The following is a 71,192-nucleotide window of genomic DNA, read 5'->3' on the forward strand; positions in this document are numbered from 1 at the left end:
CTGCAAAGAAAAACAAGGCCTATGGCTAGGCGAAGCCGCAGCAGGGGGGAAGCATTCGCCAAGCCACCCCTCCGGGATCCAATGCAGCAACCTACTCAGCGCTCATGGGCTGCTGTTGCTAGATCCGCCGAGAAGGGGTATACTCTATCCTACCTATATCCCACCCTCTATGATTGATGGTAAACCGATTGTTAGAATTTCTGAGGAGATTCTAGAGGATACCAATCCGAAGTGGATGGAGTGCTTAGTCGGCTATTATGTTGGCAAGATTACCTTTTAACATTACTAAGAATTCGGTAAAAAATGTGTGGGGGACACATGTGGTTGATGTCTTGGCAAAAGTTGATGATTTTTTCTGCTTTTATATTTCTGATGAAGCTTTTCGTCAGAAAATTTTGGATGGTGGTCCGATTACTATTCTTAGGGTGCCAATGATACTCCAACAATGGCACCTGGCGTTGAAACTTAAAGAAAAACCAACGTGAGGCTTTACCCATCTAGGTTAAACTGAAAAATATTCCTTATGCTTTGTGGTTTGCATCGGGAATTAGTGCGGTGGCTAATGCAATTGAGAAACCTTTGCATGTGGATATGCAAACGGAAAATATGATAATGATTTCATATGCTAGAATGTGCATTAAGATCAAGGCGACTCAGACTTTGCTTGACTCTGTTGATGTCATCTTAAATGATGATATTTGGTCGATCAAGGTGGAGTATGAGTGGCGACCTGTGTCGTGTATGGCTTGCGGTACAATCGGCCATAGATGTGCTCCAACCAGTGAAGTGCCCACTGTTATTCTTAACGCCTCAATATTAGCAGTTACTACTGAGGATGTTCCTCCTTCGGTAGATGGTACGTGAGAGACAGTTAGGAAGAGGCATGGTGCGGTGCACTCGAGAATCTCTGCCTTGGCGACCTCTCCTGTTCTAGGTTCGGATACTTTTGACCCTATACACAGTTATGCTGTTGCGTGTGTACAGACCCTCCCGGATCTTGATATGAATTCTCGGGCCACTTCTGTGGCATCGTTTGACTCGGAAGACATCGAAGGGGATATGGCCAGCAATGTTGGCAGTGACTTAGAGGAGGATTCTCCTTCCCCTGCCCCGCCGAATACTAGATCGAGATCCTTGTTGCATCAAGGAGGTGATCCCAATCCCGGCAGCCAAGACCCTATTCCTCCTTATCCCGCGATGGTTATCTCTAATCCTGAGAGTAGCCCTTTGACTGCCAAGGTGGCCAACCGGTCTCTGACCAAAAAAAAAATGCTAGCCGATCAAATGTTCGTCGGCCAGCAAGCATAAGTGCAAAACTTAGTCGCATCATAACTCTTTCCACTGAACCCCGTTTCAAACCAATTTATAGTCAAAAGAAAGCCTATTCAGAATATTATAAAACCCTTAACTTGGTCACCTCAAAATCTAGTTAGAAACCGAAGCAATTTGGCCCATAAAGTTGCTGGACGTGCACTGTTCATCACACGTGGAAAACTTCGAAAATTTATTTCGGGCAAATCGTAAGCTCAAATCAAGATCTGTAAAATGCTACAACTTCACAACACCATAAACTATCATTTCTATATATATACACAGTTTGACAATTTAGAAATAGGACTTCACAACTTGAATTTCACAAAACTTCAAAATTGTGCCATAATTCCGAACACTACTCCGATTGGACGAACAAGGAGCACGAGCACTTACCCGATGTTATGATACATAGTAAGTATGGCTTGACGAAGCTTTTGTGGTGTATACGCACTCTCTCTTTTCCCTATCTCTTCTTCCTCTTTCTTTTCCCTTTTCTTCTTTCCCTTTCTCGTGCGAGCTTTTTATTTTCCTCCGAGCCAAACGTCCTTTCTCCTTTTAAACTATAAATTTAGCATAGCTTTTTTTTAGAGAACCTCATGCTTTTTTGCAATTAGCAAGCTTAAAATGTGATATCCTGACTTTTCTCCAACGCTTGGTACTGTTCATATCAGGTCTCCCTCGTTTCTCTCTCGATTTGCTAGTGCTCGCGATACTGTTCACCCGCTTACCTTACTGCGTTCCTGGTCGATCCGCCTGTCGTTTTCTTCTGAGCTTCGGGGTTTGGATTCGCCAGTTGGTATCCTCGCTCTTAACCGTTGGGATCCTCGCTCGGTGTTTTTTGGCTAGCTGGTGGGTAGATATGGTGAACTTCCTGGGTCTTACTCTGCATTTCGGTGTAGGTGCTATTCCTGGAGCTCGGCCCGCTGGTTTTGGCTGTGATTCAGTGACAATAGTCGCTTCCACCTTGTCTTTGATTCATACAATAGAATTCTTGCTTGTTGCTCCCCTGCGTGGTCCATGGCACATCTGGAGTAATGGAATCCATGGCAGAAAAACTCGCTTCTCGTGAGGCGCTTCCTCTGCTGAAGCCTTCTATGGTTAAGGCGAAAACCAAGCAAGTTAAGGTGCCTTCTAAGCATCCCTCTGTTGTTAATTTTGGCTCGACTGAAGCTATCTCGCGGTCTGCCCCTGTGGAACCCGCGAAGGTGAAATTCCCTGCTGGTTCAGAAGGAGCGAATGCTTCCACTACTATAATTCAAGCTCAGCAGAGACAACGTCCTAATAGTCGCGGTCGTAGCCGTGGACGGAATTCGTCCAACCCGCATCGAAGTGTTTCTGTTGATGTTGGGACGAACAAAGACCCGCAAGGAAAAATAGGGCCTATGGCTAGGCAAAGCCGCAGCAGGGGAGAAGCATTCGCCAAGCCACCCCTTCGGGACCCAATGCAGCAACCTACTCAGCGCTCATGGGCTGCTGTTGCTAGGTCCCCCGAGAAGGGGTATACTCTATCCTATATCCCACGCTCTATAATTGATGGTAAACCGGTTGTTAGAATTTATGAGAAGATTCTAGAGGATACCAACCCAAAGTGGATAGAGTGCTTAGTCGGTTACTATGTTGGCAAGAAATTACCTTTTAAGATTACTAAGAATGCGATAAAAAATGTGTGGGGGACACATGTGGTTGATGTCTTGGCAAATGTTGATGGTTTTTTTTGCTTTCATATTCCTGATGAAGCTTTTCGTCTGAAAATTTTGGATGGTGGTCCGATTACTATCCTCAGGGTGCCAATGATACTCCAACAATGGCACCCGGCGTTGAAGCTTAAAGAAAAACCAACATGAGGCTTTACCCGTCTGGATTAAACTGAAAAATATTCCTTATGCTTTGTGGTCTGCATCGGGAATTAGTGCGATGGCTAGTGCAATTAGGAAACCTTTGCATGTGGATATGCAAACGGAAAAGATGAGAATGATTTCATATGCTAGAGTGTGCATTGAGATCAAGGCGACTCAGACTTTGCTTGACTCTGTTGATGTCATCTTGAATGATGATATTTGGTCGATCAAGGTGGAGTATGAGTGGTGACCTGTGTCGTGTATGGCTTGCGATACAATCGGCCATAGATGTGCTCCAACCAGTGAAGTGCCCACTGTTATTCTTAAGACCCCAACATTAGCTGTTGCTGCTGAGGATGTTCCTCCTTCGGTGGATGGTACGTGGGAGACAATTAGGAAGAGGCATGGTGTAGTGCACTCGAGAATCCCTGCCTTGGCGACCTCTCCTGTTCTAGGTTCGGATACTCTTGACTCCATACACAGTTCTGCTATTGCGGGTGTAGAGACCCTCCCGGACCCTGATATGAATTATTGGGCCACTTCTGTGGTATCGTCTAACTCGGAAGACATCGAAGGGGATGTGGCCACCAATGTTGGCAGTGACTTAGAGGAGGATTCCCCTTCGCCTGTCCTGCCGAATACTAGATCGAGATCCTTGTTGCATCAAGGAGGTGATCCCAACCGTGGCAGCCAAGACCATATTCCTCCTTATCCTGCGATGGTTATCCCTAATTCTGATAGCAGCCCTTTGACTGCTAAGGTGGCCAACCCAAAGTCTAAGAAACGGGGTGGCGTGAAAAGGCGGTAGTCTCTTTCCTTCCTTGTATATATATTTTTTGGAGTTTGGAATATTAGGGATCTTATGGACCCCCTGAAACAAGCTGAGATTAGATCCCTTGTTAGATCTAATAATCTTTCTTGTGTTGGTATCCTTAAGACAAAGGTCAATCCGTCTCTTTTTTATAAGATTTCTGCTGGGTTGTTGCCGGGTTGGATGTGGACCTCTAATTATAATTTCTCTCCTCGTTGAAGAATTTGGATTGGATGAAAATCTCAAGCGATGGAGTTAGTAGTTCTTTCTATGTCCTCTTAGGTTATTCACGAGCACTTGCGTCTATTGGCTATGAATAAGAATTGCTATATTTCGGTGGTGTATGGGGAACACACCTTTGTTGCTCGGCGGGCTCTTTGGTCTGATCTTGTCCAATCGAGCCTTCTGTTTACTACTGATACCTGGTTGGTTGCTGGCGATTTTAATGCCATCCGACACCATTCTAATAGATTAGGCAGCTCCAATGTCTGGATCCCTGCATTTGATGAACTCAACACTTGCTTAGACCAAGCAGGCCTTGATGATTTAACATTTGTTGGCCACAGATTTACTTGGTCGACCTTCTCTGGCGCTCTTCGTAAGCAAAGGAAGATTGATAGAGTCCTCATTAACGAGCAATGGTGCAGAGTATTTTCCTTCTCGGAGGCTACGTTCTTGGCTCCGGGAGTCTCTGATCACACTCCTATGATTTTCAGAATTGTGCCTTCCCTATCAATCAGGAAGCCATTCAAATTTTTCAACTACTGGATGTTTCACCCATCTTTCTCGACTATCGTCACTCAAGTGTGGGAATCCCAAGTTGCTGGAACTCCCATGTTCATATTATGCTAGAAGCTTAAGATATTCAAAGGGCGCCTTAAACAACTTAACAGGGAATCTTGCTCTGATATCTCGACCCGCATCGTCCAGGCTAGGTCAGTTCTAATTTATACTCAAGATGCTCTTGCCATCGACCGCCTTAACCGGGTGTTGGCAAATCTTGAAAAGGAACAGCTCTAGGTTTTCTCGGAACTTAGACTCCAAAAGGAATCTTTCTTCGAACAGAAGTCGAGGATTAAATGGTTGATTGAAGGGGACCGAAACACGAAGTACTTTCACCATTTTGTCAACAAGAGGCACCTTCATAATCGTGTTCTATTGGTATCCGACAATGATGGTGCTGTCCTCACTGACCCGAGCTTAGTCCAGCATCATTTTGTTTCACATTTTGAGAAATTACTTGCTGCTAACTCTTCAACCGTTCGGCCATCTATTGAGGATATTCGGGCTATAGTTGAGCGCATTCTTGATGATAATCAAACCCAAGTTCTCTCCCGGGAGGTGACTAATATCGAGATCCGTAACACTATATTCTCTCTTGCTAAAGGTAAGGCCCCAGGCCCTGATGGCTTCAATGTCGATTTCTTTAAATCATCTTGGGATATTGTGGGTCCTTCTGTCACATTGGCTATCAAGGATTTCTTTCAATCTGGTTCCTTGCTTAAGGAGACCAATACTACTATACTCGCGCTTGTGCCAAAGGTGCCCAATGCTTCCGCTGTGAATGACTTTCGGCCCATTGCATGCTGCAACACGGTTTATAAGTGCATAACCAAGATTTTGGCGAATAGAATTGCTTCTGTGCTGCCTTCTATTATTAGCCCTCCCCAGAACGCCTTTGTTAAGAGGCAGAGGATTGGTGACAATATCCTACTTGCCCAGGAACTTGTCGCTGGTTTTCATCATGAGCCTTATTTGCCGAAATACGCTATCAAGGTTGACTTTCAGAAGGCTTATGATACTGTTGACTGGGGTTTTCTGGAGATAGTCTTGCAAACTTTTGGCTTCTCTCGGTTGTTCATCAAGCTTATCATGGACTGTGTAACCTCCCCGAAATTTTTGATTACCATTAACGGTGATCTCCATGGTTTCTTTGCTAGTGGTAGAGGTATTCGACAAGGGGACCCTATGTCTCCCTACCTCTTCACCCTAGCTATGGAAGTGTTCACTGGCATCCTCAATGCTCAGACATGGCTACCGGGATTCAAGTTCTTTTGGTGGTGTAAGGCCACTAGCCTAACTCACTTGTTCTTTGCCGACGATGTCCTCCTCTTCACTGAGGCAAATATGGCTTCCACCACTCTTTTGAAGGATGGCCTGGACTTATTCTTTAGGTGGTTTGGTCTAAAGCCGAACGTTAACAAAAGTGAGATCTTCTTCGCTGGTGGGTCAGCGAATGTACAGGATCAGATCTTGCAATCCTTCGGCTTTCATGAAGGTATGATCCCTTTTCGGTATCTTGGGGTACCTGTTACTGCTTCTAGGCTGAGCAAATATGACTGTAGCTCTCTTGTGAACTCCATTACCGCTAGAGCACACTCTTCGTGTTTATCTTTTGCTGGCCGTCTACAACTTATTAAGTCGGTCCTCCATGCCATACATGTGTTCTGGGCTAGTGTCTTCACTCTCCCTCTGTTTGTATTATCGAGGATTGAGTTGATTCTCAGACAATTTCTCTAGAAAGGACTGGTTTTGGGTGTTGGAGGTGCCAAAGTCTCTTGGAGTGTTGTTTACCTCCCGAAAGAAGAAGGTGGCTTGGGTATTCGTAGACTCATTGATTGTAATCGTGCAGCAATGCTCAAGCATATATGGGTGCTCTTCATGGATAAGGAGTCTTTATGGTGCAAGTGGATACACTCCACCTTTCTGAAAATTAAAATTTTTTGGGTTGCTTCCAAGCCAACTTTCTGCTCTTGGGCATGGAAAAAAATTCTTGACATCCGCCAGGAATTTTAGTTGTAATTTAAATGGCGGATTGGTAATGGAGTTTGCACTTCATTCTAGTTTGATTTTTGGCACCACAAAGGCCCCCTTTATAAGCTATTCACCGATAGGGACATCTACCGTTCTGGTATCCCGAGAAGGGCTTCAGTACGGGACTTCTATTCCTCGGACTGGCAACTGTCAAATGTACTTGAAACTATCAACTCCTGGACGGAAGTTATCCTTGCTCTTGACAGGGAGAGGTGTGACCGGGTAGTTTGGCAAGGACATTCTTCGGGCATTTTTTCCACTGCCTCGGCTTGGGAACTAATCAGAAATAGGGACAGATCGTGACCTGGAACTCGTTCATTTGGGACTGCAGCATTGCACCGAGACATGGTTTCTTGATGTGGCTTATCTCTCTCAATAGGCTCCCAACGCAGGTTTTATTGTTGAGTTACCACAGAATCTCGGAAGGTGCATGTTCTTATTGTCAACGTAGGCCAGACTCTATTGACCATTTGTTCTTGGGGTGCGCTATCACGGGTACCCTTGCGCGTTTCTGGGCAGCTAAGTGTAACCTTTCTTGGCAAAATGATACGTGGCAAGAAAATCTCCGTTGGGCCATCCGCTTCATTGGTGGTCACAACTTTCCCCAGCGCATTGCTCATTTTTCTCTTGATGCGCTGTGCCATATCATCTAGACGGAACAGAATCATATCCTATTCAGGAATCAAACCCTTTTTCTGCCGGCTCTTCGCAACCACCTTGCTAAGGTTGTAAGGGATAAAGGTCTCTCCTTCAAGCCTGTTGAAGACATTCCCCGTAATAGAAGGATCCAAGTTAATTGCGGCATCTTGCCCTTTATCTTTGAGTGATCTCCTAATGATGCCTTGTATTTAGCTTTCGTTTTTCTGCTGGCCGGTGTTTTGGCCTTTGTTTTTGTTGCGCACTTGTTGCTATCCTGCTTTGTTTAGTCGCAACACCTTTGCACCCGTCGGGACACCCCTATGTGTCACCTCAGGTACGAGGTTTTTGTGTTCGGCTACACTCTCTGTATGTTGCGCATTGAAAAGTTAATATACTTCTTACCTTACCAAAAAAAAAATGTGACATCTAGAGTTTTGCTTATCTGATAATAATAATTAGGCTTATAGCTCAATATTGTTGAGTACAAAGTTTGAATGGAATCGTTTATGCTCGGGGTATGAGTAACATGAAATGAGCTTGTGAATTACTATTGGAACAAACACGGTTGGAGGGTAGGTGACACTAGTTACTAAATGGTAATACTAGGTCACATATTGAGATCGGACAATCTTTCAATCTTTCGTCTAGTGATCATAAGAATTAAACTTGTCATTCGGTATTGTCGCCAATGATTTCATGACTTTAGTAAATCGAGATACATTGTACATGTTAATTCTAGCTATGCGACATTAATAAAATGTTCACTTATGTGATTTGTGGAACTACACACCTGGTCCTCACCATGACCAAATATCTTAGAGCCATGTTTGGTATTTCAATTTTTCTAATTTCGAAAATTTGAATGCAATTTTGCATGAAAATAGACATATGTCCACTAAACTTGACGCCTCAACTCTCACATGCAAGAAGCAATTGTCTGGATAGGTAAGATAAGTGTTCAAGGCTTTGACACCAAATGACAAGTGTCATTGAGGTTATCACAATTGGCAATTAACATGCAATATTAAGCCCAAAAGCTTTTAAGAAGATTTGAGCGCCAATTTTCTCTCCCTCTCCCTCTGGCCGAACCCCATATCTCACCTTGCAATCCATTTTTCTCTCAATCCTCTTCACCCAAAAGCTCTCAAGAATCGAGCACTCAAGTAGATTGAGGTTCAGTTATTCCAATCAAGCCAACAAGTAAATGAAATTGCTAAGTTCAATGCTATAGTGATCTTCTTGCTTCTCGGTGATTGAGTGTAGTCTAGGCATGGTAGCCTTCTAATTTCTCAGTTAGTTGAATTTATGTTAAAATTTGTACTTGCATGTGTAATTAAGTCAATTTTGTTGAAACTAATGCTGCTCTTAAGGAAGATAGTTATAAGGGTGGTATGCACCTTACAGTTTTAAGAATAAACGTATGATTTAGGTCATGAGATGAGAACTCGGGTATATCTTTTTATATTTCCTTGTTTTCTACATTCCCGTCAAAATTCTAAAATATTAATCAAATCCTAATACACTATGAAATATTGTATCCAAATCAACGCCTTAATATCTGAATTTACTCATCAACATTTAAACATAATGAAATTTTCAGGTACTTTAGGTAAAAATAAATTAAAAATAGGTCCATTGCAAGATTTTTAAAATAAAGGTCAAAGTAAAAGCCATCATGAATGAATTCTTATTTTTCAAGGCTTTGTTTGAGAAATGGGGGAAATGAGAAAAGGCAGGGTGGTCATAAAATGCACGGATAAAAAAAAGTGGGAATAATTACCAATTAAGTCCTCAACTTATTGTACGGTTATCAATTTAGTCTTAAGCTTTCTGATTTTGCCAATATAATCATAAAATTTTGCGCGAAATGCCAATGTTAGTCGTACCAGTCAATTTCCACCAGAAAATTGCTTACAAAAATAAATAAACGAAATTTTTTTTTTCATTTTTCACGAAAATGTTTAAACCTAATTTGTTGTCGACAATGAGTACCTTTTCCGTCGACAAATTATTTCAAGCGGTACAAGCAATCATTTTTAAGAAAATATTTTCCAAATCATTTATCTTCCGGAAAACAAACGGAGCCTAATTGGAGAAGAATTTAAAGGTTTTTTGAGAAGAAAAGAGAGCAAAAATCCACTCTAATCCGCCCAATTGGGGCCACCGTGGCCCGCTCTACACCCCGTGCGGGGCGAGGCAGTTTGCATTCTTTCAATGCTACCAAGTCATTTTTGTATTTTCCTACATTAATATCTGGACATTCTATATAAGTTTACTTCTATTAGTATTTACTTATTTATAATACATAAAAATGAAAATATCCGAGATTATCCTAATGCTATTGTTTAAAACGTGAGAACGCGGAGACAATACTGAATGACTTTTCTTTTTTTTAACATTTTTGAAGAAATATTTTTACGAAAGACAATCTCTCTAAATTCAAATTATGCAAATCACAACCTTTTTTGACACTCTTGATTTTATCCAACACGTCATCCAGTAACTAGATATACCTAAATATCTTCCCGATCAACAGGGGGGGCTTGATCGAACGAGGCCCAAAAAAAAATACTGAATTTGAAATTGTTTATTACTTATTTTTCATTTTGTGAATTTTAAAGAGCACATTTTTTTACTCTTATTTAATATGAAACACGCGAAATCTTTTGAAAGCTACATCTATGAATATGTAGAATTAAAAGTAACTTTTTCATAATTAAAATTGTATATTTGACAGAACTTAAAAAATCACTTTTGGATTTTCCAGTCAAATTGAGTCTGAACAAGTCTAGCCATGAAAATTATGTTTTGAGCTTGTTGGCCTGGGCGAGCTTAATGGTCCCGCCGAGCTCCCATTCTTATTCTATTTATTTATGATTTGTCTGGATTGAATTTTGCTTTTATATTTTATTTAATTAAAATCTTGTGATTTATGCATTTTTAAAAACACTTAAAGTTTTTGCAAAAAAAAAATGTATATATTGACACGTAAATTATCATATAATTTTAAATAATTATGAGAAAAATACGAGAAAGGAAATAAAGGAATTGAGTTATAGCATTGTTTGGATGTTGGCAGGTTAAAAAAAAAAAGAAAAGGAATGGATTATGACATAAATATCTAATTTATATACTAAAAGTGACTTATTCATGTTAAAGGCATCATTTTTTAATGAAGGGAGTCTTTTCTTTTCCAAACAAAAACTCGATAGTTTTTCCAAGAAAAAATGAAAGTTTAGAGGAAAATCTTTTGGCAATAAACTGTAAAATTAACCTATATAAACGAGAATTTTTTTTTAAAGAAAATTATGAAGAATTTTTTTTAAATTGGTTAACATAGTTATAGATATTACATTTCTTTACTGATATCTAAAATAACAAGTAATAAAATTAACTCTAAGAGAATGAGAAAGTCATTATTTTAGTATTACATGAAAAATTAATTCTATTATGCACAAGATGTGATGTAATATAATTTTAGAAAAAATTAATTCTATTGTCGCTTGCAATATAATACACCAAAGAGAGTAAATTATTTCAATTATATCGAATAAAATATGTAGAAAATATAATATTAGAGCTAATATTAGTGAAAGGATAACAATTACTCAAAACACAATGACCAAAGTGATAGAGTCAAATTGAATATAAATATTTGTGAGAAAATCATCTTTCGTAAAAGACGGGCAAATATGCTAGTCCTTTTATATATATTAAAAATATAGATATAAAACAAAGACATAAGCAAAAAAATAAAAAAAAGAATAAATTTTCCCTTCGGTCATTCATATGTGATCAAAATTGTCATTTGCTCCATGCGTAGAACTGCGTTTCTGGGTGCTACTGCTATAGCTCGAAACTGTCCGCGCGACAGCCGAGAATTCTGGGTAATCCTGTTTTTAGGCTTCATTACACTGTGCTCTGATGTGTTGATTTCATGATAGTGAAAATGGTAGATTGGTTCGCTGACTTTCCCATCTTCTTCGGGTCGTTTTTGTTGTGTCCTTTAGTTTCCCTTTCCTCTCCTTTTCGATCTGTATTATACTGATTGCTTTTGGCGCTGGATTGCTTCGTTGCCTTTCTCCCTGTGTTGTGCGTTCTGGGCATTGGGGAGATTTCCATGTTTTTCTTCTTTCAGACTATCCCAGATATGATACTGTGAAAAGATGCGTCTGCTTTAGAATGTGCCCTTTAGCCTAAGCCGTCGAGGGTTTTTAAGTTTCAGTGATGGAAGGACTTTTGAGCACAGACAGAGCAAAATGTATTTCATCATAGGACCTACTGCGTTTTGGTCAATTGCTGTCCTCTTTTCTGCATAGCCTGCAGAAAGTATCTGCTTATTTTCCCAATTCTAATTTGCACTGGGCATGGCGCGCTTGGGCTTTGGAAAGGGCCTTCCTAGCATATTGTAATGATCCCAGATGGATGTCAAAATGGGAAAAAATCACAAACTTTGCAGTAATAACTTCTGTTTTGAAACATGTTGCAGCTTGTGGAGAAGGCTAACGACGCCTTCAAGGGCTGATAGGGAGGTAAAGAATCAAAATGCAGCAGAGGAGGTCTTTGACGGGCCGGCCAAGTGGAACGGATGGTTCGGATTTCTCCTACCGCATGACTGTTGACTCCCGTGAGCTCCCGTCCATCCATATTTGCTGTCTGCTTTTCATTTGGTTATTCTCGTGCCTATCAATTAGTAATTTTTTGTTTTTCTGAATGCTTGTTCCTTTGTTTTTGCGTTCCTGCCATTTGGATGTTCGGTTTACTGTTTGCACATTCGTAACTTTTGATCAGGATATCAAAAAGTAGCCCAAGGGAGGTCTCAGTTACAAACATCAATCTCAATTCAGGTAAATTGCTATTGTCTATTGGCTTTGCGATTGCCCCTCTCTTGTGCCTTGGTTGCCTATCTTGTAGACATGTTTTCCTTATCTGCATACTAATTACTAGTTATCCCCTGCATTGCACGGGGCTTATCGACATGGTTTGTACTACTTAAAGATGATTATTCTAAACAACAGAAGATTTCTAAACTTATAGAACTGATCTATATAATGGAAATGGGTTGTGTACCATTAAATATAAGTTTCATAAAGAGCTAAAAACAGAATCTCCTACCACAGACTCAACTTGTTGTGCAATATGTTTAAGTTCAATCATAAATAGAATGCAATTTGTTTTAGTGCACACTTTCAGATGCTTCTTGCCTCTTCAAGTGCTCTCGTGACCTCTCGTTCCTTTTATATTAACTTCTGCAAATTATATTAATCTAATTCGGCAAAACAATTATACGTACGAAATTGATGACAGCCACATACTATCACGAAAATAAGAAATCATTTTCATAGTGTTAATACAGTAGTAAAGTATTTACAGCAAATTAGATACAAATTCTCTATTTCGGCATCAAATATGAATCTAGTTTATATTTATTGGACTCATTTACCGACCACCTAGAAATATGAAAAGGAGTTCAATCATTCCTAATTTCATCTATGCCACAAACGTCAAAATCAACAAAAACCCATATTTATATACTGAAAATAGATAATAGCTATATATTAGATTTATAAACAAAATATTAATTCACTAGTTGTACCTCATTTTACCCATGATTTTAATCGATAGACAAGTTCAGATCTTACTGGGTTAGAATTTACTTCCTTAGTTCCTTTCTGACAACAGTTAAAGTAAAAGCATGACTGCAAGTATAGTAGAAAGATGTTATGTTTTAAGCTTTTTATCTTTAATTTTGTGGTATTTTTGCTCATGATGGATTGAATGTTGTTTTCATTAGATCATTGTGGTAGCTCCTGCTTACATATCTGTCTTTTCTCCAATTTTCATTCATGAAGATTTTTTTGGATATTTACTTTGCCATCAGAAATTAGAATGCGGCTAGAAAACTTCGTCTCTTTGTGTGCAGGCTGTTGTCCAATTAATTAGGGCAGTGTGTCTAGCTCTATCAATTTCAAAGGGGAATGTCCCTAGTCCACTCGCTATGTCATCTCTCGCCACAGCCTTTCTATCAATAATTGTTGGAGAATTAGGTAGTTCTCCTCTCTACTTCTTTTGAAGATGCAACATACCTTAGCTTTTTTTTTTTTTTTTGGGTTGAAACATACCTTAGCTTCAAATGCTGACAAATAATCCTTTTGTGTTTGAAAAGGTAGAAGACGAAGTCGGGTAAATTTCTTAAGATTTTACATAGTTGCAGCAGCTGCAGTGATACTTTTATCTATTGCCTGTCTTGTCAAGGGTGATTTGAAATTGGAGGTAAGGCATTTTCTCCTTTCATAGCTCCAATAAATTATCAACAAATTCTTCCTGTTGCTTTTCTCCCTGCCTCACTTCTTTTAAACCTTCCGGTTGCTTTCCATGGAGAAGGGAAAAAAGCCAGTTGTAAGCTCTTAACGTCAAATTATAAGAGAGAAACGGTCCTAGAAAGAAAAATAGAACAGCAAAAGAGTAGACAGGGGAAACCAATGAAATTAAGAACAGAAAATTAGAAAAGCTGGGTTAAGAACTCATGAGGGACAAAGAAAAGTACCTTCTGGATGCTCTGTTGTTTCTGTTAGATGGTGCATATATTTGGGAGATGCACAGAGACGGACCAAAGTGGTGGCTGGCGGTGGTGGTCGTCCCCCCACCCCCCAAAACTTTGGATATGCTTTAAAGTTTAGCTTGTGGAAATGATAATCTTCTATCTGTGCGCACGAGAAAAGCTGTTAGATCTAGGTGTTCTTTGATACTACCAGAAAAACTCTCGTATTTGTGCTAGATGTATTGTGTGAATTGTATACATTGCTTTTTTCTTTGCATTATCTCGGTTTCCATCCATAGGAATCTTGCAATTGGTTAAGCCAAAAAATGGAAGTTGAATGGTGCATTTGTTCAATTTATGTCTATACTCATGATGCTGTCCTGTAGATACAATTAATGGATGCCTGTAATATTCGTTCTCATGGCTCCATTCCCATGTAGGACATCCTTAATGTCCATGTCAAAGTCAGGAAGTTTGAATTTCTTGAAGCTACAAGTGTTCTTCTTGGTGAGCTGCGTTTTCCTTTGCCTCTTCATCTGATCCAAGTTGGCGAATATATGGCATTGTACTCACTAAATGTTTGTCTCAAATTTCGCAGGCCTGCTGGTCCAGGTGTTTACTGTCAAAACGACGGTATCACTCATTAGCAACATGTCTCCACCCAAGAGAACTTCATAAGGGTGTGATGCCAATTTGCTAATGATTTGGGTTAAACAAGCAAGTTCGGCTTTCCTTGTGTGTGCCAAGTAGCATGTCGTCGTCTGAGTATGGCTTAACAGGCATTACAAACAGCAAGAAGCCAGCACTTTGCTTTGCGAGTAAGCTGTACAATAGACTTGTTGATGATCTTCACTTGAAGATTCTTGGTTTACAGTGCTCGACTCTCTGTATCAATTTGGTGATCCTCGACTGTCAATCAGAGAAATTAGTTTTCTTTGAAGCAATTTTGGCAAACATAGGACATAAATTCATATGGAGGAAACAGATTTCAATACTACTTGACATTTGTGAAGAGGGGATTGTAGAAAAACAACCGAAACTGACTCTTAACTACATGATGTTGAAGTACAAGGCGCCCTAGTTACAGAAGGGATTGTGAAATTGGGTAATTGCTGAATTCATACGCATGTTAAAATGTCGAGTGTTCCCGCCATTTATTTTGCCTAGTCTATCTATGCAGGTATTCTTTCTGTTGAGTAATGGAAATTTGGGTCTGGAGCTTAGCTATATTCCATCTATGTTTGCTTACATTTCTCCCCTGTAGTCTCCGTGAATGGGATAGATTGTTTGAAAGACGTTGTGCCTCTTGTGGAATTCTACTGGCAGCAGAGAGAGCAGGAATATAGTAGAAGTTACTGGGGGTTCAAAAACAAACGTTCTAAGTTTGCTCTGAAGAGCTGGCCCAAAAACAGAAAAGAGTTTTGATCCGGCATCCGACCTATTTAGACGCACGCGCCCTATAATCAGTACCCATTTCCAACCGTTGATATATCTTTACTTGTTTCGAGAAGGAAATGTAGCGTGGTTTTGTTCGTTACTCGGAAAATAAATGACTTGGAAAATATCTTCTGAAAAATGATTGTTTGTATCGCGTAAAATAATTAGTTAATAAGAAAAGTCTTTATCGTCGAGAGCTATTTATGTCTAAACATTGTCGTTGACGGCGAAAATATCTTTCTTTTATTCATTTTTGTAAACGATACAAGCGTTTTTTTAGGAAAATATTTTTTAAATTATTTATTTCCGCGAAACAAACGGAGCCTAACTATAGAGTTCTACTCCCACAATATGGTGCAAGTCCATCGAAGAACTTAGATAGAGATCAATTGCAACATACCAGGTTTTGTATGTTCATCATTATAAAACCAAAATCAAAGAAAATGGTGACGAATGACGATGTTGCAAGCACCTGAATTTTTACGCAATGTTCAACAGAGTACCGAAATTTTTATTTCATTCAATCAAGTACCTCGACTTTTAAGATATAGCTAGATTTGGCCCAATATAGTGTCCCTGTTGAAATATCGGATATCATTAGTCGACATGGAACCCGCCAACACCGCGCCCCCCCCCCCCCCCGTCCTTTCCTTTACATCATTAGTCCACATCCCGCGCAACCACCATCTCCTTGCGGTGTCTGCAGCTCAAATCGGAGGTCGCACCTCATCTGAGGTTCTAGGACCTCTTTTGAAGGCCATAGAGAGAGAAAGTAAGTCATCAACAGCGGTGACGGCACTAGGCACGAGGTCGTGGAGGCGCTACCAGGCATGAAGGCGACAATGGCGGCATCAGGCGGACAGCGGCTGTGGTGTTGTCATGCCCGGAACAAGCACGAAGAAGATGAAACAAGAAAAAAAGGAAAGAGAGAAAAAAGGGAAAAATAGAAAATATATTGGATGAGCAACATATTACAGGCCTTTGTTGGCGAAAAAAAAGGTTTTATATAGTGAAACTTAAGAGGTTATGCTCTGACGAAACGAAATATATTTCCTGACATTTTATCACATTCCAGGAATTGTAGTTGTTTATATTGTGACTGTGAAGTCTTTGCTTTCTATATGTCAAAATCTAATCCTGATCCTTCTCCGATTCTTAGTAATTTTTTCTCCTTAAATTGTTCAATCTGAAGAATGCGCAACTCCGTGGGTGAGTCACAAGAACACTTGCGTGGACAAGTTAGGGGGCTAGGTTATGGATGGGGGTAGTGAGGCGAAGGATGGTGAATCTTGTCAGGGTTACGAGCAATGCTCTCGCTCTTGTGAAGTGATTCGCTTCCGAGCATCGCCAGCTACGATGGCCAGAGTACAACTGTTAGCTTTCTATTTGATAGATACTAGATAACATATTACCTCCTTAATTTTGTATTTAGTTACATTTTGTCCCTCAGAAATTGTGATTTGCATCAACTTGCCCGACACTTTTTTTCTCATTCTAGTTTCAATTAGCATGAAGCTATGGGGTGATTGAGACAAATTATGCCAGAAATCAAACGAGAGGAGCATAATGGAACCAGGTGACAAGTTGAAGAGACAAAATGTGTCTTAGGACTTCACCAACAAGTGAGACCCAGATCGCAGACCACGGCAAAGTTTAGTGCTTGAGCAAGGATGAGAGCGTTGTGCTCAGATTTTCTGCTCATTGGTCTCAAGACCTCATGGAACTTGGCTAAACCAGATCCCCACCTCCACCCTCACATACCTCAGGGGCTCGAGTTTGATCTCTGTGGTCTCTTTGTCGTTCCGTCGAATGGGTCGTGGGCGTAGAGGGATCGCATCGTCCAAATCACAGGCCCCGTTAGTTCGGTCCCCGGAATCCAGCAACCATCGGACTGGCTGTTCGGAGGAAATTGGTCGGCGTCAAATCCATCGTCGAGTGCGGCTACAACATCGCGGTCAGTGGTGGACTTGGAGCTGGAGATTTTGGGCCCGTTTGGTTCAGCATTTAAATGCTGCTTTGAGAGTCTAAAGTCCCTTGAGCAAATACAAAGTTGTTTGGCAAATTTTTTGGCAAGCTTTGAGGAGATGCAATTGCATCTCCAAAGCTTTCCAAGGGCCTTTGGCTAAATGGAGTCCATGAGGAGTCTTGGGAAGTTGCATTTTTGGAATGCAACTCGGGTATTGTTCATTGTCACTGTTCATCCTCTTCTCAAGTAGCTGGTTCGGCGGCCGGCGACCGCTGCTTGAGGGCTAGTGCCCTGGCGACCGCTGCCTAGGGGTCGCGTGACCCCGGCGACCGTTGCCGGACCTCAGGCGTCGCCTGGGTCGTGCAACCCAGAAAAACGTTGCCTAGGTCACGCGACCCAAGCAACGTCTAAGGTCCGGCTACCCCAGGCGGCGGTCGCCGGGGACGCGCGACCCCCAGGCGACCACCGCCTGAGGTCGCGCCACCCCAGGCGGTGGCCGCCAAAGTCGCGCAACCCCAGCGAAACCGCCTGGGGTCGCCGGACCTCAGGCGTCGCCTGGGTCGCACGACCCCAGGAGGTGGTCGTCGAGGTCGCGCGACCCCGGTGAGGTGGCTTGAGGTCGCGAGACCTCAGGTCGCCTCACCTGAGGTCAAGCGAGGCTGGGCGGCAACTAGATCTGGCCGTCGGCGGTTGGCCGGCAACCAGATCTGGCTGACGGTGGTGGCCGGTTGGCCAGCCTTTTTATTTTTTTTCATATCAACAAAAGTCTTTTACAAATAATTTTTACCAAACAGTATTTAGGCCAAAGTTGCTTTCAAATGTGAATTTAAAATACACATTATCAAATACTACTTGCATTTTGAAAAACCCTTTTAGCTTAAAGGCATTTGCATTTTGCCAAATGCATTCCCCAAAAAGCCGAACCAAATAGACCCTTCATTTTTTTTAGTGCCTTCGAGGATGAGGAGATCGGGGCGTCGATAGAGGCCGTGATGGATTTGGGTAGGAAGCCGCTCACCAGGTTCCATCGGGTGATTGGATCATAGCAAAGAACGTTTTCTTTACCTTAACTAGGTTAAAAGTGAATTTATAATAGATCCACTAAAACCCATCTTTTCTTGGCCTTTATCTAAGAACCCATTTATGACCCACATTTCAAATTTTCAGTAACACGCATAACTGAACTACGTAAATTTGAAAATAAATATGAATTTGTAACCATTGCCCTATTCGTGACACGCCGAATTTATGTGACTGAATTAAGCCCATCATTTTCTTTCCTACTTCGGCCGAAGGAAATTTTTCTTTGTATCATTACTAATCTCGATAGTGTATATCAAAATATTAGTCCTTCTATGTATTTTATTAAATTGAACAGTTTCTATAACATTAGAAAACGCAATGCAATTCGCAAATCTTTTGTATATAACCTAATCTGAAACATAGACTACATTGAAACATGCTTTTTACATCTTCAATGGTCACGACGTATTTAAATGCAAGACGAATTTGGCTGCACGTATATCACAGCTGGAACTTTTATATAATGAGCAGCTCTTCCTTCCAATTCAATCTCGACTCAAAATGATACCTTTCTACTCTTCCACGGATACAAATCTACAAAAAAAACAAAAAAAAGGACAAGAACAAGCACAAAATGATACCCATTTACCAGGCAAACGAGAAAAGAGAGGAAGAAGAAGAAGAATAAAAAACCGAGGATTATCACAAGATGAAACGAGGGGCAGTTCAAAGCTGAGATGCCTATCGACCTCCTTTGCACGCTGCAACTCATTGTCCGTGAAGCAGTGCTCCATTCTATGTATATACAACCTCCCCTCTTTCAGTGTCGAAAGCCCTGGGCAAAAGCCCGGTGGAATTTTTCATACATACTATTCCTTGAAGTTGATGCAGTCAATATTGCTGTTAAAGCATGGTTTACACTGAAAGAATGCGTTTGCAACACCATTCAATCAGCTCTTAGTCTCAAAATCTCCTTTGCTGTTCTCCGCCGAAAATAGGGCATATGATCCTGTGACACGGAGAGTTCAATACAATACACAAGGTAAAAAATTCCTTCAAGTATCGTTCAAATATCTAAGCAGGAGAACCACTGAAGATATGGATAAACGGTATCCATATGACCATGATGTGTTAAAATCACCAAGTTGTATTTTAGAGGCCACTAGAAACAGAAAGTAAGCTAGGAGAGTAAAAAGAGGAGCCAATCCAAGCCTCCATTCGTCTTCTCAAGAACATAAAAACCATGAGTGGAAATAAAATATCAAGTCATTCAATTAAAGCCCTAAATACTAAATAAAGTACACAAAACGGTGAGGATGGTAACCTCCACCATCAAAGCCTTCTACTCATTTCGCTCCATCTCCATAACACTTAAATCTATCAGCTACACTCACTTTATATGCTAGTCTGTACTTGAACCTCCAGCAATCCATCCCATATGGCCTAGCCTATACGATCTTGCCTCAAGCATAGGTGGCATTATCTGATCTAAGGAGTTGTCGATAAGGTACATAAACAATAGTATAATAAGCATACGACTTATCTCCTCCATTAAGGTTTGTGCGAACACTGACAGGCATATATAAGCAAAATTACAGATCCTCAAAAGATAAACAGTGCATGACAGAAAAATGACTCAAGATGCCCAAAGGAGAAGCATGCATTCATAGATGTATAACTTATCCATTCCCAACTTTACATCCCTCACCTGGTTGAAACAAAGCCCAAACCCTCTGCTATAGAAATCAGCATACTTGATCATAAACATTCCGCAGTCAAACCTGTTTGTAGAAGATAGGTGAATTAGTAAAAGTAAGTCCTCCTCCAACACAATGAAAAGGAAACCTAAACAATTTGCTCCAGATTAAAGATTTCAGCAAAGCAAGCAAAAGCAACTGAGAAACCAGTTCATCAAAGATTACAAACTACCTAAGGTCGTCTTTCGGCTTGTAAAGGTCATTTCCAACACTCAATGCTCATAATAAGATCTGCAGAACACTCAATCTGACTGAGACTTTTAGTTTATACTCCTAAAATCTTGAATAAAAATGAATTATACATATTTGAATATATGCCTTGCATTTCAGACAATGTTCAGAAGCTAACAATACACCACATGGGAATGCTAACAATACATCAAAAAAACCAATTAATCGGGAAGTCCTCACTCCTCTGCCTCCACTTTCCAGAAACGTTGGTTATCTCAGCCATCATTTTAATTCATCCATTACATATACAATTTGTTATCTATAGACTTTCTTGAAGCAAGAGCAAAATTATTTTTAGTACTTTAAGCAATGTTCCTCTATATTTACTCTTTCCATGTGTTATTAGGATTAATAAGTGGTTTGTATTAGTAAGGTGACTTTTAATGACATTGAACGGTTGAGAATAGAGTTTGCTTACAGTTAATTAAGGGTGGGTTGAGATCATCTTACATATGTAACCACAGTATATATAGGTTTTCAAGTGACTTTTCATTTTCTGTTCCAACTTCAACACTTCTCAATTCTAGCATTGCTTTTGGCTCTTTTTGCTGTTCTACATCCCCAATGCTGTTACTTCTCCTAACAGTAACTACATGAAAATCAAAAAAATGATGCTAGAGGAAAACAAATGGAGTACAAAGTTTACTTATAGGCTGAATAAAGAAATAAAATGAGTACGCACCCATTTTCCTGTGCAGGCAAGTCTGAGACATATTCTTGCTCCCACAAGCCTACGTCTATGTCTTTTCCGCACTTTTCCTTCACTTCATCCACAATGTATCTGGCCTGAGGCATTAATTAAGATTACTGTAAGCTACAATTGGCAAAAACATGGCAAAAAAAAGTGGGCTCTTCATCATTTTCCCTGTCCCAACCTCTCACCTTCCCCCCAACCCTCTTTTCTCCTCTATCTCTCTCACCCCTTCTTTCCTCCCCGTCGCTCTCTCTTCAAAATAATGCAAACAGCTCAAAATAAAATCAAATCGCAATAGACACAAAGCATACCAGCGCTCTCAGCACTCGAGAATCCCTTCCTCCAAGAGAATCCAAATATTGAAATTTCTCATCTTTCTTGTTAATGATGGCTAGACACCAATGTATCTCTTGGTGGATGGGCACAAATATCTAAAACAGAAGGGAAAATTAACGATGATCCATCAAGAGTACAAAAGGCAAAAGCTAAAAATTAGTAAAGTGCTTAAAAAAGACATTAGTTAAGTGCAGCAGTGTTTTACTTTATCGCAGTCGATTAGGCTATAACCCAACTTTTTCTGGGTAGTCCACCTTCTGACAGCGTTATAGTCATACCCGCTCCTGCCACTTGTTAACTGGAACTCAACATGTAAATTAAAAATCTGTCAATAAAACCCAAAGCATTGACAAGCTTTTCCAGTCAATGAACCAGAATTCTATACGCGAAGAGCAATCTGCGAATCCATGATGATAAAGATGACTGGAAATGCGAATAATCATTATCGGAAACGTAAGGAGAAACTGTATGATTGGATAGCAGAAAATGCGGGTTTCTCTAGAACCAACACAACAAGTGTCTTTTGGCCTTTGGGCGCAACATAATTTTTTGGGAAAAACTAAAGTTTAAACATCCATTGATATACTTAATTCTGCCCCAGAAACCTCTTAACTAAGAACCCAACAAAATCCTAAAGCCGAACCCTATTGATGTACATACAGCACACAATGACAGCTGAGAGATGATAAGGGGAGAAATCAGGACCAAGACTAAAGAAGAAACTTAGCTAGTTCAGACAGAATTAAATAGTAACGGTCAGGAATGAACCTTCTTGTAGAAAAATGTGTTGAAAAAATGACACTTCAAGAACTTCTGTGGATTTCTTTTCTCCCTTTCCTTCAATAACTCAAGATACAAGTTTATGACCTGTGAAGGAAGGATGTAAGAACAAATGAAGAGCTTGGTACATTCCAACAAAGCATTCAGTCATCAATGGGTGAAGTCTGATGACACAATTTAAGGTCAACCTTCTTCCAAAGCATCACAAACCTTGACTAGAATAAGCTTTACTTCTTATAGAGTATAATTGTAAATTCTATCAAAAAGAGAATGCAGGTAAATGAGAAATTACCTCATCATTTAACCAGGCACCAGGTCTAAGGCACAACAAAGTTTCTCCTGTGATCTCAATGCCAGAGTTCTCATGATTCACAAGAACCCTCCTCCTGCACATGCCAATCTTGACATTATCATATGAACTATATTGCCAACCATCTAGAGCAAACATTCTGTCTCTACTCATACCGGTTGCCAGAAAGTGCACGCTGCACCTCTGCCTCCTCCTCATCCGTAAGAGGAATGAAAGGCTCAATAGGTACTCTCTGAAATCAAAACACGAAGACCATAAGAAGCTAGAGGTAATCTAAGCCTAAACTTGCCAAGTATCATGTACATTCTAATATCAAAACCAAAAATATAACTCACCTATCACCAAAAAAAGGACAAACATCATTGAAGGAAATTACCTCATCGGATTTTTTGGCTGGACGCAACTCTTGAAGCAAGGACCTTTTCTCCTCGTGTAATTTTATCTCGAAATCCAAATTACCAAGTTTAGCATCCCGCCTCCTCGCGTCTTCAAGCAACTTCTGGTAGGCAGACTTGCTCAGAACCTCGAGATCGTCGGGATTTAAGGACAACATGTCCAGCATCTTCTCTGCAGTCTCCATCCCCACATTCCCATTACTCAGCTCCGACACGACGGATTCCTGCGCATATCCCGCGGCACGATTTTCGTCCTTTCGCCTACTACCCGACACAACAGACCTCTCTCTTCCATCTCCTAAGCCGTCTATTTCCTCCACACTCGAATCCGGGGACGCGATCACCTCCCTAGGTTCCTCCTCCACCAAGTCAATCACTTCCTTCTCTCTTGTCAAGTATCTCAACGCGCGCAACGCGCTCGCCTTCGCCCTATTGTACTTGCTAGTCAACCTATTACCCATGATATCGCTACCACCGTATTCCTCGTTACCGAAAGAAATCCTACCCGACACAGACGCGGACGTCCCGAATTTGCTCGCCCTCACCGGGGCATGGACCTCGCGGCGCAGCTCGCTCGTGGCTTCCGGGTATCTGGAGATCCTGGAGACGGCGCTCTTCGAAGGAACGGCGCGGCCGGGGGATTGCTGCATCGGCGGGAACCGCCGCGGCCTCTTCGAGGCGTGGAAATCCGGCGAGCGGTGGAGCTTCGGCCGCCCTCCGCTGCTCAAGCTCGAGAACTCGTCGCCGCGCTTCCGGTTGATCGTCAGCCCGCCCATCGAGAACCGTCGGAGCCCGAGAAGAACCCCTCGCCCATCTAAGAAGGCCCGCGTTTCGCCATAGCCAATCGAGAGGGTCGAAAGCTCGAAACCTAGGGTTTCGAAACACGCGAAAGGCTCGAATTGAAATACAGATGCTATATTTAAAAGGGAAAGGTGCAAAAAAAGCAATAAACCTATTATATTAATGTCAATTCAATAATAAATTTTTCGATTTGATTAATTTTATCATAAATCTTTTTCATCATGTCAATTTAATCCTAAAATTTTAGGAAAATTCCATATAAAGGCTTTAAGTGTCATCATTTTCTCAAATAAGGATTTCTGGCCAGTAGGCCAACATATGACTATTCCAGCAATGGGGCATTATAGTCAAAAAAATTTCAAGTATATATATATATATATATTTTTATTTTTTTTACTTTTCCTTTTACTTTTTTTGTATTTTCTTTTTTCTTTTTTCCTCTTCCCTCTGGCCATCATCGCACCTCGCTGGAGTCAGGCAAGGGTTGCCCTCGCCTAGTCTTGACAGCCTAGGGTTAGGCCAAAGTTGCCTACGCTGCGAGAGAAGCTTTAGCTTGCCCAAGTGAGGGCAACCCTCGCCTGATGCCGACAAGGGCGACTCTCGTCGGTGTCTCATATGATTCCGCCAACCATCAACGAGGCCCGGCGATGGCCAGCGGAGGGAAGAGGAAAAAGAAAAAGAAAAGAAAAGAAAAATATAAAAAGGAAAAAAGAGAGAAAAAAGTAAATGACGAAAATGTCCTTCAGCCAGCGAAGTTAGGCCCTTCTTTGCGACTAATATGACCACTTCAAATTCTTATTTGAAAAAATGAGGGCACTTAAGGTCCTTATTTGGAATTTTCCGTAAAATTTTTACATTTATATCAATTGAGTCCATCCGGTCAATTTAAGCCATAAATTGCTAACATGGACGCCAGCCATCTCACACGGCACGACTAACACTGACCTGAAAATTTTTAATAATTTTTCGATTTCTTTATTAATTTTTCTTTTCTTTTCTTTTTCCTTGTTTTCTTTTCGTTTTCCTTTATGGCAGGTAGGTTCGCCAAAGCTCGCTAGCCACTGGGTGAGGGGTTGCCGGTGCCTAGTCTCACCCATATGTGGGTGAGAGTTGGAGGTGGGCGCAGGTGCGGGCAAAGGCAACCTCGGGCTTGCCATCCGGTGAACCTAGATGGAAAAAGGCAAAAAAAGAAAAGAAAAATAAAATAAAATTTAATAGAAAATTCTAAAAAATTATTTAAAGTTTTCACGTCAGCACCCGCCTTGTTGTGTAGGACAGCCAATGTCCACGTTAGTAATTTATGGCCTAAATTGTCCGGATAGACTCAATTGGTGCAAACGCAAAATGTTTAGGATTAAATTGACTCAATTAAAATATTTAAAATTGAATTGACACTAATGTAATAGGTATACGTATTTTTTGGTACTTTTTTCGTATTTTAAAAGTTAATATTGAAATTATCTAATTTTGGCCACGATGCTTTTCAAAAATTAGAAATTTGACACCCCCGTCGTGTTTGCAAGCGAAAATCACAAATTGAAAATATTAATTTTTGCCACCATTCTTTTTTTGTTATGTTAGACTTAAAAAGTAAAGTCATGGAGCAATCTCTCTCTATCTCTCCGCAAATAATTTCATTTAAAATGACAATTATATATTTGCTTCCCCTCCTATAAAGAGGAGGAAGTGAGCAATATTTTTATTCACCTCCCTTCTTCAATGACTTTGCTCTATTTTGAGATCGAGCAAAGTAGCTCCAATCCTTATGAAAATGGACTTGACGCGAGGGCATGTCCGAGACTGATTTTACCCTAATTCTTAGAAAATTGTATGAATGGTGTTGCTTGGAAGATATGATGTGCAACGTGCGATATTAAAATGTCCAGTGCCATATCTATATACAATCAATTTAGTAACTAAACTTTATAAATAACCCTTTTTAGTGCCAAAAACCATTTTAAAAAAAGTCTATTAAGTGACTCCAGCGAGCCATCTATTGTTAAAATAATCCTACATCTTTCGAGCAAGCTAAGTCATGGAAGTCTTCGACCAAAAAAAAAAGTCATGGGAGTCGCTTAAATAATCGTTTTTTTTAAAGTTATGTCATTTAAATGATCTTTGAACTAAATTCGACGTCAAAGTAGATGTTAGTACAACGGTTTTGGCATTGATGGTGTCTTATCCCGATAACTTTAAATAATTAAATTAAATCAAGAGAATATACCAGAAATCCTAGATAATAAGTTATCACCCACTTCAAGTGAGGTAGCAAATCAACAAGTAGGTGGTAAAATAATAAGTTTAGACAAACTTTTACTTTTATAATATTCTAATTCTGATTTTTATACCCCGTTACTAATTTACACATCTCAATAAACCACAAATTTTCTACTAATAAGTATAAAAAGTCATATGACCAAAAAAAAGTAAAAAATTAAAATATGAGCGTTACAACTTTTTTTAAAAGAGAGACTTTCTTTTAAGAAAAATAGAATTTTTTTTGTTTTGGTCCATAAGAAAAAGAGAGAGTTGAAGTCGAAGAGCCAAAAGTAAAATACCACCCGACGTCATCCTCGAGATCGTTCCCGGCTCCGGTGACCTCACCAAGAAGCTCCTCGGCGCCGGCAAGTCTGTACTTGCCGTCGAGCTGGGCCTTTGCGTGGTTCTCGAGCTCCAGCGCTGGTTCTAGGGGACCCCTTACCAGAATGGTTCGAAGGTAATTGAATTGAATCGCGTTGTCTTCTCTTTTTGCTGTTTCCTTGTCTGTTCTAGAGAAGGTGATGGATTTTGCAGGTGAAAAAAAAGGTGCTTCATTGATGGGTTCATTGTGGGCGTTTGTCACTTGTGGGGTTGGTCATTTAGTATGCGATTTTGTGAGACTTTGAGGAACTAAAGGATTTTGATGGCGAATGAATTGACTGTAGCTGGGTCTGCTGTATTGCGACTGTCGTACAAATTTGATGAAATGGGAGTAAGAGAATATTTTTTTTTTAACACCCATTTATGAGTACATAGCATCAAACTACAGTGTTCAGCTGCTGTTGTAATTGCTTTTGGAGAACTATTAAAAGTTAGAAAATGATACAGTGTAATTGGTCTGTGAAAAAAGTCACACTTTCTAAATCTCTTGCGTTGTACCTTACTTGGTTACAGATTTGAAAAGTAAATGTGGAGGAGTATACAGCAGGTTATTCAAGGTTTGTCAGTACCACTAGTCTTTGCGTTCGTAAAAAGGTGTAAATTAAATCTATGGGCTGGGGGCAGCCGAAGAGCCACTGTCTTGTTCCCCTTGCAAACCCTGAAATGTGTGTACTAATCGAACAGCTTGAGTTGTGGAGATTATGAGGCTGTCCTGCTCTTTCAGTTTCTCACCGTGTGTATCACTCTCTTGGTGTTGTGCATGTTCTGCTTCGTTGAGTTGTGGAGATTGTGTGGCTGTTCTTGTATTGCTTTTGAGTACCTAGAGTAGTGTTATTTAAGAGGCGGGTCAAAAGGATCGTAATTTACTTTGGATCTTTGAGTAGTCATACTCAGGTGATGCTTGTGTCTTTGCTATCAACAAAATGCTCTTCAAGCCAATGCTAGGCAAATATGTGAAATTCAATCACTGACTTAAGGATGCCATGCACTTTGTTCGATAGGGCTTGTGCTTGATTGTTCCATGGTGATGGGCTGGAAGGTTTATATCAATTCATTGTCTGTCGTTTTGCCAGTAACAAAGCAAGTGGGGTTGTTTGAAACCTGCCTTCCTCCCAAAGGAATTATGATAACGATAATGCATGCTTGATCAAGAAAATTGAAGTGTTGCAAACTGGGTGAAGAGAGGGATAGAGAAATAATTGATATGCTTGCCGATCAATAAGGATTTTTTTTTATAAATTTTTCCCCATATTCAATTTGAGGTCTCCTTGTTGGCCTGTGCCCCCCAAGTGATATCAGGGGTCGCACGACCCCGACAGTTGCTTGTGAAAAGGGGTATTTTGAAACAAAGTCCACTCTAGGGAGGAACTTTGAGAAATTGGCACCACTTTGGGAAGATTCTTGGAATTTTCTCTTTATTCTTTAGAAATTGCTAGAGATATGGCTACTGGGAAGTTCTGGTTATTATGGTTTAATCCTGCTAGAGTCTCATTTCTTTGCATCGTCTTTATATGTAGCATTGAGGAGCATTGCATAACTAGTGTCTAAGTATAAACATCTCTGAGTATAGCTGCAGAAACGCAATTGTCCAGCTTACGGTAGCTTATTCTTTGAATTTTGTCCAATAGTATGGTCATGATGTTATGAAAGAGTTAAACTACCGGTAGTGCTTGATCAGCTCAGTATAATACAAAGTCAGTCATAGTATTGTTCAACGCTTGAGAGAAGTAGTCTTTGCTATATTCTATAAAAGCCATCCTGGAATTGAAGTGTGTTGATTGCATTATGAGGTACGTTGAAGGAAAAACAGTAGTCAATAGAAATTGGTAGGGAGAAAATTGTGGTCAAAATTGCAACTCCTGCAAGGTCTTCTGTGATATAGGTGACTTTTGCCCTATGATGCCGGTGAGTTTGTGGTGATAACTGTGTAAACCCCAATCCTTTGGCATGTAATAAATAACATCATTGTTAGAGTTTTCCAAACATCTTCTGTTCGTATTTTTCACAATGGTTGATTTTTGACGGTCCTACTGTACATAACTTCATGCGACTTAAAGTTGAGTATCACAAACAAAACGATTGATGAGAATTTGCAACACATGATTTGGATGATGCCTACATGTGTGTCATGTGCATGGTTCAAAAAGTTTTTTTACAATTAACTTGTCAATTGGCAGCCACTAAGCACATGATCAGGTGGTAGGGTTGCAGGGGAGGTAGGAGACCAAAATCGAATTTCGGGAAAAATAAAATAAAAAGCTTACTGATCCCCAAACATGTCGATTTTTTCTCTATTTCTCTCTTCACCCAGTTTGCAACACTTGATCAGGTTAAAAGAAAAATAAGAAAATTCTGTCAAAGTTCAGTGTAATTATCCATCTTGGTGCTCATTTAACTTTCCAATCATGAATACATGCAGATGGGGTATTTTAAGCAAGTTACTTATCAAATTGTTAATAATTAAAGCAGGTTGCTATGCAATCTACCAAAACTATAAAGACATCATTCGTACAGTAGTTTCAGACTAGTGTACAATATGCATGATTTGAAGGAAGAAGCGGAAGTTTAGGGGTCTTGGGTCATCCTTTTCTTTCTCTTTTGCGTTAAAAAATCCGGTCACTGATTTTGATATTGAGAATTAGCTCATAGGGTTCATGTCCGTAAGGCAGTGTGTATTCTTTGCCCGACTTGTATCGGGTTACTTTTCCTCACTTTGTTTTTAGCCATTTTTTCATTGCTTTCAAGTGACATGAGGTTTCAATTTTAGTTGATGGGGATCATGCCTGGGCTCAATAACAGGCTATGTACTCTTATTCGCCAAATTAGTATCGGGTTTTTTTTCTCGTACTTTCCCTTATATTTTTTATTACTTTGTTTCTGTACATGTTTCTGCTACTTTTGATTTCCTTTAGTTTCGTTCGACGATTACTTCACATTTTAGCGATAATCTCAATCAATCCAAACAACTATGCATGAACATTTAGTGAATAGAACCTTAATTAGTGTAATCAAATCATTATACTTAGAATTTCTAGTTCGTAGGAAGTAGAACGTCCTCCAAGTTCTACTTGCCTCCTAGCCGGCCCTAATAAGCTAGTGGTGACTCACTTCTAGGATATAATCTCGTCTTTAGATCATTATGAATGACTTTCCTAATCGTGTGCAGTAAGGGTTTGGGAGAACCTACGTTGAGCGAGATTGAGCAAACCTTCGACGAGAGGTGACACACATTCCCGCTCGATGATCTGCTAAACCAGTTTTTCCGACCTTGCTCCGGGACGGTCGCGACATTACTCAATGCAATTAAGATAAGTGACCGCATTATTCTCTACCCTTTTTTTCTATCACTAGACAAAATTGTTTTTTTAAATTGCTATCTCACCTCATTTCTCCTCTCTTCTTGGTGCCTAAGTTTTGAAGAGCTCTTCCCATCTCGTCTTCTAATGACAAAACATGTTGTGTATATATAAAATAGATGGCGTTCAGAGTGTGTTCAACAGTTGGTGATTGTCTTAATTTCGGCATTCCCACTGGACATCATCACGCGATGGGAGACATGACTTTGAAGGATGAGCCCCCAAAGGAATAATGTAGCTCTTTGTTTGCATTGTTGCGGGCTGCCAAAGACAGCATCATGAGCAGAGAAGCAACACAAAAATCTGGAGTTCCTCAAATTATCAAATAGGACATGGCTTTGAATCTGGTAATGCTCTTTTGATATATCATGGTTGATGAAACTCGAGTGTTGTTAATTCTATACTAGATCATTGCGAGTCTTGGTTTACTATATAGTTGAATTCCTAATTTCCTATGGCGATTAGTTCATGAAATATTTAGTGATTGCTAGAGAGGTTTTTCAGTACTAAAGCTATTATGGAGTTCAAAATTAATCATCAAACGTGGTCACTTCATTGTGTCCATGTTAGACCCGAGAAGATAACATTCTCTACCTTTTTATTACAATGGGCCATTAGAATTTTGCGAAGAATCATCAATGCGTCAATGGGAAGATCTTGTGAATAATTCTGGTTTTGTTTTGATTGTTGGTTGTCTCTTTTTACTTTTGACTCGTTATAAAGCTCAGGTTTGTCATTCGATTCCTATTTTCTGCCACTGATGGTAACATGCTTATGTTTAGGCTGAACAATGGGTCAATAATATGACCAAAGTTTCCAAGGACGAGCAAATACAGGCAGAATCCGAGGGTTGACCGTCTAGGTCAGTATCGGCCATCTTCTTAATATTCCCATGTAATATTTCCCTAGATGTTTGCATTGTTAAGTCGAATTCAAATCTTCCTATAGACTCGGTCTTGGTGCAAAGTTTTCATGTCAAATGAGACCTGGACCTTCGAATGATCCCGTGGAAAGGAAATTGTATGCTGACTTGCAGTCTGGAAAAAGAAAATGCGAAAGATGCTGAGGAGTCTGGCCTAACTGCTACAGATCCAGGCGGTGATAGTGGTATCGATGACTAGTTAGAAAGCAGAGCATGTGCTTTTGCAAAGAAGAGAGTAATTACTCCACCCGTCTCTTTAACAATGAAGAAGAAACGGAGATAAACACTTGAAAGGTTTATTTTTTTGGTCGTCGAAAGGAAAACCTGGACTGTTTGAACAGGGTTAGTTCTTCCATAAGATTATTCCCCTTGTTTGCTGAGATGGAAATACAATAGGGATTCTTCATTTCCCTACTACTCCATAAGAGAGGGCCACTTGTCCATTGACTTTCCAATGTGCTAGCCAAGTGAGGCTTGATACAATGGCTAATCTATTATGTTGCTAGTTTTGATTTTCTTATTGTGTATCTTGTGTCATATTATATAATCTGTTACTTTTTTTTTTAATAAAAAAAGATGATATACATAATCAAATTGAAACGAGTGTTCAAGGCTAGGAACAAGCTATCAGGAACATACCTAGGGAAACAAGTAGGCCTAATGAGGTAGGGGTGTGTAAAAGAACCGGGAACCGCCCGTAATCGGACCGGATCGGTGGTTCCTAAGGGAACCAGTCCGGTTCCCGATTCCAATAAAATTGGAACCGGTGGGTACCGGTCCGGTTCCCAGTTCTAGATGTGGAACCGTCCGCCTGCCCAACCGGACCAGATCGAATATATATATTGTTGTAAAAGTAAACGGTGATATTTGGAATCAACTCATAAATCAACTTGAAGTATAATATGAGAGAAAGGAAGAGATAAGAGAGAAGTGAGGAGCAAATGTTAACCCTTGTTACTCACATCAACAAGTTTACAAAAGCCTATATTTATAGGCTAGAGGGTACATGAATAATATAGGTACATTGTACATGAATGTATGTGTTCATGTATACTATTAATGGAGGAGGTGATCATATACATTGAAAGAGGGAATGTATAGAACTATTCATTGAATGGTGAAAAGTGATACATCCGCATCATACAATGTATTTATAACACTCCCCATTGGATGTTCACCTTTTATTATACGCTGTTTAGACTACCTCATTAAAAAAAAAAAAAACTTTGCCAAGAAAAACCCAGTGGGACAAAAACTTGGCGAAGGGAAAATGAGTACAGTGCGTATAATACTCCCCCTCATTTTAATAGTCATTGCACGTAGGCTGCCTCATTAAAAACCTTTGGCAAGTAAAAACCCTGTGGGAAAAAAAAACTTGGCAAAGGAAAAAAGAGTACAGTCATAAACCTTCTGGGTTCCATTCTTCAGGGATGGTTAATTCGCTCCCCTTGATTGAAGTAGTCGTCCAAGTCGACGCATTCCTATTCCATATACAAGTTTTTCAAATGTGGAAGTAGGTAGGGATTTAGTGAACAAATCTGCAAGATTGTCACTAGAGCGAATTTGATGGATATCTATTTCACATTTTTCTTGGAGTTCATGCGGGTAAAATAACTTAGGTGAAATATGTTTAGTTCCGTCACTTTTGACAAATCCATCATGCATTTGTGCAATGCAAGCCGCATTATCCTCATAAAGTATAGTGGGGGCATCATGAATTGAGGATAAGCCACATGAATCTTGAATGTGATGTATCAAAGTTCTTAACCAAACACATTCTTTGGCAGTTTCAAATAATGCAATAATCTTAGAATGATTTGAGGAAGTAGAAACCATACTTTGTTTTACTGACTTTCATAAAACTGCCGTGCCTCCACAGAGGAACACATAACCAGTCTATGACTTGGCATTATGAGGATCAGACATATAGCCAGCATCTGAATATCCCACCAATGTTAAATCTCTGTTTCTTTGGTAAAATAAACCAAGGTCAACGATTCCTTGGAGGTAACGTAGGATATGTTTAACGCCATTCCAATGTCTTTGAGTTGGATTGGCACTGTGTCTAGCTAGAACATTTACTGCAAATGCAATATCAGGCCTGGTGCCATTTGCAAGATATAACAGTGCTCCTATGGTGCTAAGATGAGGAACTTCAGGTCCTAACCTAACCTCTCTTTCCTCTTGAGGTCTAAATGGATCTTTTTCCACTTCAAGTGAACGGACCACCATTGGTGCGCTTAGAGGATGAGATTTATCCATATGAAATGTTTCCAATATCCTTTTTTGTATAATTAGACTAGTACAATAAAACTCCTTTTGGGAGGTGCTCAATCTGCAGGTCAAGACAATACTTGGTTTGACCCAAGTCTTTCATTTCAAATTCCTTCTTTCGGCAAGAACGAGTTTCTTCGAGCTCTTTTGGAGTTCCAGTTATATTTAGGTCATCAACATATACAGATATGATGGCAAAGCTATTTGGTGACCTTTTTATGAATACACTAGGACATATTATATTGTTTACATATCCCTGCTTCAGGAGGTAATCACTTAACTGGTTGTACCACATGTGACCGGATTGTTTAAGACCATATAATGATATTTGCAATTTAATACCGTACATGTGATTTTCTTTCTTTCCCATATAAATATGTAGTCACAACATCCATTAAGTGCATATCTAGATTCATACTTACTGCCACACTGATCAAATAACGGAACGTAATGTTGTCCATTACAGGAGAATAAGTGACATCAAAGTCTATACCGAGTCTCTGTGAAAACCCTTGGGCAACTAGTCTCGCTTTATATCTTACCACCTCATTCTTTTCATTGTATTTTCTTACAAACACCCATTTATATCCAACAGGGATAACATCTTTGGGTGTTCGGATAATAGGTCCAAAAACACAACGTTTATTAAGCGAGTCTAGTTCTGCCTTAATTGCCTCCTTCCATTTATTCCAATTTGAATGCTTCTAGCATTTAAGAATGGATTTTGGTTCTAGATCCAGATTATCTTTTGAGACAGTGAGCGCTACTGAGGAGGCAAAGGAGTCGTCGATGACAATTGTAATTCTATCATATCTTACTCCCCTATTCATATAATTTACTGCAACTTCTATGTTAACATCAACCAAATCCTCTTCGTTTCCCAGATCAATAGGATTTGGACGTTCCGTATTCCCGGGATTGTTATTTGGGACAGCTGCACTAATTTCACCAGGATTGCATTCCTCTACAGAAGGTGCATTGGGTGACTGAATGTTTTTTCTTTTCCGCGGATTTATGTCTTTAGCTCCTGTGGGTCGTCCACGCTTCCGGCGTTGACTAGGCTCATTAGACATTTTTGGTCCCAAAGGGATCTCCACTCTAGGTAGTGCGTTTTCTGCAGGAATATGGGACTTAGTCACCCCTTTATGATCAGTAAATGCATCTGGCAGTTTACTTACTAAATTTCGCAAGTTAATAATCTTCTGAACTTCAAGTTTAGTCGTGCTTGTACGTGGATCAAGGTAATTCAATTGATCTTCCTTCTAGGAAATTTCACGGCATTCTTTAAGCTTCAGGCTTTCTCCCCCTAATGTCGGGAAATGTAACTCATCAAATATACAATCAGCGAACCGGGCAGTAAACAGGTCGCCCGTATGAGGCTCCAAATATTTTATAATAGATGGAGACTCATATCCCACATAAATGCTAAGTCGACGTTGAGGCCCCATTTTGGAACGCTTTGGAGGTGGTATAGGAACATATGCGGCACAATCAAATATTCGCAGATGGGAAACATCAGGTTCACATCCACGTACAAGTTGAATCGGGGAGTATTCATGATATGCAGTAGGTCGAATTCTAATCAGTGTTGCAGTGTGCAATATCGCATGTCCTCATAAACTAATTAAAGGGTAATTTGGCCCTCAACAGCAATGGTCTAGCAATCATTTACAAGCGTTTAATTAAAGATTCTGCTAGGTCGTTCTGTGTGTGAGTATATGGCACAGGATGCTCCACGTCTATCCCAATGGCCATACAATAGTCATCAAAAGCCTTAGACGTAAACTCACCACCATTATCTAACCGGATCTTCTGGATCGGGTAATCAGGGAATTGTGCATGTAATTTAATTAGCTGAGTGAGTAATTTTGCGAAGGCCATATTATGTGTTGTCAGCAGGTCAACGTACGTCCATCGCATTGAAGCATCAATCAGGACCATGAAGTACCTGAAAGGTCCACATGCAGAGTGGATAGGCCCACATATATCTCCTTGAATTCTATGCAAAAATATAAGAGATTCCACCCTTACTTTTGTATGAGACGGCCGTACAATTAATTTACCCTCAGTGCACGCATCGCATACATAATCGGTCGGTGAAGGGAGCCCACGATTTGTTAATGAATGCCCAACTAAATGTGTTAATATTCGGCGTATCATATTTGACCCTAGGTGACCCAAACGGTCATGCCATAATTGAAAACCTTCCGGGTTTGTGAACTTCAGGTTCATCGCAACATGTTTATTACTCATATGTATATAAGTATAGCATAACCTGAAGGAGAATGATGGTAACTTTTCCATAATTTGTTTTCTGTAGCCACTCATCTGGATTAGATACAAATATTCTTTAGCACCTTTGGTCTCGGTTTCAACGTGAAACCCATTAGAACGAATATCTTTAAAGCTAACCTTTTAGACTGTAGGCAAAATAAAGCATCATTAATGAAAATTTCTGTGCACATTGGTAGTATTACACGAGCTCTTCCGAAGCCTGTAATTATGTTACTATCGCCTGAAATAGTGGTAATATTCCCTTCACAGTTTTTCAATTTCTCAAAGAACTTCCTCTGCTTGAGGATAGTATGTGTAGTACCACTGTCTACAAGACAAAGAATATCATTGTTCTCCTCAAATAAATTATTTAGCATCATTGATTACTAACATAAAAAGAATAAGAAATGAAATTATAATATTAAACATGAATATTATTCAAAACTAAGAGAATACATGTGAATAAACACAAACTTATATAATATATATATATATATATATATATATATATATATTGCTTAATCTAAATCACCAAAATGATCAATATCAAGAGATGTATTGTCAAGAGATGATTCTTTATTCTCTATTGAGGGCTTGGTTGCAACATTGGCTTCCCTTTTTCTCTCATCTTGTTATCTTTTATAGAGGTTAACCAGGTGCTTTGGGGTGCGACAAATGCGAGGCCAATGGCCTGTAGAACCACATCTATGACAAACATTGGCACCAACTTGGTTAGGTACTTCTGGACCTTCTTTTCTTTGTGGACCATGCTTAGGTCCTTGTGAACCTCTATTTCGGTTCTTATAAGGCTGATTTTTCAAGTTACGCCCTTTGCCCTTCCAACGTCCGTGGCTCTTGTTATTATGACGTGCGATATGTGCTTCAGGCACAGGTGCAGATCCAATAGGACGAGAATTATGGTTTTGCATCAAAAACTGGTTGTGCTTTTTAGCTACAAGTAGTGCAGAAATTAACTCTGAATGCTTGGAGTAATTCTTTGCCCTATAATGCTGCTAGAGTACAAGGTTATTGGCATGAAAGGTAGATAATGTTTTTTCCAACATTTCAGTCTTTGTGATCTGCTGGCCACAGAGTCTTAGTTGTGATACAATTCGGTGAATAGTAGAATTATATTCTACTACGGACTTAAAATCCTGAAAGCGTAAGTTGATCCATTCAAACCTGGCATGAGGAAGGACCGCTTCTTGTTGATGATCAAAGCGATCTTTCAGGGATTGCCATAGAAGTGCAGGGTCCTCCTCAGTCAGATACTCAGTCTTTAAATCTTCATGTAAATGGTGGTGGATGAAGATAAGAGCCTTAGCCTTCTGGGCTGGAGTACAGTTCGATTATGGGAGAATAGATTGACTGAGATCTAATGATGTTAAGTGTATCTTGACATCAAAAAGCCTATGTTAGATAATTACTGCCGGTAATATCTAACATTGCAAACTCTCTCTGGGTAATATTTGACATACTTAAAAAGAAATTGTAGAGATATTAAATAATTGAGAGGTAAAGGTATGTTACCTTGAGTGATATCCAAGATTCTAACCGGCTCGTGCTAATAACGTGTTGTAAAAGTAAACGGTAATCTTTGGAATCAACTCAGAAATCAACTTGAAGTATAATATGAGAGAAAGGAAGAGATAAGAGAGAAGTGGGGAGCAAATGTTAACCCTTTTTACTCACATCAACAAGTTTACAAAAGCCTATATTTATAGGCTAGAGGGTACATGAATAATATAGGTACAATGTACATGAATGTATGTGTTCATGTATACTATTAATGGAGGAGGTGATCATGTACATTGAAAGAGGGAATGTATAGAACTATTCATAGAATGGTGAAAAGTGATACATCCACATCATACAATGTGTATATATATATATAATTACTTAATTTTTAATTTTTTTAAAAAAATGAAAAATCCTGATACCTAAATCTCTCTACTCTACTCTCGGTCATTCATCCCATCTCGGTCTCTTCTTTCTTCTCTACTCTCGTCTCAGACACACCTCGTTCTCTCCGTCTCTCGTCTCGAGCATCGACTCACGGCCTCAACTCCCATTGACGAGAGAAGCCCATATAGAGCCTCTTGAGGCTTGCAGCAGGTTGTGCAGTAGGTGTGTGCAGCAGCTTGATCGGGTGCCAGGTGTGTGCAGTAGGTTGTCTGGTTGTGCAGCAACCTGAGGGTCTTAGGCTCATTCTAAGGGGTTACTTTGCCTTATCATCTAATGAGTGTTGTAGTAAAATCATGACCGAAGGAACCCCTTACAATGAGCCAATGCTGAGACAGGCCCAGAAACAAGAATGTGGTGAACACAAGTTACACAACCCACCAAAATCAGTTATCTGATTTGTTCAGGGAAGCTTAGTGGGACCGGTCTAGTCCGGTTCCTGGGTGGGTCTATGGAACCAACGGGCGGTTCCCGGTTCCAAGGTGGGAACCGCCCATTCGGACGACACTCACCCCTATAATGAGGTGCTTCAGAGCCGAAAACTCTAGCCAAAATAGCTGATTTTTCAGTACGTTCCCAGACAAACTCTCCCTCTTCACCAAGTACATGGAATATTGCAATGCGAATTTTACTCATCAGTATGGCATGACTATGCCTCTTTACGAAGCTTTTTGGTGAGCTTCACAGCCGAGTATTTGACGTAGATCTTGCACAGAAGCGCCTTCAACTCTTGCTGGAACTTTCAATCCTGGAATCCATCACGAAACATCAGTTGTCTCCCGAAGCTCATTATTCCTATACGAGTGCTTCTAGTGCAGTTGGTAGAGCCACCAAAGTCATCGCTCGTGTGTTAGCTCTTACAATTGGAGAAGACATTCATTGTGTTACTAGCCCAGAGAGGTGCTGTCTTCAGGCTGAAGGAAGGCACGTAGTTGGTTCAACTGGTGATGAGTGTGACAATAAAACTCGAAAAGTAATATCCGATCTCTTGTAAATTTTTAAGATGGAGAGTATAGATTAAGTTATTGTGCATTGGTTCCATCTGCTGGTTCGAAACAGTTTCTGATGAATGGGTTGTTGAATTTGTAGAGGACCATCTATCGCAACTCTTCCAAGATTGCAACTCACACTCCCTTTTGGCCTTTTATTTCCACCTGCTTTCTCTATTATGGCATTCCTCATGCAGAGGCCATTCATTCTGAATTTGAATCTTACGGTGCTTAGACATTCATCAAATGTATCAAATACTGTCAATGGCCATGAGCAATGCACGAAAAACACCTTATGTTCCAGGATGTTTGTTTGAGACACTGGGGGTCTGTATGGTCTAGTATCTGCACATACAAGTAAATTCTGTATTTGTATTCATGCTAGAGTAGCGCGGAATCGGCTGGCATTTGAAAATAATGGCCTTTGCTTGTCCCTCTTCATGCTCTGCTCTTCCTCGATGTGATAATTAACTTTACAAAGGATGATAGGAGTCGAATACTGAACACAGGAATCTGAACATCACTGTGCCGAAAACCAAACCAAACTTTGGGATTGGATTGTGCATGTCTTGAGTACCCTAAATATAACTTTAGTAGACGTGATATGTTCATTGGCAGTGACTGGAGCTGAGGCTTCTTTTGAATGACCAGGCTTTAATGAAAAAGCGCATGATATAGCATGATATAACTTTAGTAGACGTGAAATTTGGCTAACTGCGACAATAGATAGCCACATGAACTGCCTACAAACTATTCGTTGTCATCATAAATCAACCAACTATAAAATGAAGTGCCGGTGGCTATTAGCCATGATGGCAGCTCAGACAACGGCAGAGACCAATCTCTTAGGTACTAACTGATACGAACAAATGGACCCTTAGAACTCGATCAGTCAAGCTCATATTGATGTTAAATCCACTCATGTAGTCAACAGAATAAAGATTAGTTCCATCATGGAAACAATTAAGAGGCTAATTTGTACATCTATGCATGAGGGAGCCCATAGATTCAAATTAATCTCTAAGGACTGATTATGCCATGAAGATGTTTTTTTTCCCTTTTTCTTATTTTCTCTTGTGCTAATTACAATCCCGAGATCTTCAAGGGATACACAAAAACCTACCACAAGTTTTCAAGGGGTGTATTCTCTGAATTATACCGCTCAACTCAAAGATGGCAGGACTTTATCATGTAATACAAGGCCAGGGAGTACCACCTGGCTAAATTTCTGCATCCTTAACTATACATCTGGGCCTTATTATAACCATCGCTATCTACAAAGGATCGGGGTAAACTACCTTGTGTCTCTTCACACGAGCTGCACGACAGCAGCGACCCGCAAGGCACCATTTTGGAGGAGATCGGGGAGCTCATCAAATAAGAGAGCTGTTCGCCAACCCCATCCTTTTGGAGCTTTTGGCAAAAGAGTGCCCCTCTGTTTAAAACTTCCAAAGACCATGACTTCTCTTTTCGATGGACAGATCAGCTGAATTACAAGGACATAGCGATGCAGAAGTTAACAAGCTATAAAGTGACCACGTAATCAATTCAAATGATATTTGACCTTTTAAATAACAGTTTTTGAATTAGAATCCTACCTGATACCGAGCAGTAACCTTTTCACGAGTGTCTACATACACATGAAACTGCCAGAGAGAAGTTGTAAAGGATGAGTTTGAATTGAGAAGTCAGTATAACAGTCAGTTGTAACTTCTCATTAATTTCCATTCCTTTCAAATGAATTTTAAAGAGTAACATGCACATGAAACCCACATCAAGTTAATATAAAGAATCATCCATCCACCTTGAAACATAAGTAAATGCTCTCATGCTCAAATGAAGCAACGAAAAAACTGACCTTTCTAAGGGAATCAGGGCATTCAGCCTTCCGTCGATGAAGAAATAACCCTGTTACAATAGGGAACCAGTAGATTCAGCATATTGTCTTCGGGTTTACGCCTGATTCTAAATATTTTGAACTTAAAAGTATGGCTTGACAAAGGAAATACATACCAAGTGTTCTGCGCCCTTGAGGGTCTTCATCATTAAAAGCTTGGACACTCACCTATATATTCGAGAGTTGTCATAGATACCATTTTGCATCAGAACATTTAAAAAACATAGTAAGACATCTAAATTTGGTAAACTTAGAAACGGATGACTATGATCTACCTTCCATAATGAACCCGCATAAAATACTTCTGCTGAGTGCTTGACTTGGCCATCGCTGAGCCTGTGAACATCCACAAATTCAACCCTACACAACAAAATCAGACCCAACCCATAGATGAGATAGAATTTCAATATACCATTCTTTTCAGGAATGAAAAGACAAAGATACTTCCAGAAAATTATGAAGCAATCAGGACTGACAGAAGATAAAACCAAACAATAGTCTGCAAAAACCAACTTCCACCAGTGACTGTTTGAAAATAAGTATATGTTACATGAATTCCCCTACAAACTAAATCCTAAGCTTGGCCCAGATAAATTGCAGTCTCACAGGACAAAAAAAGATGAAACATCAGACTAAAGAAAAAACCGATCTTTTCCATGTAAAATTATATATAGAAAATTGGTAAGTGGATTTAAATAATAGTATCAGCAAAGTAGCTAGCCAAAGAAATTCTGAAACCATAACAGGAAAGCCTTCAGAATTCTCCTGGTCCGTCTTTTAAACAGTTAGTACAATAAAAAAGTAGTAGCTTACCCAAAACGGAAAGGAGGAAAATGACTAAGAGGGGTCTTCATATCCAAAGAGATGGAGGAACCACTAGTACTATCCCATTGAATTCCAACGTCATCACCGGTATGATCAAGCATCTGCATAGGGACAGCATTTCCACTTGGTCCCCCAACAGAAGTTCCAGATAGTTTGCTCTGAAGATCTGTCTCATAACCTCTTGCGGTTAGATCTCCATGGATATTAGCTGCATTACTTCCTCCCTGGGTTAGCCCAACCAGAGCTGTCAACCCATCTCCCGACAAATCGCCACCCTGGTCACCTCTGGCTTCTGAATCGTCATTAGCAAGTGCTTGCGTGCAATTTCTGTTGCCAACACCAAAAGGCACGCGAGAAAAGACATAGCGTGTTGGTGGCCAAGCAGCTGCTGGCACAAAAGTATTTCCACGTCCAATACCAGCCAACCCATCAACAGGTCCCCTGACATGTACTCGTACTGGCCTAAATAAACCATTACCATCACCTTGAATAGGTTCAGTAACATAAACACTTCCTATGTTATTTGAATTGTTCTGATCTTGCTCTTGGATGCAGTACCCAGTTGCAGATACCCCATGAGAATATACAAATGGCTGTCTACAGGCACAAGAAATATTCAAAAGACAGCAGTTCTTGCAAGTATCAGCACCAATTTCTTGTACCCGTTGGCTTAGAAGCATCTGGATAATAGCCATTTAATCAGTCATCTCAAATAACCAAGGAAGCCACCAATAAAAGGCAACACCTTTTGATATAAGATAACAAAAGTTGCTCCCACAAAGCTCTATTCTAGTATTCAGCATTGCACCCACACTTCGACACGCCAGAACATCTTTCCAAATCAATAATTGAAAATTAAGCATGCATTCTAGGTATGACGGTAGAAGTGCATGACCCAACATTTGCATGTTCATCTAGGTGAGTATTACCACAAATTTTATCAAAATAATAACTGTAAAGGTAAGTTCGAGTACATTTTAAAAATTCTGGGTGTGATTAAAGGTTTGCCCATTTGGCATGGCAAGGGCCACTTAATAATTGAAAGATTGATTTTCAATCAAGCATGTATTCTAGGTATTCCATGACACCACAAGTGCATGACACAACATTTGCACATTCATCTAAAAAAGCATTGGTGCAAACTCTATCAAGATAATAACTGTAAAGGGAAACTTGAGTACATTAAAAAAATGCTGGGTGTCATTAAAGGTTTGCATGTTGGGCAGAGCCCACCCTTCCAGGCATTAGGCTTTAGTCGAAGTTTCCTCGTCACTCGCCAACCCCACCAGTGGGTCTCCAAGCAGAAGTTAGATAGAACCTTGGGAGTCTATGCATTATACGACCATTACAGAGAAGTGCCGTAATTTCCCCTCAAAATATGTTTACATTGTGCATGGAAAAAGGTTATATTCATTCTTTGCATCTATCACGAGTTAACATAACTAAAGAACTTCTAGAAGTTACACCACAGGATGAAGCTAAGTAACAAATAAACATGGCATACTGGAATTACTGAAACTTAAAATGAAACCTAAAAAATTCACCATCAACTTTTAGTTTCAAACTGCAGCAACACACAAGAAGGGAAGAGATCTGAGCAAAGAACCTGCAACCATAGACTGTCGTTCACAGCTTTGCACGGAAAACCAAGTTCTTCTAGCTGCTTTCTCACGTTGATGAGAGCTTCAAAAGACATGTTGCTATATAAAAGAGAACCACCTTCAAATATATCGACAAATGTATCATAATCCTCCCCACCAACTCCACAGTTCTCTGCAGCACAATTTTTAATCTGCTGTCTTCCCACAACCCTGCCACCCCATGAAAGAGTAGGCATGCCAGATTTTCCCCAATCATTTGGCATGATCCCATAGCAGGAAGAGCTCATCATAGAAGAACCATGCCTTGATTGGTCCCTAGTAAGCCAGTTATTATCCAAGCGATAGAACGAATTGTCTTCAGATGGCCCCTCCATAGTCAATCCACCATTCACTAACCCACTTGTCCTTGCACCTATAGATGCTGCCACATAAGCACACGAGGTGTTACTCACATCAGTATCTGCAGACGACTTCAACGTCTTGGTGCCTTCCAAGCCACTTGAGAAAATGGGCTCCAAATTTGACTGAGCATATGCAGTTTGTTGTGCTGGTTGTTTAGAATCAGAATCTTCTGTTCCGCATTCGACAACTCCTGCAAGCTCAACTAGAAGATTGTGAGCAGTACCGCATCCCTCCGATCCAGCTTTCAAGCTTAAGTCTCCTACTTCAGATTCTGATTTCAAGTGCGAGAAGCTATTCATCAAATTTTTTCCTTTCCCTTTGGAAGAACCAGATAGAGTAGGCAATCCAGCCTCAGAATCAGAACTACCCTGCTCAGAAAGCTCTGCCCTGTGAAGTGCACCTTTTGCAAGCAGTGTAAACAGCGCCAGTTCAAACCTTTAAGGAGAAGAGTTTTCAGCGTGCCATTCCACTTCATTTATTAACAAGAAATATAGGCCGTCAAGAAAGAAAAGGACCTCAAAAGTCCTAGTTTCCTTACCGCTTCTCCTCGCTAGGCACCCAGAGTTCATCTGAGGTTAACAGCGCATGTAGAGTTTGAGGGGACAATTTTGGAAGCACCTTAATGCAAACCAGGAAAAAACAACAGCGTGTAAACAACCAAAAATAGGAATAAGAAGGTTAACTATCGCGACCAAGGAAATATTCAAGATAGAAAGAACCAAATAAAATACGAATTTTACCGACAAGGAGGTAACATTAGTAAGTTCTATCATACAATAGGACTTCATGTTCAATTAAGTCACGGCATATTATATTGATGCATTTCAAATCAACATACTGGAACAGAAAAGTTAGCCCCTGTTAGTAGAATCAAATGTCAAGCACTTAGAAAAGAGGCAGAGTAAAAGTTTGAGAGAGAGAGAGAGAGAGAGAGAGAGAGAGAGAGAGAGAGGGGAGGGGGGAGGGGGGGAGAGAAGTTAGTAGAATGGACCCAAAAAAGAAAAGAATAAGTGAGAAAAGAGAAATGACTCCAATTTCTTATTTGAATGGAGACTTTTTGGACTACATCTCAGGTGCAAGAATTTTTTTTCTTTGTTTAAGAGGAACGAGGTATTGTTAGAAGCTTGCTCATTTTATTGGCCAGATCATTGCATCAAATCGTCCTTTTACCTCTTTCAATTCCATGGCACCACTTTGACAAAGGTAGCCCCAACAAGCATTCCTGACACGCTCTCCATGTATGCCATAATCCTGGCTCTCTGCAAAAACCTGATCGACATGTTTATAGGGTCAACTATCTATCAAGAAAATTATCGCTCCTCCCTAAATGGGAAGCAAAAGCATGTCTTTTATACCTGATAGGCTAAGAAGTTTGAGGTCCACAGTTCAGATATAATGAAGTCTGTGCATATTGCACATAGGTCCTGCAGAGCATCATGATGTTATCACTAATATGCAAAGTGAACCCAACAAAAGCATATATGTAAAAATAAATGAAGCATACATTCCCAGAAATATATGAAGACAGCCGAAAGCCCGTAACAGTAACCCTTGAAATATGGTGATAATTTTAATTACATGGAAACCCCTTGAGTGTTGAAAATTTACACTAGCCTTGACTTGTTAATAGATTAATTACAAATTTCTTCATAATGACAATCTCGAAACAGATTAGTTGGATAATAGGCAAATGAGGATCAATTAGATAGCATCAAAGGAGTCTTAATAAATGATGTTTAAATTTGAAAATTTTGGATCACTTGGTGTAAATTTGGAACACCAAAGTGCATGACATACAAAGAGCAGTAGGTGCCCAGGTAAATTACAATGGCATATGGACAGGTAAGAAATGAAATGAGATCTACAATAGAAAAAAAAAAAAAAAAGGAGAACAGTAGGCGCTGCACTCCAATAGCAATTACCTGAAGATCAAGAAAGGAAGCGGCCGCAAGAACACGGAATGCAGTATTAACATTAAGCTTAGGATAGTGCCCATACAAATAAGCCAATGACATTGCCATGGCCTCGGGGTTAACATTCTTGTCGTCAACATGCAAGGTAACAACCGGAGCGCCGGCTTCTTTCCAGGGACCGTGAAGCATGTTCCTGAAAAGAGTAAACCAAGATAAAGCTGACCACCAAATCAAGCACTGATTACAATAAAAACTTATAAACAAGACTGTTTGGGTTCGGTTACTCCGCATAAGATATACAACAATCCCTGCATTCTCTGTTCATTCTATGCATCTCCATTGGCTGCTAAGTCCTTTAAAAAAAAAAAACAAAGCTTGATTACTAGACGGCACCGCAAATTTTCACATCAACTCCGCGGGAAAAGAAGAACAGCCACAAGCATCACAAATGGCCAAAAAGCTAAAAAGACCAAAATGTACTCAGCTACATAGCACGAAATGTATGGATAGTGCATAGCATGAAACGAATGGGGGCTCAAAGCAACTCAACCAACGAGTCTCATCTATATAACACGAGATGAATGGACGACGTTTCGGGTTCGCTCAAATTAAGGAAGGATCGCCGCTAAACATACGAGAAATCAAAATCGAAGTACGACAGAACGAGATATAGCCAAAGTTGCAAATCCTCGGAACCAATTTTCCGCACCAGCCCGGAAGACAGAAACGCAAAATCAATTCACGAAATCGGATCGCGACTCGGGGGGAAGGGGGGCGCGGGAGCGGGCGCGCGCGCACCTGAAGTAGGAGCTGCGGGAGAGGATGAGGCGGTGGAGGTGGTAGGTGGAGCCCATGGCGTGGACGGCGATGTCGGAGAAGGAGCCGGAGTTGAAGCCCTCGATCTGGACGTGGTCGCACAGGGCGGAGAGGTTGCAGTCGAGGGCGCGGAGCTCGCCGCTGCTCCGGTCGTTGTCGGAGTGCTGCTGCTGCGGCGGCGGCGGCGGCAGAGGAAGGGGAGGATCGGCCGCCATCTTCGGGTGGGGCCCGTAGGATCGGGGCTTGGGGTAGGGCGGATCCATTTCTGGGGTTCGACGATGCAGGGTTCTGAGAATTTCTACGGAGGAGGAGGCGGCATTGGAGAGTGGAAGTGGAAGGAGGAGAGTCTCAGTCGGTGTGTATATAGGGACGAACGCCTTTTTTTTTTTTCCTTGACTTTTTGGGAATATGAAATATTATATTATGTTGGAATAAAAAAAAGGGATAATTTATCTAATTCCTAATAAAGTTACGTTTTTTCCATTCCTAATTTAGCTAAAGCACTCCTAACAAAATGCCGTGACCTTATGGATCCCACTTTTCAGCATCCTTGGTCGACATATCGTACATTCTTTGATCTCATCAAAGGTTTGTTGACATTTTACATCCTATTTCACTTTGGCATTCTTCTTTAGTAACTTGAAAAAGGGCATTCTCTTAGGCTCCGTTCGTTTGACGGAAAATATTCTCCTTTTGAAAAATATTTTTCCGGAAGTCATTTTCCTGGAAAATGTTTTCCCGGAACATAATTTTCCGGTGTTCGGCGATCAATATGAAAAAGTTTCGGAAAATATTTTTCGCGGCGGCGCGACCGCGGCCGCGATCGGCGGCGATCGGCGGCGGCCGGAGACCGGCGGGCGGCGACCGCGGCGGCAGTGGCTGGCCGCAGCGCCGCGGCGACCGGCGGCGGACCGGCGGCGGCGGCGACCGGCGGCGGGGGCGATCGGCGGCCGACGATCGGCGGCGGCCGGCGATCGGCGGCCGGCGATCGGGACGGCGGCGGCCGGCGACCTTAGTAAAGAAGAAGAAGAAGAAGCTCCGGAAAATGATTTCCGCTTTTGAAGAAGCGGAAATCATTTTCCATAGACTTAGGCTATTTTGTAAGAGGGGGAAGGAAAATATTTTCCCATGGAAAACGTTTTCCGTCCCCCGAACACCGGAAAACTCGGAAAATATTTTCCGGGAGAATATTTTCCGCTAAACGAACGGAGCCTTAGTGTTCTTTTTTTTTTTCATAAGGTCATCTTGCGAGTCTCACTTTCTTTCATCTTCGCCCTTCTCTCTTTCTCTCTCTTTTTACTTTCTTTTCTTTGATGTTTGAGATAGTTTTTGCGTCGTCTTTCGTGATGGGTGTTGGATAAATTGATTAATTTCAAAATGTTGGTTAATATTGAGTAGTGTGGTAATTTTCTTAATGATGGGTTCAAGTCAATGAAGTCTGAACGTGTTTTTCTTCTTTTTCTTCTTTCATATCTTTTTTTTATGTATGTGAAATATAGGTATTGATTCATTCCATGTTTATTATTAAATCTGATTAAAGTTTATGCTTTTGAGGATCTTTAGTGAGGCCTTTTAGCATTTTTGAGATTCTCTCCTTCTAGGGATTTCGTTAGTTGAAGTTTTTGAAATTTTGTGAGGAAGAGTGGAAGGAGAAAAGTGAGTTTTGTCTGATCCTAAAAAATTTCCAAGTGAAAAAAGGTTTATCGTTCCATTTGATTTTTTAAGTGGATTTTGAGTATTCTTTTCATTAAAAATTTCTTCGGACCGGTTTACATTGACCTCTTTCTTTTGTGCAATCTGTTTGGTAAAATGATTTCAAGATGCACGTTTTGATATCTCCCCATCATATTAGTCTAGTTATGGTTCGGACTCAATAAAGGATGAATGATTTTTATCCAATAAATTTCAATTTTCTTCTCATTTCAATAGGTTTATTGAAACTTTTTACCATTTTATTTTTTATTCTTGATAAAGTAGAAAACCAATGGGCATGTCAAATGCATTTTTGCATATTAATTGGTAAAGTCTATTGGTGGCAGTGCAAAGTCCAGTTGGATGCCTCCTTTATATTATATTGGGTTGGTTTTGAGCAAAGAAGGCTTCCATATGTTGTGCAGCCACCAATTACACGAGAAAACATTATTTGATTGAGTTTTGTGCTTTTAAGGATGTAATTATGGTGACATTTTCTCTACAAGAGAGAGAAACATTCTGAAAGGTGAGACGAAGAGGAAGGAATGTGGGACCCACAAAAAAAACCAAAAAAAGACCACGATGAAAAGCTTAAGGGCGCGTTTGGTAACTCTTCTGTTTCTCTATTTTTCTGTTTTTCTGTTCCCTGGAACAAAAAAAGAACAGAAATTCGTTTGGTAATGCATTTTATTTTTCTATTTCCTGGAATAGAAAGTGGCCAAGAAATAGATTTGGAGCAGAAATAAGAAGTAGAAAAATTCTACTTCTTTGTTTCTAGAAATAGAAATAGAAATAGAAATAGAAAAGTCCGGTCCTCAAGTCGCGACCTCAGCTCCTCCTCCATCCTCTGTCATCTGCAAACCGTCTCAAAGCACCAGTCCGGTCCATTCTCGGCGGAAATAATAAAAAAATTATAAAAAATTAATTAAATTATAAAAAATTAAAAAATTCCAAAAATTCATAAAAATCAGAAAAATTCTCAGAAAATCCATAAAAATCAGAAAACCCATAAAAATTTGCAAAATTCCGAAATTGAAAAAATTAAAAAAATTTATAAAAAGCTTTCTGGAAAATAAAAAGAGCAAATTTCGGGAAAGTAAAAAGTTTTAATAAACTTTTCCCCAAAAAAACAAAAATAAAAAATTCACATAATGGCTTAGAATAAATTAAAAAATTCCGAAAATTCATAAAAATTAGAAAAACTTCAGAAAAATCCCATAAAAAATTAGAAAATTAAAAAATTCCCAAAATTCATATAAATCAGAAAAATTCTCAGAAAATCCATAAAAATCAGAAAAACTCAGAAAACCCTTAAATATTTGCAAAATTCCGAAATTGAAAAAATTAAAAAAATTTCATAAAAAAATTTCGGAAAAATAAAAAGAAACAGATTTAGGGAAAGTAAAAAATTTTAATAAATTTTACCCAAAAAAAATATAAAAAAATTCACATAATGGCTTAGAATACCTGTGGCCACCCACTTTGAGTGAAATTTAAATTTTTGAGGTGCCCAAGTGGTATTTTTGAAGATTCCTTAGTTTAGGGATTAAAATGGGTTTTAAACCCCTAAAAAGGATTAGACAAACCAATACATCATGCTTATTGATTTTTTTCACTTATAACTTGTACTTATAGTTAAATAAAAGATATAGATTTGAATGCAAAAAATTGGGAATAGAAATTTTGTGCAGTTACCAAACGCATTTCTGTTCTTTTTCTATTCCAAGAATAGAAATTTGTGCAGTTACCAAACACATTTCTGTTCTAGAAATAGAAATTTTGTGCCGTTACTAAACGCATTATTTTGCTCAGAAACTCTTCCAGGAAATAGAAATAGAAAAAACTATTTCTGAAAAGAAATTGTTCCCAGAAATAGAAACGTTACCATACGCACCCTAAGATGCTGAAAGGTGGACCCATAATGGGTGAATGGTCAAAACACTTTTTTTTTGGCAAAAGTACACCACAAGTGCCATAACTTGTGTACGGCGATCACTTTGGTGCCATAACTTTTTTTCGGATCACTTTGGTGCCAAGTCGGAGGAAAAGAGATCACTTTGGTGCCAATTTGGCCGGAAATCCGACGTGGCATTTTTTATTCATTTTTTACGCTGACGTGGCTCGCCGGAGGCTAAGTCAGCGTGTACAGTCAGCATTTTTTATTTTAAATAAATTTTTTTAGCATGTACAGTCAGCATTTTTAATTTTAAATATTTTTTTCCTTTTTTTTTTCTTTTCTTTTCTTTTTTTTCTTTTCTCCCCGCCGGCCGGTTGCCGGTGGCCAGCCGGCCACCGGCGAAGCCCGGAAGGGCCGGGCGAGGGCGCCTTGCCCATGGCCGGCGAGGGCGGCCGACCCTCGCCGGCGACAGCGAGGCCGGCCTCGCCGGATCCGGGCGAGGGCGACCCTCGCCGGCGTCGGGCGAGGGTCGCCCACGCCCGATTCAGCGAGGGCGACCCTCGCCCGCCCCAGGCTAGGGCTTCGGCGAGGGCGACCCTCATCGGCGTCGGGCGACCCTCGCCCGGGCCGACGAGGGCATCCCTCGCTCGACGCCGGCGAGGGCCGGCCTCGCCTGTCGCCGGCGAGGGTCGGCCGCCCCTCGCCGGCCATGGGCAAGGCCGCCCTCGCCCAGCCCTTCCCGGGCTTCGCCGGTGGCCGGCCGGCCACCGGCAACCGGCCGGCGAGGGGAGAAAAGAAAAGAAAAGAAAAGAAAGAAAGAAAAAAAAAGGAAAAAAATTATTTAAAATTAAAAATGCTGACTGTACACGCTAAAAAAATTATTTAAAATAAAAAATGCTGACTGTACACGCTTACTCAGCCTCCGGCGAGCCACGTTGGCGTAAAAAAATGAATAAAAAATGCCACGTCGGATTTCCGGCCAAATTGGCACCAAAGTGATCTCTTTTCCTCCGACTTGGCACCAAAGTGATCCGAAAAAAAGTTATGGCACCAAAGTGATCGCCGTACACAAGTTATGGCACTTGTGGTGTACTTTTGCCCTTTTTTTTTTGTTTCGGTCGAATGTCAAAACACTTTAGTGGAGAGTGTTTTAGTTAAACTGGGAGTGAAAAAAGCATACACTTTCTAGTTTCTACTAATGATTTTCTTTTTGGGCAATTTTCTAGTTTCTACTAATTAAAAACGTTTTTTCTGTAAGAGCAATGTTCATGAAATAGTAGGGTTTTTCTTCGGGCACATATAAGAGCTTTTGCTAATAATAAATGCAATTACTAAAATTAAAAATTTTATACTTATCGGTGCTTTAACCGCGAGTTTATCAAGTATAACGATAAAAGGTTCTATGAAGCTTATAAAACGAAAATTTTCACAAACTCTCTTAAACTGCATTGGAATATTTTTCTCACTTACTTGAATAGAGATTAACACGCCATATACTTCTCCCTTTTGCTCACATGAAAGTATATCCCTAATTTTTCACTAATTTGCGGGTCGTACAGTATCATTATGAGAGTACAGCGGCATTAGAGTTTTAGGTAACTTCGAGTGCAAATTGAGATTTTAGAAACTAAGAAAGTAAGATTGTATTTGATTACAGAATTAGCGATAATGAAAACGATGTATACTGTACAACAAGGTGAAAACGGAACAAATGAATTAAACGAAAATGAATGGAATGGCAATTTCATATTTTGTTGTAAGAAAAAGGAGTTAATGGTTAGGATTTGTAATGTTTGATTATAAGAAGACGTTGAAGGAATGGAATAAGAAGACCATCCCGATAAATTTATTTAGGAATTAAATAAGTATGTTCTTACTCAAAATTGTAATTACAAAAGAATGTCATAAGTATCAGTACTATGCTCCTCAACAAGTAATAGACAAAATATAATTCATCAATTAATTAAAACAAGCCATTGTTTTTATCAATAGATAGCGTTCATTACTAATTTATTTTTATTCGTTATTAACTCGGTTAATTACTAAGGTACATAATTAAGTTCGATTAGGAATCGATATTGTATATAACTAGTTTCTTTCCACACGCCCAATTGCGGATATATGTAGGTGATTTTTTTTTCTTATAAGAATATGGATAGGAATTTCGAAAGTCATCGTTTAAATCGTATTTTGATTAATGATATCTAACTTTTCTCTAATTATCTTTGTTGAGAGTGACAATATGGCTGTTTTGGTCATTTAAAGAGTGGACATCAAATGAAAAAGGTTCGCTTTATATCTTTTACTAAGAATAATAACTAGTTTCGTCTCAAGCACGTGCCCAATTCGAGATAAGCTAGGCTAATTTTACATTTAAGGCCATGTTCATTTCTTTAGAAAGCAACTTCCTGAAAAATGTTTTCCGAATTTGTTGGCGTTTGTTTCATGAAAAATAAACTAGCCATGAAAAATATTTTTCCACCAATGGAAAAAACACCTTCAAAAGTGGGGAAAATGCTTTCTGCTTCGCCGATGTTTGGTGACCTCAAGTGACGCTCGTGCCTTGCCTAGCTCGCCGAATCTGGTGAGGCCCGAGCTAAGCTCGCCCAAGGCCAGTTGGGCAAGCTCAGCCCTCGCCAAATCCGACGAGCCATGCAAGGTTAGCTTGGGCCTCGCCAGATCTAGCAAGCGGGGCGAGGCTCAAGCTTGCCTATGGCCGGCCGGTGACCGGCCAAGGAAGAAGAAAAAACAAGAAAGAGCAGGAAAAAATATAATTAAAAAATAGAATTTTTTGGTAATTTTCCCTAGAAAATCAAATCAAATATCGAACGACGGAAAATATTTTTCAATTTATTTTCAGGTCTCAGCCGAACACCGAAAAATATTATTATTTTCCTGGAAAATATCTTTCCGAAAAATATTTTCCAGAAAGATCACATTTTTTATAAAACGAACGGAGCCTAAATTTAAGAGTGGTTATCAACATAAGAATTTGTATTGAACTTTTGGTTCAAACGAGTGGACATCTCATCTCTCATTCGTTCGTGTCCTATATTACTTTCCACCAATTTCGTCTGGAAAATCCTTATATTATCATCGAGAAATCTTTATAATGGTGCTAGTTCTACAAACCCTTACGTTGCACGGATTCTTTTAAAAGAAGAAAAGCTCAGGAAATTTTGTTTTTCGAGTACTTAATATCCTATGACATAAAAAAATATATGATTATATCGTATCGGCATATGTCCGAAAATATCTATGGTAGAATTGCGTTGGTTATGAAATATTTGTTGGTCTTTTATTTTATTTATTAGTTCATCAGTCACGTACATTATTGGTCAGAGAATACAGTATAAAAAAGTTTATAACTATTGACAAACCGTTGCAAACTTGGTATTAGATTAATAGATGAGATGGATTACATAAAAGGGTTAATACAACGAAAAATCCAAAACTAGTACATCTGTGATAAATTTACCCCGAACTAATATTTTGACCACCAAAAACCCAAAATCGGTACACTTATGACAAATTTACCTTCTGTTAAATTGGATAAATACCACGAAAAATCACAAATTGGTAAATCTGTTACAAAAGGAGGGGTAAAACCCCAAATCGACACACCTGTCAACTACCGCGTATCTCCAACTTAGCAATTTGACAATAAAATCTAATCGAAACTAACGGAGGATAAATTTGTCACAGGTGTACCGGTTTGGGATTTTTGTGGTATTAACCCTTACAGGATGTATCAGATTTGCTATTTCTTATATTATCAAAATCCCTCATCAATCTAAAAAAAAAACAAACAAAAGAAATCCCTCACTAGTCCTTTTGCCTCCTTGTTTTTCGGTCTAATATTAAAGTATAGTTAACTTTTGCGGTCACTTAATAAATCTATAATTTGAATAGATAGAAATAATTCAATTCCCAAAAAAAGAATCAATTGCTTTTCGAGGACCTGGTAAGAAGGACGATCCGTACATAAGAAATAGATCATTACCTATAGTCTCATGTTATTTTCGTTTCTAGAGTAAGTCAGCATATAATAATATGTAGATATATAGAGGTTTGTAGTCATTTTTAGGATATTATCTACAATATTCATTGCCAGATATTTATTCAATAGCAAGTCAAAATCAAATAAAGAAAAAGAAAATTGGATTTCTCATAAATTGATTGGGCACCTAAGAGCCCTTTCCGGGTGAAAAAAGAAAATCAAACGGACATAAAGTCTGGAGTAACGAATATTCTACCCACCAAAGAGTGGAAAAAAGTATAGATACACAGAGATACCGAAAGCTAAGTGATGATCGTGGGAAAATTACTAAAAAAATCATAAATTTATTGTACGGATGTTTATTCAATCGTAAATTTTTCAATTTGATCAATTTTTTTATGCACAATTTGACCAATTTAGCCTTAAACCTTTGGGAAAATTCCAATTAAGGACCCCAAGTGAACATATTATCAAATAAGGGTATGAAGTGTTCAATCAGTCTCAAATAAGGACTGAAGTGCCCAACTAGTCTCAAGTAAGGGTCTGGGTTCACCGGCCGGTTAAATGCTCACCGGACGGCGAGCACATTACTGTTTCGGCGATCGGAATAAGGTCAGTTTTGTCTTTTTCTTTTTAATTTTTTTCTTTTCCTTTTTCTGTTTTTTTTCTTTTCCTTTTCCTTTTATGTTTTTTATCTGTCTTCCTTCTGCCGACCTCAGGCGGAGGTTGCCCTCGCCGGCGGAGGCTGCCCTCGCCGGCGTTGGACGAGGGCTGCCCTCGCCTGGCAGAGCGAGGGTCACCCTCGCCTAGGCTGGGCGGGTGAGGGTCGCTCTCACCCGACGCCGACGAGGGTCGCCCTCGCTGGCGTTGGGCGAGGGCGACCCTTGCCAGATCCAGCGAGGGCAACCCTCGCCCTCGCCCGACGCCAGCGAGGGCGGCCCTTGCTCGACGCCGACGAGGGCAGCCTCCGCCTAACAGAGTCATCGGTTGATAGTGTTGCCCTAGTAAATCATTTCTTTAATCGGCATTTCTTTGGAGAAAGTCTAATAGAGCCATCGGTTGTCAGCTTAAAGCTCTAAGAGGGTACATTAAATATGTTTGGTTTGACTTTGGAGAAATGTATTTGGAAAATGCAAAGACTTTTGAGTTAAATGGGTTTTTCGAAATACAAGTAATATTTGGTAAAGTGTATTTTAAAAACATATTGAAAAGCAATTTTAACATAAATGCCATTTCGTAAAAAATATACTTTGTACATGATTTTTTCTAAATTTTTCTATAAAAAATCTCAAGTTATTAGCCGGTGGAACTCAACCACCGCCAGTGAGGGGGCAACTACTTGTCGGGGGCACGCCGGCTGCACGCCAGTTGCTCATCAATGGCTAAGGCAAAGTTAGGGTTTTCAAGGACATTTTCGGAATTATGAAAGTTGAGCAAGGGCAAAGTTGGAAGAAAAAAAGTATATTTGCATTGCGGAAACACAACATTCCAAAATACTTCCGAGCCTACCTTGGGCTAAAAGCCTTTGGAGAGCTTTAGAGATGCAATTGTATCTCCCCGCACCCCAAAAATTTTGCCAAACGGTATTTGCAATTGTCCAAAGAGTTTTGAGGCCCTAAAGGGCTTTACAAATGCTGAACCAAACAAACCTATTTATCTTGTTATCATGTTCTTCATGCACCCACTTTACTATTTTTGCAGGTTTAGCCAAATTATATTCATTGTGACATATTTACTTTGAAATTTTTTGTATCCATTGTGACAAATTTGCCATAAACTTTTTTTTGTGATATAAAAAATCCCAAATTTGTACCATGTGATACATTTACACTCTATCAAGGTTATGTTAGATGATTTTTTTGTTCCACTTAAGCCATGTGGTAGCCACGTCAACACTGGCATGTATATAAACAGATTTTTAACAGTTCTCATTAACAGAACTTTGACAGATGGTAAATATGTCACATTGGTACACGTTTGGAATTTGCTTTAAAGTAAATGTGTCACAGTTGGCATAGTTTATAATTTTTTATGACTTTTGCTGTTATAATTTTTCTTGGAAGTGGCGCAGAGAGCTTTTCTGGTGCCCCACCCAAATCACTCGGGTTGTCATTGACGATCATTTCATGATTTAGGACTTTGCGGGAACACAATTTCTGAACTCTGTCAAGACGCCTAAACGTTCTTCAAGAAAAAAGTCTCCGATGCTTTCTCTGATGCTTTGTGTTGGGTTCTGCACTCTTGTACCGCAGGCAACACGGGAATCCTAGGAAGGAAACCCTTCATTTTTCGTGCAACGCTCCAATAACATGTGCCTATCTCGACCTGTCCATCTTGCCTTTCGGAACCAGAACGGCACCAAATTCGCCGGCGCTACTTCTAGTTTCTGTAATGACCTTTCCACCAAATTGCTACCAATTTCCGGTACTGATTCGGAGTAAAAGAGAGGTGCTATGAAAACAAGAAGACAAAAAAAAGTTGCAACATATCCATCGGCTTATGTGAACTGATTAGGTTTGACAGCATACGTATCACAACTGGAGTATGTCAATGATTTCTTTATAGTGAATGCCGACTGCTTGAAATAGTTGCATGGTCCAATCTAGTGTCAAGTGTAATGTCTGAAGCTTGCTCCCCTAATCGACAGTTTCTAAGAGGCATAATATCATCGGGAAGCTAATAATCGATCCCTTTCAGATTTCAGGGGATCGAACGCAACAATGTAACTCATACACTTGAACAGGCCTCGATATCCATTGATGTATATAATGCAGAAATTAAAATCGAATTTTACGCCAGCCACTGCACTGTACATGTCGACTTTAATGAAAAGAATGATCCATTGACCGAATATTTGCCAAAGAAATAGAGAAGCCACGGAGAGAACTCCAAACCTCAACAGTCCTTTGCTAAGCTAAATTGATGTTGGTTCCAATATATACAACTTTACAGGCGAAAAATTTGAAGATTAACAGATGGAGAATGAAATCAGTTTTGTCCTGCGGCAAGGAGAAACCTAAACTAGGAAAGGTAGCAATGAAACTAGGAACAAAAGGATGCGGGTCTTAGATTCAAACAGAGCAACTAATCAGCCAATCTTCTCGGTTTTGTTATCATCTGCAGGCCATATCGCGGTCTCAAGTTGCCGTTCGCACATTAACTCCAAGTTCTCATCGGAGATTTTTCTTTGTTTATTTTGGCATGATCACATTTCTGCGGGCAATCAACAATGGACATAAGCATTAATCCCACCCTGATTGTATCTTTATGAACTAGCTGATGTAAATCTTTGGTACCCCGATCCATTTCCCACATAAGCGTTACCATCACTCTTTCAGCGAGGTCGTGTCTTTCGTGTAAATTGTGTAACCTCCATTTATCATTTGATAGACTTTCAAAGTTTTGAAGATAATGCTTACCATCTCCAGGCTTGTTTTCTGCTACGAAACTTGCCATTTGAAAAATGAAGCAACATTAGATTAAATGGTTAATATCACAAAAAATCTCAAACCCATCGAAAATCCTAAACCGGTACACTTATAACAAATTTGTTTTACGTTAGTTTCCGTTAAATTTTACTATCAAATTGCTGAGTTGGATAATACTTGGCAGTTAACGGGTGTACCAATTTAAGGTTTTACCCTCCGTTTGTTACAGGTGTATCGGCTTGTGGTTTGTCGTTGTATTAATCCAATTTAATGGAAACTAACGTAGAGTAAATTTGTCACAAACGTACAAATTTGGGTTTTTGTGGTCAAAAAATTGATCTGGGATAAATTTGTCAAATGTGTACCAATTTAGGGTTTTTTGTGGTAAAAAAATTAGTTTGGAGTAAATTTATGACATAAGTACTAATTTAGAGTTTTTCGTGGTATTAACCCTAGATTAAAGAATGCATGTCACAAATGAAATAGAATAATTCCAACAATCAGCATACCTTGAGAGCATTATATGAAACTGAGGAAACTAGATGGTGCCATGTCATTTAGTAAGCGGCTTGTGGTGTCATGGACAAGTATCTCAAACATGATTGTCCTGAAAAAGACACTGTCGGGTATAGTTTGAAAAAGTCCCGCAACAATGTCCAACATTGCGCACGGACATTGCATTTCGCTGCTTCTACCACAGCAAGAATGGAACCAATCACCCGATAAACTCCTGCGGAAATTGCCAAATTTCCACAGTCCCGTGGATACATCGATGCTGCACAAATGTAATTTGGAATAAGCACCGGATTAAAGGTATTATCTTTCTAACACATGAAATCACCGACAAGACATTTGGATACAACCAAAACAACTGGTAGATAACTGCCTGCCATACTATTTTTCTTGCTCTTCCTAGGATTCCATCCTAGCACGCGCACCTACCACCTTGAATCCCCGCATCACCAGACCGAAGGCCCTATGGCATAACTGCGAGATTATTTAGTGTGCGGTACAAGTAGAGGTTGTAAAAGGGTCAAGAACCCATTTATTAACCTTTATATAATGATTGTGGGTTATTAATGGGTTGGCTTTAGTTTAAGAGTAGACTTAAATGGGTCATTAATGGATGGGCCTATTAATTTAATGGGTATTAAATGGGTCACAAATGGGTTACCCAACAAGCTTAAGTGAATAATAAACATGTTATTTTCATTTTCTTAAACTTTATGATTTTTAATTTTAATTTTTTTATATTAATTTTCTTTTTCTTTTCTTCTTTTTTCTTCCTCCGCTTGTGGGACGAGCTCGCCGATCGGGCGACGTCGAGGCCAGCTGGTGTCGTCCGATCGGCGAGCTCAAGTATCTCCAGATCGGCGAGGCCCGAGGCTCGCTAGAGGTCGGCAAGCTCGAGCTTTGCCGGCCTCCGGTGGGGAAGAAGAAAAAATAAAAAAAAGAAAAGGAGAAAGGAAAAGAAAAAAAGAAAAAGAATTAAAATATGATTTTAAAAAATAAAAATAAAAAAAATATTTTAAAAATATTTTCATTTTCTTGAAAACATTTTATAGAAATGTCATATTTTCCGTGAAACAAACGGACCTTCAATTTTTTAAAAAAATAAATATAAATTGTTCACTAGATTTGTATTGCATTAAAATGTTTTAGTAATACGATTTTTTTTAAAATAATTATCAGAAATAAGCTTTCCTAGATTTAGTTAAATGGATCGAGTCAGGTATGGGTTAGGTATGAGTCGAGTCAAGTATGGGTCGGGAAATTTGCCTTGAGATAAATGGGTTATAAACGGGTTAAATGGGTCAAGTTGGTTTGGACCATTTCTTATCCAAAATAAGTTTTCTGTGTTTCACCCAAAAAAAAAAAAAAACACATGATAAAGGACCAAACACCAAACCTGAAAAGAATCGAGAAACATGTTCTGAATGTTCCGAAATCCCCATCAATAACATGATTCAAAGAATTCACTACAATCGCATGCCTCATCTAGAAGTGGTCTCAAGCTCAACTACACATCATGCAGCACACAAGCATCTCAAAAAATGAAAAAAATATGAGAATTCTCAAATGCTTACGGTTCCAACATCCTCAAAGCTGTCTTCATACTGATCCCCCAACCTCGCTGCTAAGTGCTAACAACAAGCCCTCTTCTTCCTTGTGTTGTCGCTTCCTCGAACTCCATCTCATAGCAGTTATCGGTTAGTTCTTGCCGTATCAAGTGAATTTTTCCTTTTACGAAATTTAATTTTCTTAAGTCGATGGTAAAACAAGCTTAATTTCACTGAGTATTGGATTTTTCAATCTTCGGCGCTCGATTATGTTATCAAATGGCCGTATTCCCTGCTCATTCAATCGATGCTGGATCTGGCAAGCCGAGCTCAAAGACTAGCTAACCTCGCAAACTTCCGCAACCACACCAAAGCGGAGTTGGGTCCGACGAGGAAGTGCGATGAACTAAATTGGCAATAGAGGTGATCGATATTTTCCTAAATTTTTTGTGTTACCCCAAAAGTTTTTTAGTAAACCCGACCACCATTCCAGCTCCAACTCTTCTTAAATCATCACTAGACTATTTAGACGTATATCCATTTGTTGCTAAGACGCTATACCGAGGGCCGTGTGTTCGCATAATCCAGTTTGATAAAATCAAACGGTGCGATCCTACCGTTCCTACCCTACTCAATTTCCGAAAAATCGGATACATTTAGACTTGAAATTTCCATATAGTAAGATTTTGACATATGAAAAGCAAAGACTTCACACACACAACATAAACAACTACAGTTCCCACAATATCAAACCAATTTTTTCACCAACAGAGGCATGTATTATGTTGCTCAACCAATATATTTTCTATTTTCCTTTTCTTCTTCTCCGCCATTGATGACTCTCTCTCCCTCTCTATTGCCGTTAAAAGAGGTCCTAGAACCTTATATATGAGGTGTGACATCCGATTTGAGAAGCAGATACCGCAAGGAGATGGTGGTTGCGTTGGTTGTGGAGTTTTCGGGTGGTGCTCGCATCTGTGTCTGATGGTGGTCATGTGGGTCGTTCTTGGTGGTTTCATGGTCGTGTCGTGGCGGCGGCGGCGGCGGCAAACACAGATCACATCAATGGGTGGTGGTGGTGGTGAAGGTCAAAAGTGCAGCGGCTGCTTGAGCGGCCGCCGCGATAATAGATTGATTTTCTACGGAGAGAGAAATACAACCCAAAAAATCTGTAAAGAAGGGGGGCAGCAGATATATGAATTTAACCGCAACTTAACAGCATGCATCTCCATGTCGACCAATGATCTGAAGTTTCGCCAGGGACACTATATTGGGCCAAATCTTGCTATAACTTAAAAGTCGAGGTACTTAGAGCACGCACGATAATCATTATATTTTTTTATTTTTTTATTTTTCTATTACAGTAATAGATTTGGAACATAAATCCGTTTGGTAACGCAATTGCATGTTTCTATTTCTAGAACAACTTTATACTCCAGAAATAGGTTTAGAATAGAAATCAGAAATAAAATTTTTTTACTTTTCTATTTCTGGAACAGAAATAAGAAATGAAAAATCTTCTCATCATTTGCCTTCACTAATAGCCAGCTGCCCACCCACCCACCGCTCCCCATCACCGCCGGTCGCCTCCCGCCGCCGACGTTCGTCGTCCTCTATCGCCTGCCGATCGTCGTTTGTCGCCATCTACCGTCTCCCGCAGCCTGCCGTCTGCCTTCTTCCGCCGCCCACCTCTCGCCGCCCACCTAACACTAGCCACCTCTCGCCGCCACCCACCTCCCGTCGCCGCCCTACATCGCCCACCTCCCGCCGCCACCCACCCGCCAGCTGACTCACGTCGTCGTCCTCTGCCGTCGGTCACCTCCTGTCGTCATCCTTCGCCGCCAGCTGCCGTCCTCCTCCGCCACCGGCCACCGTCCTCCTCTGCCGCCCAATGCCAGCAACCTCCTGCTGCCGCCCGCCTCCCGCCGCCGCCCGTCGCTTCTCACTCGCCGACCGCTCGGGAAGGAGAAATTTTGTGTCGTTATCAAACGAATTTCTATTTCAGAAATAGAAATTTTGTGTCGTTATCAAACGCATAATTTAGCTTAGAAACTCGTTCATGGAATAGAAATAGAAAAATCTATTTCTTGCTAGAAATTGATTTCTGAATCAGAATGGTTATCATTTGTGAATTGAACGAAAAAATAATTTAGGTACTCAATTAAACATTGTTTAAAAATTTAGGTAGTTGCAATATTGTCACCTCTCTCTTTCATTTTGGTTTTATAATGATGAATATACAAAACCCGCCATGTTGCAATTGGTCTCTATCTAAGTTCTTCGACGAACCCGCTTGTCGAAACATGTTAGATTTATCAACGTTGGAAATGGGTAAATGATTATAGGGCGTGCGTCTAAAAAGGTCAGATGATGTCGGATCAAACTTAGAAAGCTTGTTTTTTACCCCCTGTAACTTCTACTACTACATTCCTGCTCTCTCTACTGCCAATAGAACTCCGCAAGAGGCGCTACATCTTTCAAACAATCTAATCACATTCACAGACCATGGGGGAGAATTGTAAGCAAACATAGATGGAATATAGCTAAGCTCCTGACCCAAATTTCCATTACTCAACAGAAAGAATACAAACATAGATAGACTTTGGCAAAACAAATGCTGGAACACTAACATTTTAATATGCATATGAATTCAGCAATTACCCAATTTCACATTCCCATCTATAACTAGGGCGCTTTGTACTTGAACATCATGTAGTTAAGAGTCAGTTTCGGTTGTTTTTCTACAATCCCCTCTTCGCAATTGTCAACTAGTATTGAAATTTGTTTCCTCCATGTGAATTTATGTCCTGTGTTTGCCAAAATTGCTTCAAAGAAAACTAATTTCTCTAATTGACATCCGAGGGTCACCAAATTGGTACAGAGAGTCGAGCAGTGTAAACCAAGAATCTTCAAATGAAGAGCATCAACAAGTCTATTGTACAGCTTACTCACAAAGCAAAGTCCTGGCCTCATGCTGTTTGTAATGCCTTATGAGCCATACACATAGACGACATGCTACTTGGCACACACAAGGAAAGCCGAACTTGCTTGTTTAGCCCAAATCGATAGCAAATTGACATCACACCCTTATGAACTTCTCTTGGGTGGAGACATGTTGCTAATGAGTGATACCGTTGTTTTGACAGCAAACATCTGGACCAGCAGGCCTGCGAAATTTGAAACAAACATTTAGTGAGTACAATACCATATATTCACCAACTTGGACTAGATGAAGAGGCAAAGGAAAACGCAGCTCACCTAGAAGAACACTTGCAGCTTCAAGAAAGGACATTAAGGATGTCCTACATGGGGATGGAGCCATGAGAACGAAGACTACAGCCATCCATTAATTGTATCTACGGGACCTAGAATCATGAGTAAAGACATAAATTGAACAAATGCACCATTCAACTTCCATTTTTTGGCTTAACCAAATTGCAAGATTACTATGGGTGGAAACCAAGACAATGCAAAGAAAAAAGCAATGTATACAATTCATACAATATATCTAACACAACTACGAGAGTTTTGCTGGTAGTATCAAAGAACGCCTAGTCCTAATAGCTTTTCTCGTGCGCGCAGATAGAAGATTATCATTTCTACAAGCTATAACTAAAATGATCTGAAACGAATTTCAGTTTCTTTTTGTTGTGAGGAAAAGTGATCTCAAAGTATGTAACAAGTCGGGAAAATGAACTCTGTAGATGGTACACAAGGTCCACAAGTTTGTCAATGACATTAACCCTCATTTGAGCACAAAATCTTCTTCTCACCAATAATGTCATCTTCCTACATTCAAACTACACATGGATCTGTTTCCATCAAAAAGCTAAATTAGTTAAGGAGCTCGTTATCAAATCAATTTTCTTTAACAAAGTTTTCTTCAAGTCCCCTTGATGATGGACACAAGATTTAGGTTGAGAGAGAGAGAGAGAGAGAGAGACTTATGCTTAAACTCTTTCTTGTAAAATATGCATACAATAAAATTCACAAGCTAAACTTTGAAGCATATCCAGAGTTATGGGGTGGGTGGGGGGGTGGGGCGACCGCCAGCCACCACTTCGGTCCGTCTCTGTGTATCTCCAAAAAAATGCACCATCTAACAGAAACTATAAAGCAACCATAAGGTACTTTTCTTCGTCCCTCACGAGTTCTTAACCAAACTTTACCAATTTTCTGTTCTAAATTTCATTGGTTTCCCCTGTCTACTCTTCTGCTATTCTATTTTTCTTTCAAGGACCGTTTCTCTCTTATAAGTTTGATGTTAAGAGCTTACAGCTGGCTTTTTCTCTTCTCCGTGGAAATCAACTGGAAGGTTTAAAAGAAGTGAGGCAAAGAGAAAAGCAAGAGGAAGAATTTGTTGATAATTTATTGGAGCTGTGAAAGGAGAAAATGCCTTACCTCCAATTTTATATCATCCTTGACAAGACAGGCGATAGATAAACGTATCACTGCAGCTGCTGCAACTATGTAAAATCTTAAGAAATTTACTCGACTTCGTCTTCTACCTTTAAAAAGCACAGAAGGATTATTTGTCAGCATTTGAAGCTAAGGTATGTTGCATCTTCAAAAGAAGTAGAGAGGAGAACTACCTAATTCTCCAACAATTATTGATAGAAAGGCTGTGGCGAGAGATGACATAGCGAGTGGACTAGGGACATTCCCCTTTGAAATTGATAGAACTAGACGCACTGCCCTAATTAATTGGATAACAGCCTGCAACAAAGAGACTAAGGTGTGTAGCCACATTCCAATTTCCGATGGCAAAGTACATATTCAAAAAATTTCTTCACGAATGAAAATTGGAGAAAAGTCAGATATGTTAGTAGGAGTTACCACAATGATCTAATAAAAACAACATTCAATCCGTCATGAGCATATACATCAAAATTCAAATAAAAGCTTACAACATAACATCTTTCTACTATACTTGCAGTCATGTTTTTACTTTAACTATAGTCAGAAAAGGAACTAAGGATTTAAATTCTTACCCACTAAGATTCGAACTTGTCTATTGATTAAAAACATGGGCAAAATGAGGTACAACTAGTGAATTAATATTTTGTTTATAAATCTAATATATTGCTATTATCTATTTTCCCTATATAAATATATTTTGACGTTTGTGTCATAGATGGAATTAGGAATGATCGAACTCCCTTTCATATTTCTAGGTGGTCAATAAATGAGTCCAACAGATATAAACTAGATTCATATTCGATGCCAAAATAGAGAATTTGTACCTAATTTGCTGTAAATACTTTACTACTGTATTAACACAATGAAAATGATTTCTTATTTTCATGATAGTATGTGGCTGTCATCAATTTCATACGTAGATTGTTTTGCCGAATTAGATGCATATAATTTGCAGAAGTTCATAGAAAAGGAACGAGAGGTCACGAGAGCAGTTGAAGAGGCAAGAAGCATCTGAAAGTGTGCGCTAAAACAAATTGCATTCTATTTATGATTGAACTTAAAAATGGCAGGGACGCAAAAACAAAGGAACACGCATTCGGAAAAACAAAAAATTACTAAATGATAGGCACGAGAATAACCAAATGAAAAGCAGACAGCAAATATGGATGGACGGGAGCTCACGGGAGTCAACAGTCACGCGGTAGGAGAAATCTGAACCGTCCGTTCCACTTGGCCGGCCCGTCGAAGACCTCCTCTGCTGCATTTTGATTCTTTACCTCCCTATCAGCACTCGAAGGCGTCGTTAGCCTTCTCCGCAAGCTGCAACATGTTTCAAAACAGAAGTTATTACTGCGAAGTTCGTGATTTTTTCCCATTGCGACATCCATCTGGGATCATTCCAAATTGCTAGCAAGGCCCTTTCCAAAGCCTGAGCGCGCCATACAAGCAGATACTTTCTGCAGGCTATGCAGAAAAGAGGATAGCAATTGACCAAAATGCAGTAGGTCCTGAGATGAAATACATTTTGCTCTCTGTGCTCAAAGTCCTTCCATCCCTGAAACTAAAAACCCTCGACGGCTTAGACTAAAGGGCACATTTTCAAAGCAGACGCATCTTTTCACAGTATCATATCTGGGATTGTCTGAAAGAAGAAAAACATGGAAGTCTCCCCAATGCCCAGAACGCACAACACAAGGAGAAAGGCAACGAAGCAATCCAGCGCCAAAAGCAATCATTATAATACAGATCGAAAAGGAGAGGAAAGGGACACAAAAGGACACAACAAAAACGACCCGAAGAAGATGGGAAAGTCAGCGAACCAATCTACCATTTTCACTGTCATGAAATCAACACATCAGAGCACAGTTTAATGAAGCCTAAAAATAGGATTACCCAGAATTCTCAGCTGCCGCGCAGAGAGTTTCTATGGCTGTAGCCACTTCCTTTGATCACATATGTATGGCCGAAGGAAAAAAGATTATCGGAGGGATTTGTGTATTACTAATTAAATTTATTCTTTTTATTTTTTTGCTTATATCTTTGTTTTATATCTATATTTTTAATATATATATAAAAAGGGACTAGCATAATTGCCCATGTGCTTCGTATGGGTTTTTTACACTTAAATTTTTAATTTTATCGAATCTGTTTCGCTACTCTTGAACATTCAACTTATAAAAAAATATGATTTTTAGAGTTAGAGCAATGACAATAATCGTAAAATCATAAATAAAATATCACTTTATTATGTTATATATCTTGTAATTGAATGTTATGGATTCATTTGTCTTACATAACATATTCAATTTACACTCGCCAAGCATTTTATTTGTCATCTTCTACAAAAGATGAATTTACCACCATTATTTTATATTTAATTTGACTCTATCATTTTGGTCATCTTGTTTTGAGTAATTGTTATCCTTTCACTAATATTAGCTCTAGTATTATATTTTACTACATATTGTATTCAATATAGCTAAAGTAATTTTGCTCTCTATAGTGTATAATATTGCAAGCGACAAAGTTAATTTTTCTTCCAATAATGTATAGATATATGAGTAAACTTTTTCTAAAATTTTACTACATCACATCTTGTGCATATTAGGATTAATTTTTCATGTAATTATAAAATAATGACTTTCTCATTCTCTTAGAGTTAATTTTATTACTCGTTATTTTAGACATTAGTAAAGAAATGTGATATTTATAACTATGTTAACCAATTTAAAAAAATTCTCTTAATTTTATTTAAAATGTTTTCTCATTTATATAGGTTAATTTGACTACTTTAAATTGCTAAACACTCTCATCTCACTTTATCTCTCAACTGGAGCCTCTACCACCCAAACCGGCTGGTCGCTGGCCTTCCTCCGACAAGCCACCACCTTGCGGACATCCCTTGGCGTCCCCCCTAGCCGGTCGCAACTTCATCCACGCCAGAGCATCATCGGAAGGCCACAAACCGGCTCGATCTCCTCCTCGGTTCCATCACCGGCTATCACGCCAGTTTTGCTGTTCGGTGCTTCCAGTAGTTGTTCTAGTGGTCGGCGGCTATTCCTCAGTGTCCCGAGCCTCACGATCAGCCTCCTCAGCCCAACCTTAAGGTCGTGGTGCTGGCCTTCATCAAAACAGCCATCAATGTTTTTGATTTCGCTTAGTAATTACTAGATGTTCTTTCCATCGCTGTTGTGGCGTGAAATCTAAGGTTTTTTATTTAGCAATTTCATTGCCATTGGTTAACCAAATGTTTATTAAATATTAAAGAACCTTGAAGATATTTGACTACCATCAAGATACATGAACTAGATCCGGGATAGTGGTTAGCATGAAAGGTGCAACTTGAAAGGTAATAAATCTCATAGCCTACATTAATTACAAAAATTCACATTTTATATAATAATTATGATAACGATAAGAATATATCCTAATGGCAAACATGAATACGCAAAAACCTCCCACATCATTAATGCTAAAAAAGTCCACTCATATATAGAAGAAGAAGATAATAATATATATATTTTTGGTCAGCAATAATAATATATATTTAAATGGCAAACACTAATGCACAAAACCTGCCACATCATTAATGCTCAAAAACCCAATTATAAATATACACGGAAAAATTGTCAAAAAAGTCCTAAACATATTGTGCTTTTGTCAATTCAATCTTAAACCTTTCAATTTTGCTAATTGAGTTCTAAACTTTTTCTTTTCTTGTCAATTGAGTCTATTTGACTAATTTTGGTCAGGATTCGCTGACGTGGATGCTAACAAGCCTACGTGGCGCTGAAGTGGATAATTTTAATAATATTTTAATAATATTTTATTTTTATTTTTCTTTTCTATTCTTTTTCCTGTTTTTTTTTTCCTTTTTCTAGGAAGAAAGGAGGAAAAAAAAGAAAGAAAAGAAAAGGGAAATAAATAGAAAAAATAATATAAAAATTTGAAAAATATTGAAATATCATTAAAAATTATCTATGTCAGCACCACGAAGGCCAGTTAATGCTAACGTTAGCAATTTCCGGCTAAAATTAGCCAAATGGATTCAATTAGTAAGAAGTGAAAAGATTTAAGACTCAATTGGCAAGAAGTGAAAAGGTTTAAGACTGAATAGGTAAAAATATAATATGTTTAGGACTTTTTGGACAACTCCCCCCCGAAACACACACACACACACGTATCTATCCAGATACTTTACTAGCAAGCACTAATTGGAAAATCTCCCACCTTATTAGTTCTAAAGAATCAAATTATATTATCTTAAACTAGTACTAAAATATCTTTCGACCTAGATGAACACGGTTCGATTCAGTCGATCCAGGCTGGACCTTATAGCTAAAGGCTCTTCTTACTTAGGCCCGTCCAAAAATTATGGAGCTCCCCTTTCATTGGACGCGAAAGCAAGACGGATCGCTGCATCTACGTGTTAATTACAGGGGGCTTGAACAAGGTGACAATAACGAACAAGTATCTGGCTCCACCTGTGTACTTTCGAAGCTGGACTCGTGTTCAGGTTATTTGGCAAGTGAGAATCGCAGAACAGGAGGAGTCGAAAGACTACGATGATGGTCGCTTGGCATGGTTCGTGCGAATTTCTTGCAATGCCTTTCGGTTTAACCAATGTTCCCGCCACATTCTGTAACTTGACAAATGACACATTCGCTCATCATCTCGACAAGTTTCCGGTAGTGTACTTAGATATCGTGGTCTATAGTGAATTGTTGCATTTGCGGTTGCTTATGTCTCAAGTGATTGGGCATTCCATGTACGAAGAAAAATAAATGAGGCGAAAGAGAGCAAGTTCCTCGGTCATATGGTCGGCAAATACTGTAAAGATGGATGAGCGGAAGGTGGAGGCCGCTATCTGGGATCGGCCGATGAGAGTAAAGTCAGTGATGAGCAGGAGGAGGCAGCTATCCAGGATCGGCCGATGCAAGTAAAGTCAGTGAGCCGCAATTTTTCTTAGACTAAGCATAAGTTTTATCAAAATCTACTCTAAATGGGTGGCTCCATTACTGGATTTGCTTAGGAAGGATAGGTGAACATGGAGGAAAACAATGAAGCTTTATGTGCGTACGTGCATTCTGTCAACAGGACAATGCTAAAGGAAAGAAGGAAGCAGGATTGTCGGAGCCACTACCCACACCGTAGAAGCTGCAATTTCCGACTTCGACGCATTTTATCATTCCTTCAGCGCTAACTTGTGTCGCTGGATGCATCCCTGTTGCCATTCCCGGCTAGCTCCCTCATGGTACTGATAGTTCTCTCTCTCTCTCTTTTATCCGATGACCTCGTCCAGGCCCACATGGCTGTAACTGGTCATGGCCGTGACCAGGCCACTCATGCCGGTCGCGACCGTGACGCCCGGTCAATGTCCAAACTCCGTGATTATTCCAGCAGTCTTAAGTTTTAGAAACTTTACTTTTTTTTGGACAATTTGAGCAACTTTTAAATCCGAAACATCATCAATAGATTAGACTTGACAAAGAATTGCTGCTCAGCTGAATTTGTTGAATTTCAACCGGTGTACACGCGAAACCCAAAACTGAAAATATCTAGTGACTAGAACCAGGCCATACCTACGAAACCATATCATGCCGATGCTGTAAGCCACCTCGCCAAATGCAAATTGGACACAGCGATTTTCTCAATCCATCATTGAGCATTGCTGAACAGGAGTGAATTTGCAAGATGGCTGAGATCTCCTTGCCCAATAATCTCTCCTTCGTTGATACGTGCTTTTGAATATTCAAAATCAAGTTGCCCCAGACGAGGCTTGCCCTGTGCTTGGACCCTTTGGATTTCCAAAATTCAAAAGCACGACCAGCTGAAGGAAAGATCATTGGCGAAGGAGCGCTCGGCCATCTAGCAAATTCACAATCAGCAGAAGAGACAAAAAACTCGGAATGGGAAGCTATGGTTCAGAAACGTTCAATGGTGGATTGGGAAAATATCTGTGTCCAATTGTCTATGTACTTAAATTCACTCTGACAGGCTTTCTTCAACCAAAGACTGGAAGGCTAGCTCAACATCAGAAAATGGCTGTCCAGCATAAAGCTTAAGCTGCCCCTTCCTTACAACCACCATTTGCATGGTCTTTTCTTTCATGGCCTCTTGAAGTTCCTGCAGATGTTCAAAATTCCAATCCTCAAGTTTACAAAGATCAATTTTAATACTCAACACACCCTGGAACGGTAGCATTGACTTTTTGTCATTCAGAAGGATAGCTAGCTCAGTTCAACAATACCGACATAAGAGAATTAATATGACATTAGAGGGATTCAATCTCTCCACGAACTTATTCTGAACCTCATATAGTTGTATTGAAGCTAGAAATTCTCGCCAATCACGTATATAAAAGCATCAGTACTTTTCAGGAAAGTTGAGATTCTTACTTTTCTCAATAGAGGTACGATGTCAGCACTGAAATCACCCAGCTCCTCGAAGAAGGACTCCAGCAAAAAGCAGAAATTGTTTGCATCAACACGGTCCTCGAAAGCAACTGTGAAGGAAGAAGCATCACTGTCTTCTGGAGCAGTCTTTAAGGTAAAGAATCCACCTGGTTCTTCCAAATCAGAGCCTCTACGCATAAGAATAGCCTGAAATTATACTAACATTAGTTGGGGAGTGCTAGAAGTTAAAACGCCAAAAAAAGGTTTTGCTGTTGTGTTCTTCAAGAATAGTAAACCGCATCATGACCGGCAAATAAATGTCATATAAAGAGCACCAGTACCAGAAGGAATGTTTTGCAATGTAAATTTACCTTCAACTTCCATAAAGCCATTATTTCTTAAATGTCGATTCATTTATGATTAATAATACTCCGAGAAAAGTATGTTTCAAGTCCTAAATGAATATTCTTCTACACCACAATTTAAATTGAATGAATTGCATGTCAGGAGTGCAAATGGAAACCCTGACAAAATTTTGGTATAGAAAACCGACAGCATTAAAACGTAATAAAAGCTAAGTACTTGTGAGTTAAGATGATGTCGGAAGGCAAAAGTAAGGTATATCTTTGTTTATACTCTATTAGGGGGCAGTAAACAAGCTAAAACTACTTAGCCCGATATAAACAGATCTGACTAAAAATGACAACGTTCTCATATCAATTTCTTCCCATAGCAGATATCATTCAGGAGAAGCATCACAAAAAAGAGCTGAATGTATAATAAAATTAAACAGTGATTCACGTTATTGAAATTCTTCATGGAAATATCTATAGTGCTGTGCAACCTAAAAGGTAGGTCAATCTGTTTGAGAGAGGGAGAAAATCAGTGGTGAGTCGAAATGAGCGCGGAATGATGGTAAGATTAATGAAAAACAGGAAGCAAAAGGGCTGGCATCAAACGGGTAAGCTAGGATAGTCAGCAACTCTTCGGCATGCTATGACTGCAAGATTAGCAAGCAATCACCTAGCTATACAAGTCAACAGCTGCAAGTCCCTAAGTGGCCACTACAATAGCTAAGTCAATGACAAATGTGGGCGAATGTTAAGAAGATACAAATACGCAAGGAAGCTTCAACCACCAAAATTCTTGAATTTTATCCGATTGCTTATCCTTGACTCTCTTGCTCATTGATGTGGCTTTAATTTCTTCACACTTCAAAGTGCCATTGATACTTTTTACATCTCGCCCAGCGGATCTTTTTGTAACCTCCTGCTGCTTTTCATCCCCAAAGCTTCGAGAACTCTGCAATCTGGAATTTCCAGTTGTTCTCAAGTTTGCTCCTCCAATTGAATTCCTTTTCCCACTAGCCTCCTCGACAATGCCTAAAAAATGTATAAATAACTTTCAATTATATGGAACAGACTGGTATATTACGTTGATCATTCAAACTTATGATACTCCATCTTCTAAACTCCCGATTTCAGAAAGTCAGGATTCACATGTGATTATGGCAAACTACCTATTATAGCACATGGCTTCCACATCGAGCAAGCATCTTGAACGCAAATCTTATATCAACTGAAAAGAGTTTACCTTACCAGTTCTGCTTCGAGTATCTCCAACTTCTTCATCCACTTGAGTAAAAGATTGCCCTTCGCCTACCCCATCATTATGCAAATCATCCTGCATCTCTTTGAAAACCATGGTTTCATCATCTTCTCGTTTAATATCGTTGGAAAGACC

The 71,192-nt window shown here is 39.6% G+C and overlaps 4 protein-coding genes and 1 long non-coding RNA gene across 7 annotated transcripts in view; 2 read left to right on the forward strand and 3 right to left on the reverse strand.

The window, feature by feature from the left end:
• The first annotated feature begins 11,185 nt into the window (after nt 1–11,185).
• On the forward strand, nt 11,186–15,066 carry LOC115680419 (uncharacterized). 2 transcript variants are annotated; one of them, XM_030604226.2, is made up of 7 exons: nt 11,186–11,303; nt 11,906–12,043; nt 12,208–12,263; nt 13,340–13,463; nt 13,583–13,689; nt 14,398–14,464; nt 14,556–15,066. In XM_030604226.2, exons 2-7 carry the CDS (start codon nt 11,962–11,964, stop codon nt 14,633–14,635), a joined length of 516 nt encoding a protein of 171 aa, XP_030460086.1. In that variant the 5' UTR covers nt 11,186–11,303; nt 11,906–11,961; the 3' UTR covers nt 14,636–15,066. The 2 variants fall into 2 exon arrangements, with proteins under 2 accessions (XP_030460086.1, XP_056161210.1); XM_056305235.1 differs by lacking the exon at nt 11,186–11,303 and adding an exon at nt 11,344–11,368.
• Nucleotides 15,067–18,857: 3,791 nt separating this feature from the next.
• Nucleotides 18,858–23,790, reverse strand: LOC115680409 (ubiquitin-like-specific protease ESD4). Its single transcript, XM_030604213.2, has 9 exons — nt 22,868–23,790; nt 22,647–22,723; nt 22,474–22,567; nt 22,170–22,268; nt 21,607–21,699; nt 21,377–21,496; nt 21,054–21,157; nt 20,092–20,164; nt 18,858–19,392 (listed from the first exon to the last, which is right to left on the reverse strand). Exons 1-9 carry the CDS (start codon nt 23,660–23,662, stop codon nt 19,330–19,332), a joined length of 1,518 nt encoding a protein of 505 aa, XP_030460073.1. The 5' UTR covers nt 23,663–23,790; the 3' UTR covers nt 18,858–19,329.
• Nucleotides 23,791–26,202: 2,412 nt separating this feature from the next.
• On the forward strand, nt 26,203–31,125 carry LOC115680350 (uncharacterized). Of its 2 annotated transcripts, XR_008814922.1 has the most exons (4): nt 26,203–26,403; nt 29,498–30,030; nt 30,466–30,545; nt 30,632–31,125. It is a non-coding gene; the product is annotated as an uncharacterized LOC115680350 (long non-coding RNA). The 2 variants fall into 2 exon arrangements; XR_008814921.1 differs by having other exon boundaries at nt 30,466–31,125.
• Nucleotides 31,126–39,111: 7,986 nt separating this feature from the next.
• On the reverse strand, nt 39,112–45,925 carry LOC115680394 (uncharacterized). Its single transcript, XM_030604194.2, has 12 exons — nt 45,541–45,925; nt 44,752–44,935; nt 44,185–44,253; nt 44,000–44,098; nt 43,368–43,447; nt 42,433–43,264; nt 40,815–41,506; nt 40,277–40,361; nt 40,118–40,169; nt 39,963–40,012; nt 39,703–39,750; nt 39,112–39,590 (listed from the first exon to the last, which is right to left on the reverse strand). Exons 1-12 carry the CDS (start codon nt 45,819–45,821, stop codon nt 39,414–39,416), a joined length of 2,649 nt encoding a protein of 882 aa, XP_030460054.1. The 5' UTR covers nt 45,822–45,925; the 3' UTR covers nt 39,112–39,413.
• Nucleotides 45,926–68,542: 22,617 nt separating this feature from the next.
• LOC115661889 (uncharacterized) overlaps nt 68,543–71,192 on the reverse strand; it is a 3,769-nt gene continuing 1,119 nt past the window's right edge. The window contains exons 1-4 of the mRNA XM_030584083.2: nt 71,048–71,192; nt 70,563–70,831; nt 69,453–69,656; nt 68,543–69,180 (exon numbers count right to left, since the gene is read on the reverse strand). The exon at nt 71,048–71,192 is cut by the window's right edge and continues 1,119 nt beyond it. Of these exons, the coding sequence (XP_030439943.1) occupies nt 69,040–69,180; nt 69,453–69,656; nt 70,563–70,831; nt 71,048–71,192 (759 nt within the window). The 3' untranslated portion in view covers nt 68,543–69,039. The remainder of the gene's footprint in view (nt 69,181–69,452; nt 69,657–70,562; nt 70,832–71,047) is intronic.

This window comes from Syzygium oleosum, unplaced genomic scaffold (assembly GCF_021117445.2).
Source record: "Syzygium oleosum isolate NSW1041296 unplaced genomic scaffold, Sole_v2.1 Sole_v2.36, whole genome shotgun sequence".
Classification (NCBI taxonomy): domain Eukaryota; kingdom Viridiplantae; phylum Streptophyta; class Magnoliopsida; order Myrtales; family Myrtaceae; genus Syzygium; species Syzygium oleosum.

What these genes read in the sequence shown, in the direction of transcription:
- LOC115680419 (XM_030604226.2), top strand. Translation starts at nt 11,962, where the DNA reads ATGCAGCAGAGGAGGTCTTTGACGGGCCGGCCAAGTGGAACGGATGGT. An exon ending in AATAATTGTTGGAGAATTAG is followed by an intron (nt 13,464 to 13,582) that starts GTAGTTCTCCTC and finishes GTGTTTGAAAAG; the next exon opens with GTAGAAGACGAAGTCGGGTA. An exon ending in AGGGTGATTTGAAATTGGAG is followed by an intron (nt 13,690 to 14,397) that starts GTAAGGCATTTT and finishes ATTCCCATGTAG; the next exon opens with GACATCCTTAATGTCCATGT.
- LOC115680409 (XM_030604213.2), bottom strand. Translation starts at nt 23,662, where the DNA reads ATGGGCGGGCTGACGATCAACCGGAAGCGCGGCGACGAGTTCTCGAGC. An exon ending in CTCGAGTGCTGAGAGCGCTG is followed by an intron (nt 21,158 to 21,376) that starts GTATGCTTTGTG and finishes TTAATGCCTCAG; the next exon opens with GCCAGATACATTGTGGATGA. An exon ending in TTGCCTGCACAGGAAAATGG is followed by an intron (nt 20,165 to 21,053) that starts GTGCGTACTCAT and finishes TTCTACAAACAG; the next exon opens with GTTTGACTGCGGAATGTTTA.
- LOC115680394 (XM_030604194.2), bottom strand. Translation starts at nt 45,821, where the DNA reads ATGGATCCGCCCTACCCCAAGCCCCGATCCTACGGGCCCCACCCGAAG. An exon ending in CTTCCTTTCTTGATCTTCAG is followed by an intron (nt 44,254 to 44,751) that starts GTAATTGCTATT and finishes GATGCTCTGCAG; the next exon opens with GACCTATGTGCAATATGCAC. An exon ending in TCAAGGGCGCAGAACACTTG is followed by an intron (nt 40,013 to 40,117) that starts GTATGTATTTCC and finishes CTATTGTAACAG; the next exon opens with GGTTATTTCTTCATCGACGG.